The 72,089-nt window shown below is 34.5% G+C and overlaps 1 non-coding gene across 1 annotated transcript; it reads left to right on the forward strand.

Moving 5' to 3' along the window:
• Positions 1-33,026: 33,026 nt before the first annotated feature.
• LOC145033167 (small nucleolar RNA R71) lies at positions 33,027-33,133 on the forward strand. Its single transcript, XR_013677405.1, has one exon. It is a non-coding gene; the product is annotated as a small nucleolar RNA R71 (small nucleolar RNA).
• The last annotated feature ends 38,956 nt before the right edge of the window (positions 33,134-72,089 follow it).

A 72,089-nucleotide genomic window follows, 5' to 3' on the forward strand; every position in this document is an offset into this window, starting at 1 on the left:
ATTTAGTCTATCCAAGTGCATGATGGTATGCAACCCAAATGGACCATGCCGGGTCGGGTCAAGTCTTACCAATTATAGTTATGGACTTAGACATTAATCCAACAAAGTGTTCTTGGCCTTTTAGCTCAAATCAAGCATCATTATAGTAAGTACTTCCATCCTTGATTGCTTGTAAGCTACTATATCAATTAATCACTAAGAAAATCTGTCAAGAACACCATGTTTGAGGTGTTCACGGTCCAAGATGATGCTTGGGCCGTAAACACCATAAAGTCCCCCAAAATTTACTTAAGTCCCATGTTTAGCCCTAGTTTGAAGTTTAAGACTTACCATAACATATTTAAACCTTCCATTGATATGTTTAAGCTTTGAAAAACACCAAACATCACCATTTATAGGTGTTTATGGTGTAAGGATATCCCAAAAATGAAAACATCCAAAAAGGTGTTTAAATGAGTCATATTGCTTTCTTAACCCTAAAAGCTAACTTAGACATTTACCTAGTTGTGATAAGGACTTGAAATAAAGGCAGTATCCTTTCCCATAAGGGTCTACGGTAGTAAACCCAAGGAAAAATACCCTTAGGCCGTAAACACCTCAAGGAGGGTGTTTTGTGGCCCTAGGCCATTCCAAAGGCCAAACCACTTAGTAGTAATGCTTCAATGGCTTGCTAAACCACAAAACAACACTTGGACTTTAAAACTAGAGTTTACTACTGTAACATCTAGAGTTTACTACCATAAACTCCCAAAATCTTGACCATCAAAACCGTAAACTCCAAGAGACTTTACCCTTGGACACCAAACACACTAGTTTTGCCCTACCAACACTCGGATGCAATCCTTGTGATCCTTAACACTTGAACCAAAGTGTTTTCATGTTCTAGGGTATCCTAACTTAATTTATTAGTTATAAATTGGCTAATTAGTTATATATATATATATATATATATATATATATATGTTCATTATATGATAACTAGGCTCGTGCATGTGTACAAGTCTTCATTTGTCACCTAGCACCGTACCCGACACTTCAATCCAATCCACTCACCACAAGTGAGTTCATACCCCTTTAATTAACCTTTGAAATACTTTTAAATGTTTTAAATGCTTTTATGGGGGGGAATACAAGTTGAATACTTATAGTTATTACATCAATCACATGTGATTAATAACTACAAAACCAATGATTTTACTATTATACAAACTGTTTATCAAAGCTGTTTACTTCAAACTGTTTTACAAACTATTTTACTTATCAAATAATTTTACTTAAACTTTGTTATGATTATTATAAATTGCATGCCCGTATATGTATAGTTATATAAGCAACGTTTAAAAAGCTTAAGAAGGCTGCACGCCCTATTTCCTTTTCCTCGATTTGGATGTGGTCTGGTGGGATATCAGGTAGCCGTCCGAAGGTCGTTTCAATATTAATTATATATCATGTGTACATATATGGTCATAAAAGTTCTTCCAGGTTAATACATACTAGTTACATCATTTATAAGTTACCATCGGGGTAACACAGGATCATACATATACTATTGATAGATCAATGAGTCAGTTCATTCATGAGTCAATACTTACACTATGAGAACACATACAACTATACTATAAGAACATATACAACTATACTATGAGAACATATACAACTATACTATGAGAACATATACAACTATACTAGAAAGAGAACATATACAATTATAGTAGAAGGAGAACACATACAACTATACTATTAAGAGAACATATACAACGATCCTAAAACAAGTAACAATACATTACATATACATATATACATTGACAGAATTGTGATCCACTGTATCGGAGCATGCCTTAAATGTCATGGCTCGATTTGTTGCCAGAGTCTCTTGGAGGGAGAGCGTGAGTTTGCATATAGATCTGTATTGGATTGATTATCCTACACCTTGTTGCTAGCTATAGCCGGACCTGCAGATCTGCGGGTGCCAAACATCTTATCATTTTACGACCTACATTTGTCGTTGTTTATCCAGTCGATAGTATGGTACAACTAATCACATGATACCTTAATATAAATCTGGTTTAAGGTAGTTAGTACAACAGTAGTTCTTATAATACAACACTACATTACTACATTAATTTACCCGTTATATATTTAGTGATCTTTTCACTTAAACATTAATGTACAAACTATATTTTGAGAATGATAGTCACACTTGGGTAAATTACACACTTTTACAGTAAACGAACATACAAAACAGTTACGCCTTGGTAGAAGACTACTTTTAAATAGAAAATATAGATTTTCTAGGAGATTTCAAACATTTACAAACGTTTACAAATTCATACTTATAACTACGTTCAAACATTTTGATACAACCACCGAAACTAAAATACTTATGTACTCGCCAGCTTAAGGGTGATAAATTCTTTCAAAATAACTTGTATTCTCAGGTAATCAGTAGACAGGTACCGATGCCAGCTTTTGAGAAGATGGAGCGCATTCAAGACTCATCTTATTATTTTGATTTACATTTTTGGTGTCTATAACTGTACAGAACACGCTTGTATTAAAATTATATATTTAATGCAATGGATGATGTTGATTGCTTATTTACTGTTATACTGTGTTGTGATACTTTACATGACGTCCTCCGCTCCAGAACGTTTCCGCCGTTTATGGTTTTGGGGTGTGACACATACGAAATTGACTAAACAATATTCGACTCTTTATAAGACTTCGACCCTTACAATTTCTGAATAAAAATAAAACTGAAACTAATGCTATATGTTGCTTGAATTAGTAAATCATACTCGATGATGTTGTGTCTGAAGCAGGTCATAGAAATGGTCGTTGTATATTCATATTGTATAAATGCACATTTTGTTACCAAAATTAGTATACATGGTATCTGTATAACAAAAAAAAATATCTTGGTACATATTCCATCCCTTCAAGTGTAATAAATTTATGTGATTTCACACATATGAGCAGAGGAATCTAGAAAGGGAAAGAACAGGACAAATATGCCTAAAACAATACACACACATACACATACTACATAATATGATTAGCAATAATAGACATTGTACAAATATATACAATTATCAACATTAAACATACTATGTAGCTTTGTCAAAAAGGAGAAAGTACGTAAATAAATGTGAAACTGCGAAAAATATACACATTTATCGACATTGTACAAATGTTGAATAACAATTTCGGTGTAACAGAAAGAATGCATATGAATTAAAATTGCTAAGCATATGAATTAAAATTGCTAACCTTTTCTACCCACTGTTGTCGAAAATGATGATTATGCAGAAGAAACGATCTTAAAATTAGGCAAAATAATCCTACTGAGATGCATTAAACTGGAAAACATATATACTTAATTTTGGAAATGATTACCATATGCAGGGCCGATCCAGATGGTGGGCAACTCGGGCGACCGCCCAGGGCCCACGACTCCAGGGGCCCAAAATTTATGGGCTATGTAGTGTACATATATAAACCAATTCTTACCAAAATGATTTTTAGGGCCTAAAGTTGGTTCAAATTCAAATTAACTTAAAAGATAAACAATTTGGCTTGCTTGTTATTGCTAATTGAACATGTTTATAGTGAAGATTAAATGATATTTTTTTTTTTGAATCTTTATTATATTTGTCTTTAAGGGGCCCTTCTTTTTCCTTTTGCCCCAGGCCCCATATACGTTTGGACCGGCCCTAACCATATGAGAAATCGTGTCTGTGTATTTGTATGAATGATATAAGAAATAAAACGTAACAAGTATATAATTATGAGAAATCTACATATAATATATTTGGAAAAACTTTTATGATTGATTGTGAAAATTTAATAAGAAAATAAATTTGGTGTATGATTATTGAAATCATTCATTAAACATTAAATATTGTCAATATATGCTTAAATTAAGGAATCCTTTCTAATTATATAACAATATTAACTTGGTGGAATTTATATAAATAATTGAAAAACACATATTTTATGAGCAATGGACAAATGGAGAATATAAATTTGAAAAAAACCAAAAATATTCATGTGATCTATGTATTATAGCGTTTATTAAAAAAAAAGATAAATATGAATCTAAACATTTGAAAGTTTGAATTTATAAATGAAATGAAAAAATATTGAATTTTTAAAATAAAAGTATTTTTTCTCTTTTAAATTTCAAAAATAGTTTAGATAACTAAATAAATAAAACTAACAAGGCTTTAATTTAGAAAATTGAAATTAAAAAGAAAGTCTATTAACGGAATTTATATGCATTTATTATTACATGTAAATATTATGTGCAATTTAATAAAATGGAAAAACTATAAAATAACATGTGGAAAAAAATAAAATGAAAATAATAAGAAAAAATCATGTGGCACAATACATTAGAAGATGACAAGTGGCAAACTCAGTTAACGTAATTAACATTTGCTACTATAATAAAGGCTAAAGTGGAAGGGGAATTCAGTTAACGTAAAATCCTGAATTTTTAAAATTCGAACATTCGAAATTTTCTAAGATCAAAGATCTATAGAAAAAATTCAATTTAAACACGCAATTAACAATTCTTGTATATAAGATTAGATTTAGGAAAGGAATGACAATAAATTTTGTTTTAAAATTAGGATGCTCTTATAGGATTTAAATAAAATCCATTTCAAATAGGTAATTAATTGGACGATATAAAGATTATTGGAATTAAATAAGGTGAATGATAATGTCATCAAAATATCTAAATGTGGAAAAGATATGGATGAAATGCAATCAAGAACTCTAATTGTTAAAGATGATGTTATAAAGTTTCTGCTTTAATATATAAAAGATTCGAAAAAAATTGGAACAAATTGAATTGTCATCGTTTTCTACTAAAAATCTACAATTTCAATTCAAAAACGCAAAAGTATGTTAGATTCAAAATTGAAAAATATACATTACTATATATTGTCATGCTCTGTATCAAATCACGAAAAATCAGTTACGATTTAATGAAATCATTTACGAAATTGACATGTTTGTCTATAATTTATGGTAAAAACTTGAATCAAAATCTATATTTACCATTGTTTAAATACGTTACGATTGAAAAAACATATGTTTTCAAAGTTTTATGGAGAAAATATTAATTGATATCGAAATTGAGTAATACTAAATGCTAATAAAAATTTGTCACACCTCGACCGATGGCGAAATCACCAAGGTTGTGACATGAAACGTTGGTTAATAGTTAACAACATACATCGAATATTACAGGAGTAAAAAAAACATTACATTCTTCCAAAGTATGAAAAAGAAGAAACACATTGTTTAGTAAATCCCAAATGACAACTAATACATAATTCAAGTTTTATAAAGCTTTTAAGATCCTGAAGATACATACGTTTAAAAATACGTCAATAAAGATGTTGGTGAGCTTTACAAGTTTAGACTCCAATGGTTTATAATAAAAAAATACATTTGTAACCTTTTAAGATTATAAAAATAGATTTAGTCCACAATTGTAATCTCATACAAGTAAAATACTTTGGTTCATTCTTCATAACCACAAAATCATGAGCCATGAGTATCGTGTCCAAAATATTATAAATACAAATTATATATAATAATATTTTCAAACACTTATCCATTTTGTTCAAAAGTTCTTTTTTAACGATAAAACTTCTTGATTAAAATTTATCGATTCTAATATGAGCCTGTAACCGAACTATGGACGTGCATGCCTCTGTAAAGTAGTACGGTGAACCGATGTATTGTGACTATCACTACACTTCATCGACGTTGTGAAATATATAAGTAAATGAGCGATTACATCTATTTTGACTCTTCAGAAGATGGTTGTAGCTAGCAACCGCATGCGGGGCTATCAACCTGTATAGATCTATACCAATGTTCCATGTTCGTTTTGGATTAATGGTTATAGCACAAAGGGCTTTGTACTAAGTTTTTGAGTTCTTAGCGATAAAGTGTTTCTCATACAAAATATCCTTAAATTGTTAAGTCTAGAATTTTTGTCGTCATTTGCATTCCAAGCCTTAACAATGTTTGCATTTCTTTGTCGTCACATTTAGATATATAGTTGTACATACACTATTATATATATACTTTTAAGAGTATGTAAATCCATATGTATATATCATTGAAGACATAAAAATGTTATTTTAATTCTTTGTTTTCTTGAAGTGTTAATATCTTTCCATAAGTTTTCTTTTTATATAAAACATCTTATTTTATAAAATGTTACAAGGTCTTTTTATAAACTCCATTTTTATATAAAATAGTAATTGTATATAAAAATAATTATGTTTTATAAAAACTACTTATTTTATAAAATAATACAAGACCTTTTTATAAGCTCCATTTTTTATATAAAATAACAATTTTATATAAAAATAATCATATTTTATAAAAAATTACTTACTTTATAAAATGTTATAAGACTTTTTATAAAATCGCTTTTTTAATAAAATATTAATTGTATATAAAAATAATCACATACAATTCATTATTTTCATATATACATAACATTAATCTAGTTAAATCCTTATGTATATGTAAATCTAATTATGTCTTATTATATTTACCTTTTTGACCTTGTTTGTAATTATATTAATAATTTAGGTCCTAATTCCATATTTTTCTTGTATTTTTCTACTAGGGACCATTCTAAGACTAATGCTTAGCTTTAAATATCACATGTATATTATGGCACAAGGATAATACCCAAAGAATATATATTTATATCTATGTATAATAACTTTATACAAATGTTTCATTACATCATAATATAATATGGAAATTTGTTTATAATACATGTATTCATTTGTATGTTAGTTCAATATAACTAAAGTGTCGTGTGTTAACCCATTATAAATAATGTTAAGCATGTATCATATAATGACAATAAACTGTCACAACTAGCATGCATGACATGTATGTATCTCCCTCCAAATGTTTATAAAACTTAAAGAAAATGGGGCTATAAAGACTCACTTTCGTAGCGTGTTTTGGTTTGTTTTTTATAAGTTTTTCGTATTAAACCGCAAGAGATGAACAGGGGCTGTTTTGGTAACTTTTTAACAAGAGGAATGCTTCCCTTTTTTCAGCTTGGTTGATGGAGAAGAAACCGAGAACAGTGGCTTGCTTCACCAACGGAAATAAAGGAACTCGGTGGTGGTGGCAGCGAATCTTGATGATATTTAGGTTGTTTATTTCGACAGCAAGAAGAAGAAAAAGAATAAGATTGTTTCCTCCTTTTGCTAGAGGAAAACCGAGTTCTTACTCCTCAAAATGAGGTCTTCTTTGGGTAATTTTTAAAACAAAGATGATGTGATGAATTCACGGTACAGAAGAAATTTTTTAGTGGGAATCATTTTTATTTTTTGAAGCGGTTGTATCCGTCTTATTAAAGGCCAATAGCATTAGAAAAAGAAAACCTCACTAAAAGAGCAATAAAAAGATCCTCCATCAGATTTATTAATGTGGTTCCAATAAATATAACATTAAAAAAGATTTTTTAATGCTATTTGTTGTAAACGCACTATTAAATAATGATTTTTTGGTGCGTTTTATTTATTAACCACATCATTAAATGTAGATTTTTTATGCGATTTTATGAAAAACGCATCAATTAAAAGCTAGCTATTATCAGTGGTATTCTCTTTGTAAATGTGTGAAACTGTGAACGTTCTTCTTCGCCGGCCCTCTTCATTAAATTTTCTAGTTATCTTCATTAAAGGTAAATTTAATTTCTATTCTTTTTTATTTTATTCTACCTGTTTATTTATTAAATGATTGTTTGATTGTTATTTTTTAAACTGATTTTTGTAGATTATTAAAATGTTAAAAACTTACATAACTTGTTTGTTGAAAATCATTATATTACATTCTTTTTCTTTATTTTAACTTTCAGATGAATTGTGATTATTGGATGTAAAAAGCTTTACGTTTTTCTGAACTTTATATAGAGGGTGTTCGAACTTTTATTAGGGTTCCCGAAACAAATCGCACGAGTAAAGGAAATGAATCGATTTCTTGTCCTTGTAACCTGTAACGCCCGGGTTTCAGGGCTAAGCATTTTTGTCAATGTAATAGTCTAGGTCAACTCTTGTAACTCTTTTTCAAGTAATAAAGATGAAATATTTGAGTATTATGTGAATTATGTGTGTTTATGTGTTTATTATTTAATTATAAATGTATAATTAATAAAGAATAAAAATAAGCGTCAAAATTAAAGTGTGAGATAATCCTGATATTTCTACATAAAGCTGTAGAATATGTCTCAAGGTTTCCGTCCATATAAGGAACGCCGAAATCCGAATTATAACGAAGAAGTTATGACCCGTCGAAGTTTCACGACAGAACCAGCACGATACCGGGAAGCATGAATAGTGAATTTACGATAGAGCGAGATTTAGCCTTAGCGATCTAAACAAAAGTCGTAGAATATGTTAAACTAAGAACATCGATAAAAAGAATGCCCAAATCTGACTTCGTATGAAGAAGTTATGAGATTTTAAACAGACCAATCTTGTCCCGGCCTGTTAAAAATATAACTTTAAAAATAAAGTCAAAATTAGCTGACGGAGTCTAAACGAAAGTTGTAGAGTACGTCTCCACCTACGCGTGGATATAAAGAACGTCAAAAACGGAGTTCGTATGAACGAGTTACAAATTATAATAGCATATTTACGTATTAAAATAAAGTATAAATCATGTATACGTACATATATATATACATATGTATATATCATTAGAAAGATATCGACGATGCGGTCATTATAAGACTAATGTTGAGTTCCTTCGACATTAGTTTAGTACAAATATCATTAAATCCATTTAAAATAGTATTATAGAGGGATGTTTAGTTGTTTATATAACTAAAAGGTCATTAAGTAATTATGGAGGGTAGTTTTTTGAAAATTCAATTAGTATAAATAAGAGCCTTGGGCTCTCATATTTCTTGCACCATTCTCTTGATTCAAGAGTCTTTCTCTCCTTATCCCCCGAGCATTTCGGTCCCTCGTGATTCGACTTCTCTTTCTGTAGTTTAGTATAGTAAGGTGAGCGCTGAAGCGTTGCACGAATCTTTCTTAGAAAGATTCAGCGATGAAGTTCTGCCCCTGCAGAGCCCGACTCCAAGCTAAAACCCCTTGTAAGGAAGTTATGCTTACCTTATTTTAATATAGCTTATATTTAAAATTAGTATTGTTATTATGAACTTATAATAAATACTTGGGCTATTATTATGGGTTAGATAAGTATTTTTTTAACGCTTATATAATCATAATAATAGCTAGACTATTAATTAGTCTCGTCGAATAATAGACTAAACTCTAGTGGTAATAGTACTAGGTTTCGTCGAAAAAAATTCTATATAAGAAGCGAAGCGCTGTCTGAGTTCGGAATCACCACCTTTTCAAGTGAGTGCATAGTTACTTTCAACTTACACATAGATATGAAGTATTTTATATAAATTACGTGCTATGTGTGCATATTATCTGAATACTTGCTATCTATGCTAGATGAACGTTGTTATACGTGTTTTCAATGATTTAAACTGTATATGTATTTTATATCTACGAAAATGTTGGGGTAAAACATGGGTAGATGTAATAGGTGATGTGTGATAAAATGATGAGAGGCCTCGATGTTGATGTTGTTGATTCTGTCATCTAGCGGAGTATGAATGACGACCATGGACTCTTTTAGACAGTCCAGTGGAACACTAGCAGGCTCGCAACCTGTAGGTGTTTGTGAACGATGTATTCACCGGTGTACTCCATCCCCCACATGGTTGCCTTTAGGACAATTATTGCTGAGGAATCCCCTTAGCAGTAGTGTCCGTCTTGATGATGATCCTTAGGCTAGGTCCCTTATGATAGGTGTTTAGGGACATAAAGTGAGGATAACGGGAACGGGTAATCGGGTTATTGTTGATCGATGAAATTAATAAACTTATTTATTATGGGTTGAAAACCCTATTTGCTCACTAGGCTCCCAAGCCTGACCCAATCAGTTTCTTGTATTACAGGTAGTGGCGCATGAGCATAGGTGTGATGTTTTGGACGAGGGATTAGGGATATAGGCCTGTAGATATGAAATAATGTAGTAAGGCTTATATTGTACAGTTTATGCTTTTGATCTGTACGAACATGACATCCTAAGTCTTTTAATGAAATACATTTCTATGGAAATGCTTTTGATAAATCTTTATCATATTTTGTTTTGGGACAAATTCCGCAACAGTTTCATTTAAAATGTAACTCTGATTTTTAAACAAAGCATAAACAAACTGGTCTTTTCTGACCGTGATTTTGGGGATGTCACAGTTGGTATCAGAGCATTAGTTTAAGCGAACTAGGAATTTGTAGGATTTCTAGACTTAAACTTAGAATGTTAAGCGATGATTGTGAGGTGTGAGCACTAGCTTATTTTAGGAACTGTGCCTAAAATGTTTTTATGTGCTAAATGTTTTGTGCATGATATGCGGTTATTTGTTCGGATCTATGGTCTGTTGCCGACTATGGTCTGTTACCGACCGGATCTGGAAACCTTATGTGTTTAGGATTCTAAACGTACGACTACGATATTAGAACTAACATGTAAACGTTTCAGAGTGATAAGGACGATTTAAACGTCTATCCTAAATAAAGATCTAAATTCACCTTATTCGGTGTATAGATCAAGATGGCAAGGACCCGTAGCGGAAACGTGAACACGAATGGAGGTAGGAACCAACCCCCAGTGGTTCAGCAAATACCTGTTGTTGAAGAAGTTGCACCTAAGCCAGTCACCATGGCTGGAGTTCAAGCCATGATTCAAGATATGCTAGCTGAACAAAGGGAGGAAATGAGACGGATGCTCCACGAAAATAGGGACGAACCTACCTTACATGTTGAACCGACGGAGCCAGTTCCCGAGCCATCTGAGGAAGGGAACTATAGCCGCCAAGTGATTCAAGTAGGGACTCAAGGTGAGCAAAGGAATGGCCCAGAAGGGAGAAACAACAAGGATGGGCGGGTGTACAAAAATTTCTTGGGTGCGAAACCACCAAGTCTCTCAGGATACCCAAAGCCTGTTGAGATTATGGACTGGATCTCCGAGATGGAGATGGTGTTTGAGAGCTGCGACTGCAGCGAGAAGCAGAAGACTGTCTTCACTGTAAGACAATTGAAAACTGGAGTCTTGAGTTGGTGGAAGCTATTGGCAGATACAATGCCATGAGGAGAAGCTCTGAAAATGTCATGGGATAGGCACAGTACTGTTCAGAGATAGACCTGATTGATCTGAACAATGAGTTCCAAAATTTGAAGAAAGGGAGAATGAGCATCGATGACTATGATGCTGCATTTACAGAAAAGATGAAGTTGTTTCCATACCTAGTGCCAACCGAACTTTCTAAAATTGAGAAGTTCGCAAACGGACTGCCGGCTGACTTTGGCCCAATAGTCAAGATGGCAACCACTCTGAAATCAGCTGTTCGAGCGGCTAAGAACGTGGAGACCCAACAAAAGGAAAGAGGTCTGGAAAGGGCTGAGGTTGGTGAGAAATGGAAGTTCGATGAATCCTCGAAGTCCAACAAGAAGAGTAGGTTCTCAAAGTCTGGTTCGAGAGGAGGAGGATCAGAAGCGAAGTGGTATGACAAGTGCAAGAAAAAGCACACTGGGAAGTGTGACGGAGGGGTCACTTGTTACAAATGCGGAAAGCCTGGGCACTATGCCAATGAATGCACCCTCAACCAGAAGGCCTATTATGGGTGTAATGAAGAAGGGCACATTTTGAAGGACTGCCCGAAGAAGAAGGAGGCAGGAAGACCCAACATACCACCAAAGCCGAAGGCGAGAGCCTTCCAGATGACGCTCGAGGCTGCAAAGGAGGCAGCAGACGTCGCTTCAGGTACCTTTCTTGTAAATGGTTTGCCTGCAAATATACTATTTGATTCCGGAGCCAACTACTCCTTTGTGTCGCATAAATTTGGTGGGAAATTAGCATTGCCTGTAGAAAAACTAGATAATTCCCTGATTGTAGAAGTTGCTAGTGGCAAATTCGTACCTGTTAGTAATCGTATTAGGAACATCGTCATTGACTTAAACGGAAACGAATTCCACGAAGAGCTATTACCCATAGAGTTAAATGGTTTCGACATCGTTTTGGGTATGGATTGGCTTAGCGCCAATGATGCTGAGATTCAATGCCGAAAGAAAATAGTAAGGGTGAACCCACCTGGAAAGGAATCATTTATGGTGTACGGGGATAAATGCAGAGTGAATTCTGGAATCATCTCCTTGATGAAATCCATGAAATGTTTGTCCAAGGGATGTGCATCGTACTTGGCATTCGTAATCGATGCTAAGAAAGAAAAGAAAGAGGTGAAGAATATACCGGTTGTGTGTGATTATCCGGAAGTCTTTCCCGAAGATCTTCCCGGATTACCACCTGATAGACAAGTGGAGTTTCGTATCGACTTGTTACCAGGAACAACACCGATAGCAAAAGCACCATATCGATTAGCACCGACGGAGATGAAGGAGCTCATGACGCAACTTCAGGAGCTGTTAGACAACGGTTTCATTCGACCTAGTTCATCACCCTGCGGAGCATCGATGTTATTCGTAAAAAAGAAGGACGGAAGCATGAGGATGTGCATAGACTACCGAGAGCTGAATAAGGCAACGGTGAAGAACAAGTATCCATTACCGAGGATTGACGACCTATTCGATCAGCTGCAAGGTTCGAGCTACTTCTCAAAGATCGATCTTAGGTCAGGATATCATCAGCTGAAGGTGAGAGAGCAGGATATTGAGAAGACTGCATTCAGAACAAGATATGGACACTATGAGTTCTTGGTTATGTCATTTGGACTAAAAAATGCTCCTGCAGCATTCATGGATTTGATGAATAGGGTTTGTAAACCATTCCTCGATAAATCTGTGATAGTATTCATCGACGACATTCTCATCTACTCGAAAAGCCAGGAGGAGCATGGCAAGCATCTACGAGAAGTATTAGAAGTGTTGAAGAAGGAGGAGCTTTTGGCAAAGTTCTTCAAATGCGACTTTTGGATATGGGAAGTCCAATTCTTGGGTCATGTTGTTAACCAGGAGGGAATAAAGGTTGACCCCGCAAAGATCGAGGCTGTGATGAAGTGGGAACGTCCGAAAAGTCCCACGGAGATTCGAAGCTTTCTAGGATTAGCCAGATATTATCGACGATTTATCCAAGGTTTTTCTTCGATATCTTCTCCATTAATAGCGTTAACCCATAAAGGAGCTATGTATACGTGGAGTAAGAAGCACGATGAGGCATTCGAGAAGCTAAAGAAGAAGTTATGTGAAGCACCGATACTTTCTCTACCCGATGGAGTTGAAGGCTTTGCGGTTTATAATGATGCATCTGGAGTCGGGTTGGGTGGTGTTCTGACCCAAAGATAAAAGGTGATAGCATATGCATCTCGACAATTGAAAGAGCACGAAAAGAACTACCCCACTCATGATCTGGAGTTGGCAGCGGTAGTATTTGCCTTAAAGATATGGAGGCATTACCTCTACGGCACAAAGTGCAAGCTCTTCACTGATCATAAGAGTCTCCAGTATCTCTTTAATCAGAAGGAGTTGAACATGAGGCAACGATGCTGGCTAGAACTTCTCAAGGACTACGACTGTGAGATACTTTACCACCCAGGTAAAGCAAATATTGTTGCTGATGCTCTCAGTTGGAAAGTCAATCTTGAAAGGAAAAGGCCAAGATCGTTAAGAATTGAAGTCGTCTCGACGATTGTGTAAAGTATCAGGAAAGCTCAAGAAGAAGCTTTAGAGAAGAATGACCGAAAGGAAGAACGTTTGGGAAGAACGTTAGTGTTCGGTACAAACAGTCGAGGACTGAAGGTATTCCAAGATCGAATTTGGGTACCTAAGAAGGGAGGAATAAGAGATCTTCTGATGGAAGAAGCACATAAGACCATGTAGTCAATTCATCCCGGTAGCACTAAAATGTATAAGGAGTTAAAACACTACTACTGGTGGCCGATGATGAAGCTCAATGTTGCAAAGTATGTGGCCGAGTGTGTGACATGTGCGAGAGTCAAGGCACAACATCAAAAACCGTACGGGAGTTTAGAACCTTTACCTATACCCATGGGTAAATGGGAAGACATCACCATGGATTTTGTGACTAAACTACCCAGGACGAAGAGAGGACACGACATGATTTGGGTAGTGGTGGATCGTTTCACGAAGAGTGCACACTTCATAGCAGCCAACGAGAAGTGTTCTATGGATAAGCTCGCAGATGCTTACGTGAAGGAAATTGTAAGACTTCATGGTGTCCCTCTTTCGATTGTATCAGATCGTGATAGTCGTTTCACATCACGGTTTTGGAGGAGTCTACAAGAGGAGTTGGGTACAAAGTTGTGTTTGAGTACTGCTTACCATCCGCAAACTGATGGTCAGAGTGAAAGAACGATTCAGACGTTGGAAGATATGTTGAGAGCATGTACCCTAGAATTCCAAGGGAATTGGAACGAGCACTTACCTCTGGTAGAATTTTCCTACAACAATAGTTTTCACTCGAGCATCAAGATGGCTCCTTATCAAGCCTTGTATGGGCAGAAGTGTCGTACGCCGTCTTGTTGGCTTGAAGCCGAAGAGAAGCAGTTTATGGGCTCCGAGATAGTCCATGAGACTGCTAAGAAGTTGAAGGTGATTAGGGAAAGGATGTTAGCAGCACAGGATCGTCAGAAGAGCTATGCTGACAAGAAAAGACGACCGATAACTTTCGAAGTTGGGGATTCTGTTTTACTTAAAGTCTCACCGTGGAAGGGACTTATACGATTTGGGAAACGAGGAAAGTTGAGTCCAAGGTTTATTGGACCGTTCAAACTTCTTCAGAAGATTGGGAACCAAGCTTACAAGCTGGAATTGCCCGAAGAACTCAATGCTATTCATAACACCTTCCATGTGTGTTATTTGAGGAAATTCACGGGAGATGTTCCCGACATAATTCTAATCTCAGAGTTAAGGATGGATGAAAATAAAAGGCTGATCGAAGAGCCTGAGGCAATTGTTGACCGTAAGACTAAGAAGTTACGATACAAGATGGTCGACTTGGTGCTAGTCCGATGGAAACATTCGAATGGGCCGAATCTCACTTGGGAAATAGAGGATGACATAATGAGTCGCTATCCACATCTGTTTGCTGATGCATGATTCCGGGACGGAATCATCCTAAGGGGAGGAGAATTGTAACGCCCGGGTTTCAGGGCTAAGCATTTTTGTCAATGTAATAGTCTAGGTCAACTCTTGTAACTCTTTTTGAAGTAATAAAGATGAAATATTTGAGTATTATGTGAATTATGTGTGTTTATGTGTTTATTATTTAATTATAAATGTATAATTAATAAAGAATAAAAATGAGCGTCAAAATTAAAGTGTGAGATAATCCCGATATCTCTACATAAAGTTGTAGAAGATGTCTCAAGGTTTCCGTGCATACAAGGAACGCCGAAATCCGAGTTATAACGAAGAAGTTATGACCCATCGAAGTTTCACGACAAAACCAGCACGACGTAATCCGAGTTATAACGAAGAAGTTATGACCCATCGAAGTTTCACGACAGAACCGGCACGATACAGGGAAGCGTGAATAGTGAATTTACGATAGAGCGAGATTTAGCCTTAGCGATCTAAACAAAAGTCGTAGAATATGTTAAACTAAGAACATCGATAAAAAGAACGCCCAAATCTGACTTCGTATGAAGAATTTATGAGATTTTAAACAGACCAATCCTGTCCCGGCCTGTTAAAAATATAACTTTAAAAATAAAGTCAAAATTAGCCGACGGAGTCTAAACGAAAGTTGTAGAGTATGTCTCCACCTTTGCGTGGATATAAAGAACGTCAAAAGCGGAGTTCGTATGAACGAGTTACAAATTATAATAGCATATTTACGTATTAAAATAAAGTATAAATCATGTATACGTACACATATATATATATATACATATGTATATATCATTAGAAAGGTATCGACGATGCGGTCATTATAAGACTAATGTTGAGTTCTTTTGACATTAGTTTAGTACAAATATCATTAAATCCATTTAAAATAGTATTATAGAGGGGTGTTTAGTTGTTTATATAACTAAAAAGTCATTAAGTAATTATGGAGGGTAGTTTTTTGAAAATTCAATTAGTATAAATAAGAGCCTTGGGCTCTCATATTTCTTGCACCATTCTCTTGATTCAAGAGTCTTTCTCTCCTTATCCCCCGAGCATTTCGGTCCCTCGTGATTCGACTTCTCTTTCTGTAGTTTAGTATAGTAAGGTGAGCGCTGAAGCGCTGCACGAATCTTTCTTAGAAAGATTCAGCGATGAAGTTCTGCCCCTGCAGAGCCCGACTCCAAGCTAAAACCCCTTGTAAGGAAGTTATGCTTACCTTATTTTAATATAGCTTATATTTAAAATTAGTATTGTTATTATGAACTTATAATAAATACTTGGGCTATTATTATGGATTAGATAAGTATTTTTTTAACGCTTATATAATCATAATAATAGCTAGACTATTAATTAGTCTCGTCGAATAATAGACTAAACTCTAGTGGTAATAGTACTAGGTTTCGTCGAAAAAAATTCTATATAAGAAGCGAAGCGCTGTCTGAGTTCGGAATCACCACCTTTTCAAGTGAGTGCATAGTTACTTTCAACTTACACATAGATATGAAGTATTTTATATAAATTACGTGCTATGTGTGCATATTATCTGAATACTTGCTATCTATGCTAGATGAACGTTGTTATACGTGTTTTCAATGATTTAAACTGTATATGTATTTTATATCTACGAAAATGTTGGGGTAAAACATGGGTAGATGTAATAGGTGATGTGTGATAAAATGATGAGAGGCCTCGAGGTTGATGTTGTTGATTTTGTCATCTAGCGGAGTATGGATGACGACCATGGACTCTTCTAGACAGTCCAGTGGAACACTAGCAGGCTCGCAACCTGTAGGTGTTTGTGAACGATGTATTCACCGGTGTACTCCATCCCCCACATGGTTGCCTTTAGGACATTTATTGTTGAGGAATCCCCTTAGCAGTAGTGTCCGTCCCGATGATGATCCTTAGGCTAGGTCCCTTATGATAGGTGTTTAGGGACGTAAAGTAAGGATAACGGGAACGGGTAATCAGGTTATTGTTGATCCATGAAATTAAAAACTTATTTATTGTGGGTTGAAAACCCTATGTGCTCACCAGGCTCCCAAGCCTGACCCACTCAGTTTCTTGTATTACAGGTAGTGGCGCATGAGCATAGGTGTGATGTTTTGGACGAGGGATTAGGGATATAGGCCTGTAGATATGAAATAATGTAGTAAGGCTTATATTGTATTGTTTATGCTTTTGATCTGTACAAACATGACATCCTAAGTCTTTCAATGAAATACATTTCTATGGAAATGCTTTTGATAAATCTTTATCATATTTTGTTTTGGGACAAATTCCGCAACACTTTCATTTAAAATGTAACTCTGATTTTTAAAAAAAGCATAAACAAACCGGTCTTTTCTGGCCGTGATTTTGGGGATTTCACATAACCTTTGTAAAAATTTTAAAACGTTTAATTGTACCGGAGAAATAGAGGTTCATTTGTTGCAAAATGGTTTTGTTCCTAATTACACTTGTTGGTCAAGACACGGAGAAACACTTCTTGATTGTGGCACATCCATGCAATATAAATATTAATAATAGTAAATACAACAACGATTTCATATGTTGATGAAGATGATCACCATTCAAATGAAAATTTCAATGAAATGTTTGATGACATGGAGACTAATATGGGTGATATTGAACAAGAAAAGTTACAACATCTATTTGAAGAAGTAGAAACACCGTTATATAACGGTTCCAAATTTATGAAACTCGATGTGGTATTGAGGTTGGTTAACTTAAAGTCGAAAAACAGATGGAGTGATAAAAGTTTCACAAGTCTATTAGAGGTTTTGCATGACATTCTTACGGAGATAATGAATTACCCATTTCTACATATCAAGCAAAAAAGCTAATGTGTCCGATGGGAATGGAAGTTGAAAGAATACATGCATGTCCAAATAATGGTATGTTGTATAGAAAGGAGTTTGAGAATAAACATAATTGTGTTTTTTGCGGTGCATCGAGGTATAAACGGAAAAAAGATTCGGATGAAGTAGATGATGATGTGACAAAAAATGGACCACCGGCTAAAATGTTGTGGTATCTCCTTATTATACCAAGACTAAAAAGGTTATTTTCAAACGAAAAAGAAGCAAAGTTACTTTGTTGGCATTTGGAAGAACGTGTAATTGATGGAAAACTAAGACATGTTGTGGATTCACCTCAATGGTGAAATATTGATTAGAAGTATCCTGAATTTGGAAAAGAGATTAGAAACATATGGTTTGGGGTTAGTTCAGAGGGGATCAATTCTTTTGGGAACATTAGCAGTCGTCATAGTAAGTGGTCGGTTCTTTTATGCATTTACAATCTTCGACCGTGGTTATGCATGAAATGGAAATACATTATGATGCCGTTGTTGATTCAGGGCTCGAGACAACCTGGTAACGATATTGATGTGCATTTGTCTCCTTTGATTGATGACTTAAAAACTCTATGGAGTTCGGGTGTGGATGTATATGATGCTTATAAGAAACTACACTTTCAATTACGGGCCATGATTTTTTGTACTATAAGTGATTTTCCAGCATACGGTAACTTATCAGGATACAAAACAAAGGGTAAGAAAGCTTGTCCAGTTTATGAAGATCAAACAAGCTCGATATGGTTAACAAATTGCAAAAAAACTGTATACATGGGACATCGAAGATTCCTTCCGAAGGGTCACTGTTTTAGGAAGAAAACTATTGAGTTTGACGGAAGTGTTGAGATCAGAACTATGAGGAAACGATTTGATGCATTTTCACAAGTTGCAGGTATAAATGTTGTCTTGGGAAAAAGATTTTGTGTCGATAAAAATGCCCTTTGGAAAAAAAAAAGTCATTTTTTTAATTGCCTTACTGGAGACATTTGGATGTTAGACATTGTCTAGATGTTATGCATATAGAAAAAATGTATGTGAGAGCTTGATATGCTTATTATTAGAGATGAAGCATAAAACTAAAGAGATTAACGTCCGAAAGGACATGGCCGAGATGGGGATACGTGAAGATCTTTCCCCCGAACAGAGTGCTAACGGTGTCTATCTCCCACCTGCTTTTTATACTACATCAAAAGAAGAAAAAATAAATTTTTGTCAATGTTTATATGATATTAAGGTCCCATCAACTTATTGTGAAAACATTAAAAGATTTGTGTCGATGAAAGACTGTAAATTGTTTGGAATGAAGTCTCATGATTGTCATGTTTTAATGACACATATGATTCCTATCGCAATTCGTGGAATTTTACAAGATGATGTCCGAAATTCTATCACTAAGCTTTGTTTGTTTTTTAACAACATTCACTCAAAGTTTATTAATGTATAAGATTTGGATCAATGGGAGAAAGACGTTTATGTTACACTTTGTGAACTTGAGATGCACTTTCCACCCTCATTTTTTGATATAATGGTTCACCTCATATCTCATATCATACAAGAAATTAAGGCGTGTGGTCATGTATTCTTACGGTACATGTACCCTTTTGAAAGATACATGGGTATCCTAAAAGGTTACGTAAGAAACCGTAATCGGCCAGAGGGGAATTGTTGAAGGGTATACTTGTGAAGAGGTGATTGAGTTCTGCCAAGGTAATCATATTTACTAATATATTACAGCTATAACAATCTATAATATGTTATATATAATATTAATATTTTTGTAGGCTATATGAAAGATGTCGAAAGTGTTGGTGTTCCTAAAACTCGTCATTTAGGTCGACTTGAAGGTAAGGGAGGAGTCGATTTAAAAATAACGATGCCAACTTATGAAGAGTTACAAGTTGCACATTTAGTGATCCTAAAACACATGAAATGTCTTACTCCATACGTTGATGAACACATGGACATGTTAAAGTTGAAATACCCGGGTAAGGAAAAAATGTGGTACATAAACAATCATAACAAAGAGTTTTCAAGGTGGCTAGAAAGGAAGGTAGCAGACACGAATGTTGATGAAACTGTGAAAAGGATGGGATGTGGTCCAGATTGTAGAGTTAAATCTTATCAAGGGTACGACATTAACGGTTATATGTTTTATACCAAAGATCAAGATGAAAAAGTACAATGTAGAATAGTGGAGTTACAATGATAGCATCAACAACCGAATTCGACAGACGGGATCATGATACTTTGATAAGAATAGCCAATGATTCTTAGTATGGTGTTATACAAAAAATTTGGGAGTTGAACTATTATGACTTTGTTATTCTTGTGTTCAAATGTAAATGGGTGGATAACCGTGTAAATGGGTGGATAACCGTACAGGTGTTCAAGTTGATAAAGATGGTTTTACACTTGTAGACCTTACAGCTAATGCTTATGTATCTGATCCATTCGTTCTTGCAAAACATGTCACACAAGTTTTCTTTATCAAAGACCCGAGCAAGAAAAAAGAGCACATCGTCTTACAAGGCAAATAACGTGTTGATGATGTCGTTGACGAAGAACAATACGACCACTTTGATGATCTACCACCATTTTCGGTTGGTATTAAACCCGGTAATTACAATAATATTGAACGCACAACATTCGTACGACCTATCATGGAAGGGACATACGTTGACTAAGTGTATGAATGCTTTTTTTTTCATTTTTGAATATTGTTTTTACATAACTTTTGTATCAAATACTATCTATTGAAAGAGTGATAACAATATTCTCCTTCTCTATTGATAATTATAATGTTTGTATAATTTTTATAAGAAAATATTGAATAACATTTAAATGTATCAGGGAAGACTTTTACTTGTGCTGTTTGATCACTTGTGATGTACATTTAATACAGGCATTTAATTGTTCTATTAACAAGAATGGACAATCTACTTTTACGTGAAAACCGCTCTAAAAAATTGAAATAAACCACCTCAAAAGATAAAAAAAGTACTATAAAAACCGCCTCAAAAGATAAAAAAAAAAAAAAAAAAAAAAAAAAAAAAAACAGCATCAAAAGATATACAAACCGCCTCAAAACAAATAAAACCGCCTCAAAAGATAAAAAAAATAGCATCAAAAGATGCATATAAACTGCCTAAAAAAGTACATCAAAAAATAGCATAAAAACCAATAAAAGCATCAAAACATATTGATTATCAACCATTCGATTCTATTTATCTACGGATGAGGATATTCTTTAATGCATCACACCGATTGAGTTGTATTTTAGAGAAGATAATTATGTATTGTTATTTTCTTATTTAGATAAACTAAATTTTATAATTTAAAAAGCATCGAGTAATTTTTTTTTTTGATTTTTACACTCAATTAATGTATAATCTATTGGTAAAAAGAAAAAAAATAAAAAAAAATATTTTAGCTAAGTCTGTTCTTTAAAGACTTACATCACTGTTCACAAAAGGAATTGGTTAAAACAAAACAAACAAAACATCCAATTATCTAAGTCATGCAAGTCAAATCCCTAAACCCAAAACTCCAACGCAAGTCTATATACAGTAAACCATATATCGTAAATCCAAGCCCCTAAACCCTAAACACTAAACCTTAAACTTAAACCAAACACCCTAACCAGTAAACACTAAAACCTAATCATTAAACCTAGAAACTTTAACCTTAAACCATAAACCCTAAACACTAAACCTTGAACCTTAAACCATAAACCCTAAATACTAAATATTAACCCCTAACCACTAAACACTAAACCCTAAACTTTAAACCTTGAAACTTTAACCGTAAACCGTAAACCTTATCCCCTAAACCTTTAACACTAAACCTTTAAACTTAAACCAAACACCCTAACCACTAAACACTTGTAACATCCGGATTTACAGGTATTATATTTTATCATTTATTTTTGGGTCTAAGAGAGAGACTCGACGAGCATTGCATGTGGGTCAAGATCCAACCTTTACATGATTATTGGTCTTGGGAAGGTTAGATCTATGGATTAGAGGAACAGATCTGACCTCAGGAGGTAAGATGAATGTTGTCATGGGCGCAACTCGCGGAGTCCATAGGTAGACTCGACAAGTCGAGTCGGGGTTGCCCCGTGATTCGTTGCATAGTCACCCGGCGAGTGGAGAGTGAACTCATCGTGTCAAGTGAGGTTTTGAGGATTTCATAGGACCAGTGTGGACTCGCCGAGTCGCCCAAGTGCACTCGACGAGTCTGATCAAAGTTTGACCGTTGACTAAAGTTGACTTCGTTGACTTTTAGGGTTTGGTCAATGATTGGTCTTATGAGCCATTAGAGGGGTAGAATGTTCTTTTACCCTTCTTAGAGAACATATAGAGAAGGGTTAGCCTAGCCTTTATAAGTTGTATTAATTAGAGTAATTATTTATGTGATTAGGCGGAGGCTAGTGCGGTACTTCAGAGTGAGACATTAACCGTAAACCCAAAACTTCAACACAAATCTATATACAGTAAACCGTATATCGTAAACCTTAGCCCCTAAACCCAAAACACTAAACCTTTAAACTTAAACCAAACACCCTAACCACTAAACACTAAACCTTAAACTTTCAACCTTGAAACTTTAACCGTAAACCCTAACACTTAAACCCTAAACACTGAACCTTGAACCTTAAATATAAAACAAACACCCTAACCCCTAAACAATAAACACTAAACCTTGATATTGAAGATTGATCATTAAGTCAAGTTGTATAATGGATCATGAAAAAGTCTTACATCCTCCTTAAAAATATCTTTAGTTTTAACCAAGATTAGTAAACCCTAGCCCCTAAACCCTTAACACTAAACCTTTAAACTTAAACCAAACACCCTAAACACTAAACTCTAAACCCTAAACCCTAAACACTAAACCTTTAAACATAAAACAAACACCCTATCCCCTAAACAATAAACACTAAACCTTGATATTGAAGATTGATCATTAAGTCAAGTTGTACAATGGATCATGAATATTTATAAATATCTTTAGTTTTAACAAAGATTAATCAATGTAAAATAATATACTTTTAAAAAAAAAACTTATCGGAAACCACTTTAAAAACTACAGAGAACCGCCTCAAAAAATAAGGTAATCCGGATCACATTTTGATTAATCAATAATATACTTTTAAAATAGAAAACCGCCTCAACAAATAAGAAGAAATCACCTCAAAAAATATACTAAAACCGCCTCAAAAAACAAGAAGAAACTGCCTCAACAAATAAGACGAAACCGCCTCAAAAAAATATATTGAAACCGCCTCAAAAAAGGGAACCACATCAAAAGAAAGAAAAGCGCTTCATTAACCCTAACCCGCTCGACAAGTTTTCCCTCTTATGATTTTCTTGATTTGGCTTTCTAATTTTTTCACTTCGCGCCAGCTCTCCTGTGGAAACCTCCATAGTGATTCGTAAACTCTCGATTTTGTAATACTTGACGCCGACGGAAGTTTAGGTTTTAATCGGATGGCTAGTCGACGCTGGAAGCCTCCACATACGCGAGAAACCTCCATAGCTCTCATTTGGAAACACTCTACAAGTGTCGGCCTAACATTGTCAGTTCTGAGTTGTCGAATAAGGTATATATACATAGTTTTGTTGTTGTTGCGACTAAGGTATATATATATATATATATATATATATATATATATATATATATATGTATATATCTATTGATTTGTTGTCGTATATATAGTTTTAATTTTTTGGAAACACTCTAAGAGTTTTATCGTTAAAAGGTGTTTTGATTCTTTTAGAATTGAATGTGACTGTGTCATGTCTTATATATTGTTTAGAATCTTTACAGTATTGACTTGTTGTTATGAAAGGTGCTATTACTTTACATTATAGTTTAGAATCTTTAGAATATACAAATGTGTGACTCTTTAATAAATGTAATATGTGGCCCCACATATATGGGGTCTATGAATTTATTGGATCGGTCCTTCTTTTCGTTGCATTATGTTGGATTCTTGTTTTGTATTCATGGAATATAGTATTATATTGGATTATGTTTTTTGTCCTTATGTAATGTTTGTCTTCATTTATCTATGGATAAAATTATTTTTAATTTGTTTAATGTTGTTAGGCTTATAAAAATGGAAAAAGAACGAACAAGAAAAAGAGGTGAACATGGTATTGTTGTATTTAAGTCAAAGATTTCTCAAGAAAAATATAAAGTGATGTTTGATAAAAATAATATCCCAGACGATGACATATCAACACAGTTTAGTTCTTGGTTTGGCATAAAGGTTCGACGCAGTTTTCCTATAGATATAGACTCACGTAAACTTGGACAAATGTATTTTAAAGATTTATGGTTGGAAACCAAGGTATTTATATTTTAATTTATTACAAATATAAATAACTTATTAATTACTTATTATGATTAATCTCTTTTTATTTGTTTTGAAATTGTAGAAACAGTGGAACATTGAGACTGATGATTAGGAAAATTATATGAAGAAGAAAACTGTGAAACTAGCATCAAATTTTAAATCATTCATTGTTTCAAATTATGCGAAACACGGATTGAATGCTTGTCTAAAATATGATTTTATAGAAGGGCGATGTATGGGAAAAATTTGTTGCACAAAAAACTACCCTCGAGTTTTTGGTATGCTTAGTTGTTTATTATTATTATTATTATTATTATTATTATTATTATTATTATTACAAATAACTAATAACACTTTGTTGATATGTGCGAAGGCAAGAAGTGAAAAAGCTAAACAAAGTAATGCCAAAAGCTCATTCATAAAACATTTAGGATGAAGTGGAGGGAAGGGTCTTGAAAAAAAAAGACATATTATATGGCATCAACTTGTATCAAAATACGAGTTTCTGGGTCGTATACAAAATGAACAGTACATGTTGTATTTAATGCCTTTCGCATTAATAAACAAAGAAACCAACACGTACGATCTTCCTCAAGGGGCAATTCAAGATTTTCAATTTTTGGTAAACAATTATTTTTTTACTTAATGAATATTTCGATTTTTTAGTAAATATATCTTACCAAGTATTTTTTTTTCATAGGAACAAAAAGAGAAAAAGAATGATAGCCGATGGAAGCTATTTTCAAAATAAGGAAGAACCATTAGTTAGACTTTTGGGACGGGAGCACGAGGGGCGATCACGGACTATATCCAATATCATTGGACATACTAAGGTTTACGGTGGACTGTTTAAAAATGTGGAAAGTAGTCGAAGTGCAAGACAACAGGTTGACATAATCCCAACATTCCATGAATCGAGTGGTGTGTCTGGTGGACAGATGATAGAATACCCACCTATTGAGGTAAATTTCCACATAAAAAAGATATATATATATATATATATATATATATATATATATATATATATATATATACACACACTATAAGTTATATTTTTTATATTATATTTACAAAAAATGTTATATAATTTGCAGGTTAGGACAGAATGTGAATTCCTAGTGAATGTGGCTGATACCCAATTGAAAGTAGCTAATGGTATTGCATGACAAACATCTGAAACGATCATACATTCACAACAATAAGTAAAGGTTGTGTGAAAGTACAAGTTAATGAGATCGTTGATATATATATATATATATATATATATATATATATATATATATATATATATATATATATATATATATGAGAACTTGCCTGTGCATGCTGATGTGCACGAAAGTACTCACTAATTTTAATATTTATAACCTAACAAACTTAAACTATGCACTTATAGGCAGTGTACCTAGTCAGATTACTGTATAGCTTGGGTAAGTCGGGTGTCGATCACAGGGAACAGTGTTACTAATTAATTTACTTGCTATCAAATTAACCTAATTATTAACAAGTTTAGAAATGGGTTTTATCTGATTTTACAAGATCAGACGAACTTAACTCAAAATCAATCAATTAAGTAAAACACTCTTGTCTAGTTCGAATCCACTTCGTCCTTATGGCTAGCTAATAATTATGGATTATCAAGTTGGTTGTAATTGTATTAGTAATTTAAGTCTAACTTTACCAATAGTTAATTAATTCATGTCAAATTATGTATGGTCACACACAATTAAACACAGAGCTAATTATGAATATGAATATCCTATGTAAGAATTATTGTGCAAACGCAATTATAGTCACAATCCACGTTCTCTAACACAGCTAAGTTTATTTACTCTAATTACTAACTAAGATTGGTCAATCCTAGCTCTAACAATTTAATGTTCACTAAATCATTAGGTAAGCAAGTTCATGCAGTTAATGGTCAATAATCTACACGGAACATGGGGGCAAGCAATTAGAGAAACAAACACAAGCATGCTAGGTAACTATAAATCCAACACAAGCAATTCACCAACTAAATATATCCATAAAAGTTAAACTATTCATAAGTTGGAAGCTTCATCTAGCTAAATAAGAGTAGCTAGATTCAGATGCTCATAATAGCAACTAACACACTAACACAAATCAAAGTATATTGAAACATGTTCCTAAATAACAATTAAATAACCTAAATTAAAGACCTTCACTCTTTTGGTGTTGAAAGCTTCTTCCCAGGACTTTTCTTCTGCTCAAAATCGCCTTTTAGAACCCTTATCAGCCAACCAAAAGCTTTTCGAATCGTAATGGTTAAAGATATATATAGTTGCTGATCTTCCTCATTCACGTCATGAATACTAAGATATTCACGTCGTGAGTTATAGATAGTCGTGCCCATCAAGGATTCCTTCACCCATATACTTATCTTCTAGAATATAGATTCACGTCGTGAATCTTGAAATATTCACGTCGTGAATACGCTTTTCCTTGATTTCTTGTCCTTTATTCTTTTAACTCCCAAAGTTTCTTCATTTGACGTTTTTAGTCCCTTTTCTTCAAAATGTCTTCTTTTTGGTTGCAAATAACATTTAAACTCATAAGTACCATTATTCTAAACAAATTACCAGTTTATATATAAAAATGCACTAAAATATTGCCTAAAAACAAGTATAAATATGGCAATATCAAAATACCCCACACTTGGACTTTGCTTGCCCTCAAGCAAATCAAAACTTAACCCTTTACTACTAACATCACATACGACAATCCGATTCCAGCTCAGCCATTATGCCAAGACCTTAACGCATGCATTTGTGTCTAAATTTTTCCTAAAGTCCCCCCCCCCCCCGGCGCATAGTTTAAATACTCACAACCTCAGAAAACCTCCTAACCTCAAGGTATTTTTGGCTGAGCAACCTAAGCATACATAATCTAGAAAATTACAATTTAGGATACCACTATGGAGCTCTTTTGAATTTCTTCACTTTCTTGACAATTTGATCTTTGAATTCGCACCTTGTTTGATTTGATTTCTGGTATCTTCAACTTTTTGAATTTCTTGGAATTTTGGTTTTTTGTTCTTCGTACTTTAACTTTGATGCTCCAAAAATTCTTCAAACTTTTTCTTGTAATTCTCTCTCGTTTTTTTTTCTCTTTTTTTTTTTTAACATGTAACTCACTTTTTTTTTCACTCAAATCCTACATGCTTAAGTAGGGGCGCTCAACTTCAACCTTTATTGGTTAAAGATAATAATTTTCCTAGATACATTTCTGGTACACGATGCTAAACATATTGCGTCCTTCAAACTAAGCGAGGTTGTGTTTTTGTTCCATGATTTCACTAAAATAAGGGAAGCCACAAATGCACTATAACATGTGTTGGCTCATCTAAACATTTGAGCTCTCATCAGATCATCTCATCCGACACTAGCAGCTATTATTATTACTAGATTTAATTATTAAAAATTTCAATTAAAAATTTCAATTTTCAAATTTCCTTAGTAATTTACTTTTTCTACCCCTACCCCATACTTATTTTATACAATGCCCTCATTGTATGCATAAAATAAATCAAAATTAAGAAAAAGGGAGAAAAAGGAACAGACTCCCCTGTGATAGTGGCGTAAACATCTCCAAAAGTGTGGAAAACATGCATCTTGAATACGGACTCTGAGAAATAGAAACTTGGATCTTGAACTCGTGAAATAAGAAATGCACCGGCAAAACATGAAATCGAGCCTTCAATCTTCTAAAAATGTGGTGGAAATCTTCTAAATAGAATGAACAATGTGGGAAAGCATACGCCACATTGTATGGTAATGAAAATGAGCCACAATATCCTCTAGAATAATGACAAAAAGAATGGTATCAACCCAGTAAAGGATAATATGTCAAGGGCATTGAAGTTGTAAAAATTTCAGATTCACGACGTGAGTAATAATGGTTCACGCTATGAAGTCGCAAATACGCGGATGTTGGACACCCCTGGGAAATGATTCACGACATGAGTAAAAGTGGTTCACGTCGTGAAAACCGGGCAGACAGAAAACAAACACTGCCAAATCTTCTTCTAATGTGTACAATGCAACCCAATGTCTTAATGTATTAAGACTCTTCTAAATTCACCAATTTTGACTCTTTCGCTGACTATCCACTCTCTCGACTCACCCCACACTTATTTTAAAATATGGGTCTCGACTCTCAACTCTAAACACTCCCGGCTAAAGACGTTCGCATTTCTATCTCGGTACCCTTTCTAGGCGCTCCTAGCAACTTCTGAGAAATATCAACCAAAGAAAAATAGAAGTAACATAATATCTTCATAGTTCTTACAATCCCAAAATAACACAATAAAAACAAACCAAAGCAAAACAAAAAAAAACAAACAATCAATCATGCTCCTCCTCATCGTGCGCTCCACTCGTACCCGCTCCGTCACCTCCACGCCCACCATACTCCGTCCATCTCGGGAAAATCGGGTAATGATACCCCAAATGCGGTGGCTGCTCCACTCCAAGGTGCTGGATAATGTTCTCCATAGTCCCGCCAATCCAGTTAACACTCAAACATAACTGGTCAAAATAACCAGCCATGTCATTCCCAAAAGATGGTCCCACCATGGATGCGGGTGGAGGCATTGGTTGCCCGCGTTCTCCCCGTCCTCTAACATTCCTGCGTCTCGGTCTTGGTTGTGGTGCAGGTTGGTCGGTCGGCTGATCATCATCATCATCACCTTCACCATATGAAGTTATTATGCCCCAATGCGACCCAAAATTTTTGACCACCTGCATAGTTTTCAAATAGCCCATACCAAACCCATGCTCGTCCACACATGTCATGGAGCGAGTAATATCATGAACAACCAAATGATACGAGCGGGCCAAGCGTGAAACAAAGTGCCCCCCACAAATGGGGCTCCCAGGGCGCGAACTAGCGGCAGACCCGGCCAGAAAACGGGCTAGAAAATACGGGATGTTGCAACACACACCAGGATGTAAGATGCACCATAAGAAGAATAAATTATGTTTAGTTACTTTGTCTCCATGCCTCATATGGTTGATGGAAAAGGTGATGAACTGGTGGAGTAAGCGATGGATCGGGGACCGAATACTGCTCTCGGGAGACACTCCGGAATTAAACATTCCAGATGCAATACTATGCCAGAAAGAATACCCCGTGACACCCTCCGCATATCCTCTAGCATCCGCACTCAAAAACATGCCAAACTCGGGAGTCATATCCTCCTGTCGATCATATACTCCGACTCTCCAAGCAAATTCAACCAGGCTACACTCCTGGTACTCACCCCCCAAACGAAATACCAATGCCTGTGGCCAATGTGGATCTTGAACAGTTTCTTGAAATGTCACCGTTGAGAAAAACTCATCACAAAATTCCTTGTAGACCCGCTCTTGTACCCGGAATAGATTACACCAACCAGAACAGGTAAACGAATACCCATCTCTAATAAATAACTTTGTCAAAAATGGGCCCACCCGGTCTGCGAGCCCTGCTTCCCTCAACCGTGTCCAATTGATTGTTGGAGCAACTGCGATTTCTCTGTTGTAGAGCCATCCGAATATGTTGTTCCAACGGGTCAAGACATCTCGAGACATTGTTGCGGAAAAATTGTAAAATGGTTGCAAACCCGCAACTCCAGCTGGAATCTCTCTTCTGGGAGCCATTTCTGCAAAAACAATAGCAAATATATCCAAGAGAATAATCCAACATATTAGTAATAAAATGAACAAAGAAAAGTGTTCAACTCAGGATTCACGTCGTGAATCCTTTAAGATTCACGTCGTGAATTCGGATTATCAGCAATGAGCATCGCAACAATCATGGGCAAATTTGGGTACAAAATTAATGGGTTTTACTCCTATACCACTTCCAAGCATAAAGCATAAACATTCAAAGGCTATTACGGAACTTTAAAGGATTAAAATCGACATTGCATCCAAATAACAAACCCTAACCCTAAGTGAAATTATTAAAGAAAAATTAAGCTTAACAATTAAGAATTATTACCTTTGATGGAAGTATTACATAAGAACCAAGAAAAATCGAAGAATTATCGGCCAAAATCGAAGCAATGGGGACTAGGGGGACCAGATCTTGTTTTCACTTCGTGTGGAATAAACAAAGGAAAGGTCAACTGGTTTCTAGGGATTTATTCTGTGGTCACGTGTTTTCAAAAATTCACGTCGTGAATCCTTTAGGATTCACGTCGTGAGTTTAGTCTGGGCTAAAGTGTAGGCCATGCACTCACGGATTGATCTTGGGCCACTTATAAAACAGCTAAACTATATCTTGGACTTATTACCTGGTTTATTCTCGACTCACGCCGTGAATTCTGTCTGGAAGGAAAATTCATGCTAAATCAAATTTGACTCTCAATTAAATTCTCAATTATTACTACTTCCATTTTAGGGTCCCTACATTCAGTATTTAATTATGTTATAATTGAGTCGGATGATATGATCTATGTTTTAAAGACTAAAACGCAAAAGAAAAAAAGAAAAAAATGCAAACAAAACTCGGGTTGCCTCCCGAGAAGCGCTTCTTTTTCTTGGAGTCTTGAGCTGGACTCCGTGCCTCCTACGTTGAATTTTCTGAAGAGTCTACCACCAGCTGGACCTTTTGTTCCTTGAAACGCCTCTTGTAAGCTTGGACTCGTCTTTTATACGCCTTCTTTGAGTTCTCCTTTTTAGCCTTGACCTCTTCTTCATCAAGCTTACGTTTAGTTCCTTTAGTTTCCTCCCTACACTCCATAGCATCCTTCTCCTCTTTCACTACCATCTTTGTCACCCTTGAAGTAACTTCTTCTTCATCACTGGTCATCTCATCTTCCTTGCTTACCCAAGAAGGCGGACTCTTGTAAGCAATGAGTTCCACCAAAAATGGAACAGATGCTCTTGGTTTTATTCTATTGACTTGATGAACTACCTTGATTTCTTCTTCCATAAGCTTTTCTAGTTCTTCTAGTTCATTATCTTTATTGATTGTGAACACCTCTTCTTCAACATGATTCCTTTGAAAGCCATCTTCTATCCCAAAAACTTCTTTTTCATCTCCAACCCTCAAGGTGAGCTTAGATTCTCGAATATCAACAAGAGCACTAGCAGTATTAAGCAAGGGACGACCAAGGATAATTGGAACATCAGGGTCTTCCTTCATATCCAATACTACAAAATCTATTGGAAAAATAAATTTTCCAATTTTTACTAAAATTTCCTCCACGATACCCTGGGGTTGTGTCAATGAACGGTTCGCCATGTGAATAGTCATTCTTGTGGTCTTCATCTTCTGAACTTCTAACTTCTGATAAAATGAACAAGGCATCAAATTAATGCTAACCCCAGAATCGGCTAAAGCATTAACCTTCATTTTGTTATTGAATTCACATGGAAGAGTGAGGCGTCCAGGATCCCCCATCTTCTCAGGTATCTCTCCTAACACAGCTTTGGAGCTTTGCTCACTCAGAATCACCTTAGAGTATTTCTTTAATTGGTTCTGAGTGTCTATCAGATCTTGCAGTAATTTTTGATATTTGGGAATTTTGGATAAGGACTCGACAAAGGGTATATTAATCGAGATACCCTTCACGTGATTAAGAAAATCCATATGCTCTCTTTCTAGTGGACTAAGGTCAGCTTGGGAAGGAAACGGCAAGGGCGACTGGTAAACCGGACCAACTTCATAACTTTTCTGTTCCTGACGGGCCCACGTCGTGAACTGGCATGGTTCACGTCGTGAATTCTGATGTTCAACAGCTTCTTGATCTTCGAGCTTGGGCTTCTTTAACTTTGGATCGGGCTGCTGTTGTTCTTCTTCTAGTGCCTCTAAGAACTTAGAGATGGCCTCTTCTTCAATATCTATGGCCATTACATGAGATTGGGTCTTCATTTCGGGATTTCTTGGGGACAACTTCTCATTAACCAAAGTGGCTAGTTGACCAAGTTGTACTTCAAGGTTATTGAGGGAGGCTTGCTGATTCTTTAATAAAGTTTGTTGCTTATTAATAGCAGAATCAGTAGCATCGTGTCTCTTTTCCGAGGCTTCCATAAACTTCATTAACATGGTCTCGAGATCGGGTTTCTTCTCGACTGGTGGATGTTCCTTTTAATAGAAGCCTCGACCTATCTGCCTGTACTTCTCTTCTTTTTGCTTCTTATACTCTTCATATGGCAGCCACTTCTTCTTTGGTTTCCTCCAGTCTTCATCAAACTTATCCCCACTCGAGTAGCACACTTGAGCTTTTCTGTTCCCAAACTCATCTAAATTGCAGTCCTTTGTCAAGTGCGGGCCACTACACATCTCGCAACCCACTCTTATGGCATGAATTGAGTGATCCAATTGTGTCAACCACCGGTCCATATTATTTAGCATAGACATCATGGCTGGTATTTCTTCAGTTTGGGCTCCTCCTCCGCCTTTAATTCCTTCCTGCCTAGGGTTGTGGTATTTGCGAGAGTGTTTCGCGAATTCTTCAATTAATTCCTTGACTTCACCTGGATTTTTCCTAGTGAGTGGTCCTTGAGAATCAAGGAGTTGTCTTGTCATCATGTTTACCCCATCATAAAATATTGACACCTCATGTTGAATGTTAAGGTCATGTTGAGGATAATTCCTTAACAACCCTTTGTAACGGTCCCAAGCTTCGTAAAGTGACTCTCCCGGGTTTTGCTCAAAGTTGGCTATTGCCTTTTTGAGTTTAGCAATCTTGGATGGTGGACAGTATTGATCTAAAAACTGCTCACGCATTTGAGCCCAAGTACTTACGGTACTGGGTGAAAGTGCTTTTAACCAATCCTTGCAGCTCCTTTAAAGGTAACGGGAAGCATCCTTAGCAAAATGGTGTCTCTGTTAATATTTCGGACATTGAAGTAATCGGCAATATCATTCACTTCATCTAAGTGTTTGAATGCATCCTCGTGATCCTTTCCATAGAATGGGATATCCTTTAGTGCGGAAAGGATATGTCCCTTCAGCTCAAATGTGGCAGTGGTCGGGATGGCAGATTGTATTAAGCCTGGACCAACATCTTCTAAGATTCTCTTCCTGTAAGCTCCCATGGACATTTCCTCAATATTTTCCATCTCGTGCCTTGGCTCGTTCTCGGGTTCGCTTGTATGTTCTTCAAATTCGGGCTCGGTATCGTACTCGGACTCGGTTTGGAAGGGTATTTGATCCGAGTGTTCAAGCTTGCTTTTGCTCTTCGAGGATGAACTTGAATCCACAGTCTTCTTCCCTGATTTCTTTGAAAACACTGATTTGAATTCTTGTAAGGGCGTCTTCTTCTTGTTAATTGCCGACTCGGGATCTTCAAGTGGTGGCACCAAAGGTGTGTTTGAGCTTCTGGTCATGAACTCCTGCAGATTAACTAAATAAAAAAAAAACGTAAAACTGAACTAAAATAGACAAATAAACTAGAAACTAAGCGAAACTAGACTTCACAGTTCTCACGTCGTGAATCTAACAATTCACGTCGTGAGTTCTAAAAAATAAAATAAAAAACAGATAAAAGATTTGAAACAGATAATGAAAACTAAACTAAAATTTTTGCTGGAAAATTAACTTTTTTGCAGGTTTTACCCACAAAAAAGGACCGATTAACCTAAAGCAAATAAACTAAGTCATTCCCCGACAATGGCACCAAAAACTTAATGTGCACGAACGTACTCACTAATTTTAATATTTATAACCTAACAAACTTAAACTAACTATGCACTTATAGGCAGTGTACCTAGTCAGATTACAGTATAGCTTCGGTAAGTCGGATGTCGATCACAGGGAATGGTGTTACTAATTAATTTACTTGCTATAAAATTAACATAATTATTAACAAGTTTAGAAAGGGGTTTTATATGATTTTACAAGATCAGACGAACTTAACTCAAAATCAATCAATTAAGTAAAACACTCTTGTCTAGTTCGAATCCACTTCGTCATTATGGCTAGCTAATAATTATGAATTATCAAGTTGGTTGTAATTGTATTAGTAATTTAAGTTTAACTTTACCAATAGTTAATTAATTCATGTCAAATTATGTATGGTCACACATAATTAAACATAGAGCTAATTATGAATATGAATATGCTATGTAAGAATTATTGTGCAAACGCAATTATAGTCACAATCCACGTTCTCTAACACAGCTAAGTTTATTTACTCTAATTACTAACTAAGATTGGTCAATCCTAGCTCTAACAATTTAATGTTTACTAAATCATTAGGTAAGCACGTTCATGCAGTTAATGGTCACTAATCTACATAGAACATGGGGGCAAGCAATTAGAGAAACAAACACAAGCATGCTAGGTAACTAGAACTCCAACACAAGCAATTCACCAACTAAATATATCCATAAAAGTTAAACTACTCATAAGTTGGAAGCTTCATCTAGCTAAACAAGAGTAGCTAGATTCAGCTGCTCATAATAGCAACTAACACACTAACACAAATCAAAGTATATTGAAACATGTTCCTAAATAACAATTAAATAACCTAAATTATAGACCTTTAGTCTTTTGGTGTTGAAAGCTTCTTCCTAGGACTTTTCTTCTGCTCAAAATCGCCTTTTAGAACCCTTATCAACCAACCAAAAGATTTTCTAATCGTAATGGTTAAAGATATATAGAGTTACTGATTTTCCTCATTCACATCGTGAATACTAAGATATTTACCTCGTGAGTTATAGACAGTCATGCCCGTCAAGGATTCCTTCACCCGTATACTTATCTTCTAGAATATAGATTCACGTCGTGAATCTTGAAATATTCACGTCGTGAATACGCTTTTCCTTGATTTCTTGCCCTTTATTCTTTTAATTCCCAAAGTTTCTTCATTTGACGTTTTTAGCCCATTTTCTTCAAAATGTCTTCTTTTTGGCTGCAAATAACATTTAAACTCATAAGTACCATTATTCTAAACAAATTACCAGTTTAAATATAAAAATGTACTCAAATATTGCCTAAAAACAAATATAAATATGGCAATATCACATGCCGTCACAAGAATGGAGGAAGATGAATATGTTAAACATCTTCTGCATACCCTCGTTCAGTGGCCGAGATATGCAATAAAGGTATATTTATATTTAAATATAACTATATATTATAGTATATGTTTATTTAAATTTTACAAAATATTGTAGCTTGTGAACAAGACACCTAGCAAGTCAAATAGTGGCACGGGAATGTGTTCGAATCGCGGCTCACCACGGATACAAGTTGATGACATCACGACGACTTCAGTTTATCGTCTACAAGTAATCGACCGGTTCACTCTTATTTTTTTGTTAATTTAATTTTATTTTGTTAATATTATAACAATTTGTTTGTTATTTTAGTTTGAAGAAAACCACATCGCCTATCAACATGAAATTATTGAGCATTTTCAAGGTGGTTTAGTTGATTTGGTTAGTCTTAAAAACTTATTTTATGCTTATTTTTTGATTTTATTATGTTTGTTTTTAGATGTTCTATGTTTGTACATAATCATACCTAATCACTAATGTTTTTTTTTCTTTAGATGTAATATATGAATCCACCACATCTTGATTTAAATGCAATCGGATCCGGATCCGGACCCGGACCCGAACCCGAACCCAAATCCGAACCCAAATTTGAATCCGATATATGTGACATCCCCAAAATCTCGGCCAGAAAAGACCGATTTTCATTTATGCTTTTAAAATAATTTCACAGTAAATCCTTTTGATTTGAAAGACTTGCGGAATTTGTTCCAAAGAACAAAATATGATAAAACAATGTTTACCAAAGCATTTCATAAAAGAAATGTATTTTCATTATATAATCAAAACTCGGGGTGTCATGTTCCGATACAGACCAATAAGCATAAACGATAACATTACAAGTCATTCAACAAATATATACATATACAGACTTGTAAACAAAACAACTTGATGGTTCATCCATCTTACACCCTTGCGCCACTTCCTGTAATACAAATAAAACTAAGTGGGTCAGGCTTGGGAGCCTGGTGAGCATATAGGGATTTCAACTCACAATAAATAATTAAATTAATTATTATCAACCAACAATAACCCAATTACCAATTCTCGTTATTCTCACTTTATGTCCCTAAAATAACTAACACAAGGGACCTAGTCTAAGAATATTTCATCGGGGTGACAACACATGCTTCGGGGGTTCCTCAACAATATAAGTCAAATAAGGCAACCATGAGGGGGATGAAATACAGCGAATGAACACCCAAGTTCATTAACACCTACAGGTTATGAGCCTGGTAGCGTTCCACGGGACTGTCTAGAAAAGTCCGTGGTCGTCATCTAAATTCCGCTAGATGACTGGATCAAACAACATCGAGGCCTCTCATCTGTTTATTACACACCAACTATCTACCCATGTTCTACCCAACATATTAGTAGATAAAAACATACATTTTTATACATAGTTTCAAAATCTGTATAGCATGCTCGATCAATACATTTTCCATATAACAGATGAGGCACACACACATAACACGTATTTCATATAGAATTAATCAGATCTGTAAGATAGAAGAAAGTGAATATACATTCACACACATAACAACAAAATATACACATAACACGTATGTCGTATAAAATACTTCATAATTATGCGTTAGAAGAAAGTAACAACACATTCACACATATAAACAACAATAGACTTAATACACTCAAATCATACTTGTATTATTATCGTGTTTATGAAAGGTAGTATACACTCACTTGATCAGAAGATGATCGGACAGCACTACGACTTGCAAAAGTAGTAATCTTCAGCAGATCTGGAAGATCTCTACAAAAATCGAACTTCTCGTGGGCAGAGCTTCGGCTCGGGAACCGCACTTCTCGGGATCTTCGGGATCTCAGGACTTGCTTCGGGACTCGGGAATATTATCGAGGCTTCGGGGTGGCTTCGGGGGTTAAAATGCAAAGCTTCGGCACAAAATGTAGGAGAAATGAGCAAATAAACCCGGACCCCTCGCATCCTATTTATAGGAGGCTGAGGCCTCGCAGTACGCGGGGGGTACTGCTCCGAATTCGTAAGCGCATGCGTCATCCGAAGTCCTCGAGTGCGAGTGTCGACATTCTTCGCTGTACGCGGGGCGTACACGAGTATGCGGGGCGTACTTCTGATGAGTCCAGTGACTCGTCCTCGGATAATACCGAATTTAATAATTAAATTTATTTATTAATTATTAAATAAACTTCGAAAATTCATATCTTCTTCATACGAACTCCATTTTTGACGTTCTTTATATCCACGCAAAGGTGAGACTACGCTCTACAACTTTCGTTTAGATTCCATTGGCTAATTTTGAATTTATTTTTATTATTTATTTTTAATAGGCCGGGACAGAAAATTTCGTTATAAATTCATAACTTCTTCGTTTGACGTCCGTTCTCGCCTAACTTTTTATCGCTTCGATAATAACAACGAGATCTTCGATTCTCGTTTAGATTACTAAGGCTAAATATCGCTCTAACGTAAATTTCACTTTTTACGTCATTCAGTGTTGCCGGTTCTGTCGCGAAACTTCGACAGGTCATAACTTCTTCGTTATAACTCGGATTTCGGCATTCTTTATATCTTCGGAAACCTTGTTTCAACTACTACAACATTATCTAAAGATATCGAGTTTTTTATACACTTAAATTTTGATGCTTATTTTTATTCTTAATTAATCAAACCACATAATTACGCAATTAAGCACAAAACACATAATACTCAAATAATACACTTCTATTATTTCAAAACTGGTTACAAAGGTTAACCTAGACTATTACATTGCTAAAAATGGCAAGCCCAGAAACACAGGCATTACAATTCTCTCCACCTTAGAATGATTCCGTCCCCAGAATGACACCTCAACAAACAAATGCGGATAGCGACCCATCATGTCACTCTCCGTCTCCCAAGTGAGATTCGGCCCATTCTTGTGTTTCCATCAGACAAGCACTAACTCGTCCATCTTGCGTCGCAACTTCTTAGTCTTTCGGTCAACAAATGCCTCTGGTTCTTCAATCAACATTTTGTTCTCATCGATTCTCAACTCCGAAAGTGGAATCATGTCGGCAACTTCCCCCGTGAACTTCCGTAAATAACACACATGAAAATTGTTATGAATTCCATTCAGTTCTTCTGGTAGTTCGAGCTTGTAAGCTTGGTTCCCAATCCTCTGAAGAACTTTAAACGGTCCAATAAACCTTGGACTTAATTTTCCCCTTTTTCCAAATCTTATAAGTCCCTTCCACGGCGAGACTTTAAGCAAAACCGAATCCCCAACTTCAAAAGTCATCGGTCTTCGCTTTTTGTCAGCATAGCTCTTTTGACAATCCTGAGCCGCTAACATTCTTTCTTTAATTATTTTCAACTTTTCAGCAGTTTGATGAACCATCTCCGGTCCCATAAACTACTTTTCCGCAGCCTCAAGCCAACAAGACGGCGTACGACACTTTTGTCCATACAAAGCTTGGTAAGGTGCCATCTTAATGCTCGAGTGAAAACTATTGTTATAGGAAAATTCTACCAATGGTAAATGTTCATCCCAATTACCTAGGAATTCCAAGGCACATGCTCTCAGCATATCTTCAAGTGTTTGTATCGTTCTTTCACTCTGACCATCAGTCTGCGGATGGTAAGTTGTACTTAAACATAACTTGGTACCCATTTCCTCTTGTAGAGTTTTCCAAAACCTTGAGGTGAAACGACTATCACGATCCGACACAATTGTTAGCGGAACACCGTGAAGTCTCACAATTTCCTTCACATCAGAATTCGCAAGCTTTTCCATAGACCATTTCTCCCTGGCTGCTATGAAATGTGCACTCTTAGTGAATCAATTGACGACCACCCAAATCATGTCGTGACCATTCTTTGTTCTGGGCAGTTTAGTGACAAAATCCATAGCAATGTCTTCCTACTTACCCATAGGCACAGGTAAAGGTTCTAAATTCCCATACGGTTTCTGATGTTGTGTCTTGAATCTTGCACACATCACACACTCAGCCACATACTTTGCAACGTCAAGCTTCATCGTCGGCCACCAGTAGTAGGGTTTCAGGTCCCTATACATTTTTATGCTACCGGGATGAATCGAGTACATGGTTTTGTGAGCTTCTTCCATCAGAAGATCTCTGATTCCTCCTATCTTAGGTATCCAAATCCGATCCTGGAACACCTTCAGTCCATGACTATTTACACCGAACACCAACGTTTTGCCCAAACGTTTCCTCCTTTCCGTCATTCTTCTCAGAAGCTTCACTTTGAGCTTTCTTTATACTTTCCAAAATAGTCGAGACAACTTCAATTCTCAACGCTCTTGGCCTTTTTCTCTCAACATTGACTTTTCGACTGAGAGCATCAGCAACAACATTAGCTTTACCGGAATGGTAAAGTATCTCACAGTCGTACAGCGTCGTTGCCTCATATTTAACTCTTTTTGATTGAAGAGATATTGGAGACTCTTATGATCAGTGAAAAGTTTGCACTTCGTGCCATAGAGGTAATGCCTCCATATCTTCAGAGCGAAAACTACCGCTGCCAACTCCAAATCATGAGTCGGGTAGTTCTTTTCATGCTCTTTCAGCTGTCGAGACGCATATGCTATCACCTTTTCTCTTTGGGTCAAAACACAACTCAATCCAACCCCAGACGCATCGCTATAAACAACGAAGTCTTCAACTCCATCGAGTAGAGAAAGTATTGGTGCCTCACATAGTTTCTTCTTTAGCTTCTCGAATTCTTCTTTATGCTTCTCACTCCAAGCATAAGTAGCTCCTTTGTGGGTCAAAGCTATCAACGGAGTAGCGATCGAAGAAAAGCCTTGGATAAACCTTCGGTAATATCCAGCTAATCCTAAAAAGCTTCGGATCTCTGTGGGACTTTTCGGTTGTTCCCACTTCATTACAGCTTCAATCTTTGCTGGATCAACCATTATCCCTTCTTGGTTGACCATGTGACCCAAGAATTGGACTTCACGAATCCAAAAATCACATTTGGAGAACTTAGCATACAGCTTCTCCTTCTTCAAGACTTCTTACACTTCTCGCAAGTGTCTGCCATGCTCCTCCTGGCTTTTCGAGTAAATCAGAATGTCATCTATGAACACTATCATAGATTTATCAAGGAACAGATTACAAACTCTATTCATTAAATCCATGAATGTTGCTGGAGCATTGGTTAGTCCAAATGACATAACCAAAAACTCGTAGTGTCCATATCTAGTTCTGAATGCAGTCTTCTCGATATCTTGCTCTCTTACTTTTAGCTGATGATATCCTGACCTAAGATCGATCTTCGAGAAATAGCTCGAACCTTGCAATTGATCAAACAGGTCATCAATCCTTGGCAACGGATATCTATTCTTTATTGTTGCCTTGTTCAGTTCTCTGTAATCTATGCACATTCTCATACTTCCATCTTTCTTCTTCACAAATAACATCGGAGCTCCCCACGGTGATGAACTAGGTCTAATGAAAGCTTTTTCCAATAACTCCTGAAGTTGCATCATCAATTCCTTCATCTCCGTCGATGCTAATCGATAAGGTGCTTTTGCAATTGGCGTTGTTCCTGGTAACAAGTCAATTCTGAACTCCACTTGTCTATCAGGTGGTAATCCAGGAAGATCTTCGGGAAATACTTCCGGATAATCACTCACCACTAGAATACTCTGCATCGCCTTCTTTTCCTTCTTAGCATCAATCACAAATGCTAAATATGACATACATCCCTTGGTCAAACACTTTCTGACTTTCATTAGGGAAATGATTCCAGAATTCACTCGGCGTTTATCCCCATACACCATAAACGATTCCTCCCCAGGCGGGTTCACTTTCACTATCTTCTTCTTGCACAAAATCTCGACATCATTGGCGCTAAGCCAATCCATTCCCAAAACGATGTCGAAACCGTTAAGTTCGATAGGCAATAATTCCTTGTGGAACTTATTCCCATTTAGATCGATTAAGATGTTTTTCATACGATGGCTAACAGGTACAAACTTGCCACTAGCAACTTCGACTAATAAATCATTATCTAGTCTATCAACAGGCAAAGCTAGTTTTCTACCAAATTCATGCGATATAAAGGAGTAGTTGGCTCTAGAATCAAATAAATTTTGGGCAGGCAAATTGTTTACGAGAAAGGTACCTGAAGCGACATCAGCTTCATCTTTAACAACTTCCATTGTCATCTGGAATACTCTCGCCTTTGGCTTTGGCGGAATGTTGGGTCTAGTTGCCTCCTTCTTCTTCGGGCAGTCCCTCGACATGTGTCCCTCCTCACCACAACCATAACAAACTTTCTTAGTGAGGGTACATTCATTGGCATAGTGACCTGGCTTTCCACACTTGTAGAATGTTGCCACTACCTCACATTTTCCATGATGCTTCTTCTTACATTTGTCGCACCATTTTGCTTCTCCTCCACTTCCCCTCGAACCAGACTTCGAGAACTTGTTTTTCTTATTGGACCCTAAAGTTCCATCGAACTTCCTCTTTTCACCAACTTCTATCCTTTCCAGACCCTTTTCCTTCTTTTGGGCCTCCACGTTCTTAGCTGCTCGAACAGCCGTTTTCAGAGTAGTTTCCATCTTAACTGTCGGACCAAAGTCGGCAGGCAGTCCATTAACAAACCTCTAAATCTTGGAGAGTTCCGTTGGCACTAGGTACGGAAATAATTTCATTTTCTCAGTGAATGTCGTAGCATAGTCGTCTACGCTTATCCTCCCCTTCTTCAAGTTTTGGAACTCATTGTTCTGATCAATCAGATATATCTCTGAACAATACTGCACCCTTAGTTGTTCCAAGAACTCCTCCCATGATATTTTCAGGGCTTCCCCTTGTGGCATAGTATCTGCCAACAACTTCCACCAACTCAATACTCCATTCTTCAGTTATCTAACTGCAAAGACAGTCTTCTGTTTGTTGCTACAGTCGCAACTTTCAAATACCATCTCCATTTCGGAGATCCAATCCATTATCTCAACAGGCTTTGGGCTCCCAGAAAGACTTGGCGGTTTGGCGCCTAAGAAATTCTTGTACATTCGCCCATCCTTGTTGTTTCTCCTTTCCGGATCGTTTCTTCGTTCTCCTTAAGTCCCAATTTGGCTCATAATGCGACTATTGTTCCCTTCCTCGGATTGTTCGGGAATCAATTCAGGTTCCTCAATAGGTATGATAGGTTCGTCCCTATTATTATGCAACACTTGTCGCATCTCCTCCCTTTGTTCGGCTAACATAGCCCGAATCATGGCTTGCACCCCAGCCATTGTTATTGGTTCTGGTGCTGCTGCTACAATAGGTATTTGCTCAATCACTGGTGGTTGATTCCTGTTTTCATCTGCGTTTCCAACGCCACTCCTTGTTTTCACCATTTTTTTATCTACACACCAAATAAGGTGAAATTTAGATCTCCATTCATGATAGATTTCAAATCATCCTTATCACTCCGAAACGATTACGTGTTGGTTCTAATATCGTATACATACGCTTAGAATCCTAAACACATAAACCTTCAGATCCGGTTGGCAACAAACCGTAGATCCGATCAAATAATATCATATATGGCAACATATAACATTTAGCACATAAAAGCATTTTAGGCAACTTTCCTAAAAATAAATTAGTGCTCGTGTCTAAAATCCAACAGACACACATCTCAAAAATCCACTTAGCATTCTAAGTTTAAGTCTAGAAATCCTACAAATTCCTAGTTCGCTTAAACTGATGCTCTGATACCAACTGTGACATCCCCAAAATCATGGCCAGAAAAGACCGATTTTCATTTATGCTTTTACAATAATTTCAGAGAAAATCCTTTTGATTTGAAAGAGTTGCGGAATTTGTTCCAAAAAACAAAACATGATAAAACAATGTTTACCAAAGCATTTCATAAAAGAAATGTATTTTCATTATATAATCAAAACTCGGGGTGTCATCTTCCGATACAGACCAATAAGCATAAACGATAACATTACAAGTCATTCAACAAATATATACATATACAGACTTGTAAACAAAACAACTTGATCGTTCATCCATCTTACGCCCTTGCGCCACTTCCTGTAATACAAATAAAACTGAGTGGGTCAGGCTTGGGAGCCTGGTGAGCATATAGGGTTTTCAACCCACAATAAATAATTAAATTAATTATTATCAACCAACAATAACCCAATTTCCCATTCCTGTTATTCTCACTTTATGTCCATAAAATAACTAACACAAGGGACCTAGTCTAAGAATATTTCATTGGGGTGACAACACATGCTTCGGGGGTTCCTTAGCAATATAAGTCAAGTAAGGCAACCATAAGGGGGATGGAATACAGCGAATGAACACCCAAGTTCATTAACACCTACAGGTTATGAGCCTGCTAGCGTTACACGGGACTGTCTAGAAAAGTCCGTGGTCGTCATCTAAATTCCGCTAGATGACTGGATCAAACAACATCGAGGCCTCTCATCTGTTTATTACACACCAACTATCTACCCATGTTCTACCCAACATATTAGTAGATAAAAACATACATTTTTATACATAGTCTCAAAACCTTTATAGCATGCTCGATCAATACATTTTCCATATAACAGATGAGGCACACACACATAACACGTATTTCATATAGAAATAATCAGATCTGTAAGATAGAAGAAAGTGAATATACATTCACACACATAACAACAAAATATACACATAACACGTATGTCGTATAAAATACTTCATAATTATGCGTTAGAAGAAAGTAACAACACATTCACACAAATAAACAACAATAGACTTAATACACTCAAATCATACTTGTATTATTATCGTGTTTATGAAAGGTAGTATACACTCACTTGATCAGAAGATGATCGGACAACACTACGACTTGCAAAAGTAGTAATCCTTAGCAGATCTGGAAGATCTCTACAAAAATCGAACTTCTCGCGGGCAGAGCTTCGGCTCGGGAACCGCACTTCTCGGGATCTTCGGGATCTCGGGACTTGCTTCGGGACTAGGGAATATTATCGGGGCTTCGGGGGTTAAAATGCAGAGCTTCGGCACAAAATGGAGGAGAAATGAGCAAATAAGCCCGGACCCCTCGCATCCTATTGATAGGAGGCTGAGGCCTCGCACTACGCGGGGCGTACAGCAGTACGTGTAGCGTACTGCTCCGAATTCGTAAGCGCATGCATCATCCGAAGTCCTCGAGTGCAAGTGTCGACATTCTTCGCTGTATGCGGGGCGTACTTCGGATGAGTCCAGTGACTCGTCCTCGGATAATACCGAATTTAATAATTAAATTTAATTATTAATTATTAAATAAACTTCGAAAATTCATATCTTCTTCATACGAACTCCATTTTCGACGTTCTTTATATCCATGCGAAGGTGAGACTATGTTCTACAACTTTCGTTTAGACTCCGTCGGCTAATTTTGAGTTTATTTTTATTATTTATTTTTAATAGACCGGGACAGAAAATTTCGTTATAAATTCATAACTTCTTCGTTTGACGTCCGTTCTCGCCTAACTTTTTATCGCTTCGATACTAACAACGAGATCTTCGATTCTCGTTTAGATCACTAAGGCTAAATATCGCTCTAACGTAAATTTCACTTTTTACGTCATTCAGCGTTGCCGGTTCTGTCGCGAAACTAGGATTTCGGCATTCTTTATATCTTCGGAAACCTTGTTTCAACTACTACAACATTATCTAAAGATATCAAGTTTATTATACACTTCAATTTCGACGCTTATTTTTATTCTTAATTAATCAAACCACATAGTTAAGCAATTAAGCACAAAACACATAATACTCAAATAATACACTTTTATTATTTCAAAACTGGTTACAAAGGTTAACCTAGACAATATCGGTTCTAAATCCGAATCCGAAACCGAACCCGAACCCGAACTTGAATTCCATACACATGATGATCTTGAATTGTGTATATCCTTTAGCAAATTAGAACAACAAAGTCCTCATATTCAATTTGTTGGTTTTCAAGTAGGAGAGTTTTTTGGGAATGCAAATGTCATTAATGTTTTTTCAACCAAAGGGATGTATCGCCGTAGGGTTAAAGTTAGCATCCAATATATCAAGGTGTTACAACTACTTTTAAGAGGTTGGCTTGATTTTAGCGTTATTCATTGGTTTGCGATGTAAGTTATTATTGTTTTTTAATATGGTATAATAACTTTTTAGATATATTTAATATTTACTAACATATATATATATATATATATATATATATATATATATATATATATATATGAGTAGGATCAAATGAGAACACCAAAAAGGTTGAAAACGCGAGAACAAGTATATTCATTTGAGATTCCGTGTATTCATTTGTGGAGAAATGATAAATTTTTACGCCTTTAATTTCAAATGAAGAGAAAAAACATATTCATGTTGATTGTGCGTAAAAATATATTGTTTCTCCACAAATGAATATATGAAATCACAAATGAATATACTTATTCTCGCGTTCTCAACCTTTTAGGTGTTCTCATTATATATATATATATATATATATATATATATATATATATATATATATATATATATATATATATATAGGCTTCTTTTTAGGTTGCCCAATTCTCAATGTGCTTTTTTTAATCCGCTTTAAATTGCACGCTTAAATACTAGAAAAGACCTGTCGCCAGCCACTAAACATATCGAAGAAGTATTTTCATATCATAAAGACAAACGATATTTTCTTGCTCCATATTTACAGGGATATTTTCTTTCTTTCCATAATACGTTCACATACATATGCACAATACACTTATATAAATACCCACATATATGCTTACGTGTTAAATAATTCTTATTTTGCAGTGACCATTGGGTGCTTTTTATCTTATATTCTGAAAGCAAATGCGGTTATATTCTTGATTATTTAGTTTTTGAAAAGAACAAAGAAAATAAAAAGGACGACTACTTCTTTGCTTCTTTGATTAATAATGTTTTTCCGGGACAAGTTAATATGTGGAAAACAGTAAAGGTATGTTCTACATTAGTGTTTATCAATATATTTCAAGTGGTTTGAAATAATTATTATATTTTAAATGCAGTTCTACAAACAAAAAGGTGGATGAGAATGTGGATTTATAGTAATAAAACATATGAATGAGTTTGTTGGACCATTCAACATGATTTTGAAAATAAAATAAGTATTTTGTATATATTTAAAATATCAATATTTTGTGTGTGTGTGTGTGTCTATATATATATATATATATATATATATATATATGTATATATATATATATATATATATATATATATATATATATATTGTTGCAGTTTTGAAAAATAAAATAAAAAAGAGTTGTGCTTCGCCCGCTAAACATGAAGATATGGTCTCAGAAATAGTACCTCGTTTAATTTACATAGGGAACGATAGTCGGAAAAGAACTTTGTAAGAATTTGTTTTGTGTTTTATTATAACTAAAATGTAAATTAGAAATTGTTTGGTTTTTTGTATAATGAAGTTTTTTTTAATAATATGTTTTTGTTTAGTGATGATTTCTTAAATTATTTTTTATAGTGCGGTTTTGTTTTGATTCTGTACATTATTAGAATGGTTTTATATTTTTTTGGCCTATTATATAGTTGGGTGGTTTTATAATTTTTGGTGCTACTATTTAATAAGGCGGTTTTTTATTTAATAGAGCATTTCCCGATTTATTGGCCCTATAATTTAATAGGGCGGTTTTTTATTTTTTGGTGCTACTCTTTAATAGGATGGTTTCTATTTTTTAGTGCTATTATTTAATTGAGAGGTTCTTCATTTTTTGGTGCTATTATTTAATAGAGCGGTTCCTGATTTTTTGGTGCGATATGCGATTTTCGTTTTGGTATTTTATAAGGCGGTTTAGGATGTTTTCTAATGTGGTTTACAAACCACATCAACAAATGGTGTTATTTTTTAATGCTATATTTTTTGGGGCAGCTAGAAAACTGTAACAACAAATTATATTAACCGCCTTATCAAATCTCTTGTGTACTAGTGTTTGGAGTTTTTAAGAGCTTGTAGGTGTCTCACTTGAGGAAACATGCATGGGTATTTATTTACCTAGTCTTCACCAATAGGTTGGAGTTAAATATATTCATCATGTGTGGGGGCAATGAGGTACGTAGTGAGTAGTATGACTATAATGTTTGAAACTATTCCTTATGAAGGCTTCCACATTTGAGGACAAGGGTTGTTTATTTTTGATAATTATTAAAATAGTATTATCATGTGTTATACTATGCATCTCTACATATGAAGGTGATTATAGATGAAAGGGAGCCATGTAGATGAATAGAGGGTGGTGAATAATTAAATATTCCCATAATTACTTTTCCTAGCACTTTTAATGTTTCCTTCAATTTAGCAAAGTTGCCATACGAGCCTTTTATGGAGAATATATATATATATATATATATATATATATATATATATATATATATATATATATATATATATATATATATATATATATAAGCTTAGGTAATTTTGTTTTTACTAATCATTGTGTGTCAGAATGCATAGATCTAGACCACCGGATGAAAAGAATCAACAGTCATGATCTGAGGATCTATGATATTAAAATAGAATAACATGTATTATATAATCACAAATTTTTTAGCAAAAGAGTAATTCATTCAATTAACCTATTTTAAAAAAGGAAATTTTCGTATTTTAAGAGATCATTAATTCCCTTAATTTTAAAAATCTGAATTTTTTAAATTAATTATTATTAAATTTTAATATTATTTTTAATAATAACCGATTTTATTCTGCAAGAATGACAAAAAATCAACAATAAACTAGTAAATATATTTTTGTAGAATATAGTTTCATTCAAGATACTTTTTATATTAAACATGCTTAAAGAATTATACAACATATTATCAAGAATAACATCTTCCAAGGAATACAAATGTTATTATTTTAAAATCACTATTTACATTCATCTGTAAATAATAAGACGATAAACAATTATTACATTCATTCTATAAAATTATGACAAACAATGGTTTAAGGATTACATTTACTCTTACAGATTAAAACTAAAAATGGTTAAAAAAGAAAAAAAAAAAAAAAAAAAAAAAAAAAAACATCAAAATTTAACAAAAACACTAATCCATTCTGAAAAAATATTATTGTTAAGAAACAATTTATAAATTCTGACAGATTACATTCTGTTAGAATGCACTATTGTTCTCCGTGTTTCATTCATTTTCCACATTAATGACAACTTCTTCAAAATTTAAATCCACAAAAAAAACATAATCAACTTTCAGATATTAAAACTTTTACATCATTAAATAAAATAAAACAATAAATTCCGATAAATTCTAACAAAATGCATTTATATAAATAAATTTTAACATAATACATTATAGAATGCACATAAATCATAGTCTTTTCTTCTTTATGCATAAACATTCTAAAACATGTACAAAATGTATTCAGTTAGAATTATTAGCAACACCCGGTTTATCTAATATTTATATTCTAATAGAATAAACATGTACTTGCATTCTGATATGAAAAAAAAATCTCCAACTTAACCCTTTTCATGCAAATTCTGAAAGAATGCCAGCTTAACCCTTTTCATCAAAGACAAATTTAGAACAATCGACCATCAAATAACATATGGAAAATCAAGAACAATCTATCATTATTTAAGTCAGATTCTAAATTAAAAAATCAACTTGAATGATGGATATTTAAAATCAAAGAAGAATGAGAGCACAATGGGCATACTAGTGAAATAAAAAAATCAACAGGAAGGATAATCGGAAATCAAAGAATCGAAAATCAGTGAATAAATCAAATGGAAGATCCATGTGAAGAAACGTAAATCAGTAACATTTAGAGGAAAAATTGCAAGGAATCAAGATGTGGAAGAATAGGAAATCAAATACTGCAGGGAAGAAATCGCAAAACCTTTCATGGGAACGGGAAAGATTGAGACTCGCAGAATCGCATCATCGTTGGTTTGATTACACACACAAGAATCGCATCATCGTTGGTGCAGATTGCATCTCTGCCCTTCATCTCTTCCAGAATCACAAGTTAGATTAGGTAACCTCTCCTCGAACACATATGAAGATGATGACGTTGGTGATCGACGATGGTATTGGGCGGCAAAGGTTGTCGGACTTGGTGAGGAGAAATAAGGAATACGACAATGTTGATGGTGATGAATGGCCGTCGTTTTTGTAGGGTTAACAAACAAATCACCCTAATTTAAAGGATATTAAATGTTTTAAATATTTACCATAATTAAGTGTGACAAAATTACTATTACACTCTTTTATTATTTATTATTGAATTTTATTTTTCTTAATTTTGATTGGTTGTTAGAGGCACACAAAACTTATTGAAAACATCTGAACACACACACACACACACACACACACACACACACACATATATATATATATATATATATATATATATATATATATATATATATATATATATGGGTTAATATTATAAAAGCCCTAAATTTTTAACACGTAAATTTTTTTTTATTATTGCTGTGGCCACAACTTTCTCGTAGAACTATCACTCTAGCCCACTTAACGAGTTTCATGGTTAAGTTGGTTAACTTTTTTACAAAATCAGTACTAAAAAGTTCAAATTTAGTCCCTGAGGTTTGAAAAAAATTACACCACATGGTTTTTTAACTTTATTTTTCGTTTTTTGTATACCTTATTTATTTTCGGTTTTTTTTATAAATATATGTACATTTTTTATTTTCTTTTTTTATATATATATTTTACATATTCTCATTTTTTAACTTTATTTTTCAATAATTTTTTAAAACCATTTTACCTTTTGTTTTCTATTTTTAGTGTACATATAGAGTATATTAGAGTTTTTTTTTTTTTTTAGGTTTTTTCATATTTTTTTCGTATTATATTTTATTTTTTTGATCTTTTTATTTATTTTTATTTTTTTATTTGTTTTCCAATTATTTGTTTTTTTGTATTTTTATATTTTTATTGACATTTTTCAAAAAATATAAAATATATTAATATATTACAGTATATTACAATTTTGATAGTTTATAGTTTTTGTAATTGTTTTTTATTTTTATTCAAGTAAATAAAGTAGTTATGTTTATATTTGTAATTTCGGTCTAACTTTTTTTCTTTTTTTTCTTTTTTTTTTCTTTAGTGTTATTATATTTATGTTACGAAAAAATGAAAATTAAAAAAAAGTAGTTTGTTTACTAAGAATTAGTGTTTCAATGTGTTATATAACTTGCGAATTAAATCATATTTCTATATGTGATATCAATATATTAAAGTCAAGAATATATATTTTTCAATTTGATAATAGATAAAAAAACAAAAAAATAAATAATAGTCGATCTCTATAAAAAAAAATTAAAAAAAAAAAAAAACTTGTTATAGTAATTTATATTGAATTCAAGTTCGTTTACTTGAATCAAAGTAAATAAAAACATTAGAAAAACCATAAATAACTAAAATAGATAACAAAAATTATAATATGAAAAAACCTTAGAATAAATATTAGAAAAACCTTAAATAATAGAAAATAAAAAAAAATAAAAAAAGGTGAAAAAAATAAAATATAATACGAAAAGAAATATGAAAAAACCTAAAAAAATCTAATATACTCTATATATACACTAAAAAATAGAAAACAAAAGATATAAAGGTTAAAAAAAACTGTTGAAAAATAAAGTTAAAAAATAAAAATAAATAAAGTATATATATATATATATATATATATATATATATATATATATATATATATATATATATATATATATATATATATAAAGAAAATAAAAATGTACATATATTTATAAAAAAACCGAAAATAAATAAAGTATACAAAAAACGAAAAATAAAGTTAAAAAAACATGTGGTGTAATTTTTTTTCAAATCTCAGGGACTAAATTTGAACTTTTTAGTACTATTTTTGCAAAAAAGTTAACCAACTTAACCATAAAACTCATTAAGTGGACTACAGTGATAATTCTGCGAAAAAGTTGTGGCCACAACAATAATAAAAAAAATATCAGAGCTTTTTCCAATTATGCGTAGACTCTTAGACTCTCCTTCAACAACTTCAATACTCGTAGACTCTCCTTCAACAACTTCAATACTCGCAATCTTTACCCTGCAAAAGTGGAACTGTTTTTCTTATAAAGAAGATAGAAAGAAGTATGTAATTTCTTCTATGAGGTATTTACTTACATATTGGCTATACTTTAAATTCGCTTGCGCTATACAATTCTTGTATGTGTATTATTTTTAAACAAAAGTCTAATTATGAAATCGATTATGTCTCTTCATTTCTAATTGTTTGATCTTAAAATTATGGCAATAGTTTAGGTTTGTGTAAAAACATAGGAAAAAGTAAAGCCAATTGTACAAATAATAATGAAGATGTTAAGATCAACCCTCTTTTGATCTAAACACTTGTCACCCCGTTATTATTTTTTGTTTATAGGTTGGGTTGATATCCAAATAGCTTGGTCAAACGCAATTGAAATCTTTAATTATATATTGTTTGCTAGTAACAGTTGGTTTTGGCTAACCGTCTATTAGTAACCTTTTTGATATTTTTGTGTTGATTACTTGTTTTATGTGCACTGTAATCTCGTATACTAAGATTGAGTAATATTGTCTTCCTAGTTTAATCGTATCAAAACAATTGAAAAATATTAAAATATAAAAGTTAACATTAAATCAACGTAATATTTTGCGTATTTTTTATTCGAACTGCGGATATTATGTTAAGTTACTAAAAAGATGTTAAACAAAATAACATATTACACACACAAAATAACAATATCAAGGTTTTAAGGTCAACCAATTTAGTTCATCTTTTATACTGTTTTCAAGTTAGGGTCATTCGGTTATTTGATTCGGTTAACCGAATAAAAATAATTATATTCGATGAAACTATTTTTCTTTAATTCAAGTTAACCGAACAAGACATTAAAATTTACTTTCTTAGATTAATTACTTTTAAACATATTGAAGAAAGTTTTGATAAACATTCAACCACTAAATAAATAGAACACCAAAGAGTTATATATATATATATATATATATATATATATATATATATATATATATATATATATATATATAAAGAGAGAGAGAGGTTCAAATGCTTCTCACATCTATTGTGTGCAAGAATGCACCAATAAGAATTTAATTAAAATTATATGTATATTAAATGATATCCACAATTATAATTCATTTTTATGAAAACTAATTAAATTCGTCATTAATGTCAACAATAATATTTTTTTAGAATGAATTTGTATCTAAAAGAATAAGAGTGTATTCTATTAGAATACAGTTTCGTTCTTCATATTAGATACAATTTTATTGTATTTTAAGTCAGTGAGTCCTGAAACAAACAACGAATTCATACATAAAAACCTAGGTATGAATTCATTCTGAAAGAATGTTATTACTGATATTAATAAAAAAATTAATTAGTCTTCATAAGAAGATAATTATAATTATGTATACCATTTAATATACATACAATTATGGAAATCATTTAATACTTATCTTTATTTAATTAAATAATTATTTAATTTTATTAAATTTCTATTGGTTCATTCTAGCATACAATAAAAGTAAGAAAACACATTAACCTAAGTATATATATATATATATATATATATATATATATATATATATATATATATATTCAATACAATTTTATTGTATTTTAAGTCAGTGAGTTCTGAAACAAACAACGAATCCATACATAAAAACATATGTATGAATTCATTTTGAAAGAATGTTATTACTGATATTAATGAAAAAATTAATTAGTCTTCATAAGAATATAATTATAATTATGGATACTATTTAATATATATACAATTATGAAAATCATTTAATACTTATCTTTATTTCATTAAATAATTATTTAATTTTACTAAATTTTTATTGGTCCATTCTAGCACACAATAAAAGTAAAAAAAACACATTAACCTAACTATATATATATATATATATATATATATATATATATATATATATATATATATATATATATATATATATATATATATATTAGATGCATACCTGCATGTTACGCGGAATACAACAATATATTTGAAATGTTTACAAATATCTATTTTTTTAAATATATCAATAACGTTATTGTTAGCTTTTATATAATAAATCTTATACTAAGTTGTTATAGACATTATTTGTTTTAAATTATATGATAATGTAGACATCTTTTAAAATTTTATAATCTCAATAGTCTTAATGGTTTCTAACTGCAGGCTACTCATGAATAAAATTAAATGTAATATATTGTTTAATGATATTTATTGTAGTTGTTATGATTAATTAATTTTAAAATTTTCATTTGCTTAAAATTTTAATTTGTATCGTTGTAATTATTTAACATATCAAACATTGTTTTTGTTTTTAAATGTAAAAATATAACTTTTATATAAAATATTACTTTTAACTATAATTGTTTTAAGTTATTTAACACAAAGTATTTGGAAACTCTTGATTATTTTAATTTGGTTTCACATATTTAACATTTTAAAATTTTATTTGATGAATATTGTTTGTTTCTTTGATTTTAATTATTTAAAACAACAAACATTGTTTTTGTTTTAAAAATAACATTATAATTTTTTTTATACAATATTACTTTTCACTATTGTTATTTAAGTTATTTATTTGAAAATTCTTAATGGTTATAACAAAATAGTGTCATGGTTTTGTTGGTTAATTTATGATTACAATTTAGGTTTAACGCTATAATTTATAACTTTTATGTATCTATAAATTAGTCTCTTGGTTTTTTTTAAGTTTAACTAAAATTTAAATTAAGTTAACCATTTAACATTATATCGAAATCAATTATTTAACTATTTTGAATAAAATCATAAATTATACAAAAGTTGTGACTTTAAAATGACAATTCTTCACATACGACACCATACGTACACTAATAAGTTCACTATAATATGTTAAAAAGTTAAAGTAATAATTTTATAAATAGAAGTAAATTATGATATTTTAATATTGTAGTTGAGTTAACTTATTATTATAATTTAGTTTTTACATTGATTTAACAATATTAACCAATTTATAATAATTATTAAAAAGAAATTGAAAAATATGTTCATTTGGAACATAATATATTGAATTAAATAAAGTGTTTGTTCAATACAATATTTGGATCATTATAATTTTTCAATCATTTAATTTTGAATTATAAAAATATAATAATTATAGATTATTAAATATTTGAATCAAAATAATTTTAGATCATAGAAAGCTAAGAATCATAAACATATTGAATCATAATATTTTTGAATCATAAATACTTTGAATCATCTCTATTTGGATCATATTATGCTCAACATTTTTTTTTAATTTTAATCTTTTAAAAAAAAGTTTATTACCTAAAACACCTTATTTTATAAAAATTATTTTTACAAAATCATTAGAATACTGAATAAAGTATTACTTAAATCTTTATAATTTTTGGAGAACTTTTTTCTTGGTTTTTTAATAAATATAAAAAAATATTTTTTTGTTTCAAATTTTCATGATTAGCTCATGGAGAGGTCATATGGCCAAATTTCATTTTCTTTTTTCTTTTTTCTTTTAATTTTTTACTCTTGTCAGTTGTACTCTGTAAACAATTAAAATTCGTCGGAAATTATCAAAATCTCGTAATAAATTACGAAAATGTCATATCATCTCGCGAGATTTAAAAGATAAATAAAAGCAAATCATGACCATTTATTTTTTCAATCATAAGACCAAAAATAGTGCTCGTGGTTCAGTCTAGTTTTTGAGTTTTTAGTTGATCATACTTTATATATATATATATATATATATATATATATATATATATATATATATATATATATATATATATATATGGTATAAGTTAACGTGAGACGACTATATTACAAATGTAAGTTAAAAACAAAAAAAAATTTAAAATGAAAAATAATTGAAAATTTTTGTAATTTATTTTTTAAATATTATTTTCGTTATATATATATATATATATATATATATATATATATATATATATATATATATATATATATATATATATATATATATATGACATACAGATGTAAGTTAAAAACAAAGAAAAATTTTAAATGAAAAATAATTGAAAATTTTTGTAATTTATTTTTTAAATATTATTTTCGTTAATTATATTTTCCAAAGTAAAATAAAATTAAATAAGCAAATAAAAATTATCGTTTTTCTTTTTGTTTGAAATATCTACCAAATATTTTAATTTATAAATTACAACAAAAATGTTAGAATATTCACATATTCTAGTAGAATATTAGACTACAAATATTCAAAAAATTCTAATAGAATGTTTGAATATTCAAAATATTCTAACAATTTTAGTAGTATATATTAGATTACTTTAACGTATCTAACAACTATAGTAGAATCCAAGAATATTCTATTATTCTAAAAGTTACATTTGAATAATTAAAGTGTAATATTCTATTAGAATATTTTACGTACATTTCAAAAAACGGTAATTATTTTTGTTTCTATTTTTTTTTTTTTTGTTTTCTATCTTTTTCGGTAGATAAAATGACTAAAATAATAATAATAAAAAAGAATATTCTGAATTTTCCTTTTATTTTGGATTTTAGATGTCTTTTATTTTTTTATTGATCTCTAAAATAAGTGGTTAGGATAGCGTCCACATGTCTTACAAAATTACCATGACCTTAAATTAACCTCTATCTCTCTCTCTCTCTCTCTCTCTCTCTCTATATATATATATATATATATATATATATATATATATATATATATGTTCATTTAAAAATACATAACTAGAACAACATATGTTCAAACCAACGATCAAGTGACGCATGTTCATTTCTTTGTTCATAAGTAATGTATTGTAAAATTTATTTATGAAGTTTAGTCTAAAGTGATGTATTGTCATGCTTTGGTTGGTCCCTGAATGTGTTGCTCTAATTATGGATTTTCCTTGAAACCCTATCATATATATATATATATATATATATATATATATATATATATATATATATATATATATATATATATATATATATATATATATATATATAGAGAGAGAGAGAGAGAGAGAGAGATAGAGAGAGAGAGAGACAGAAGTAAGATTAAATAGGAGCTCAAAAAATGGTGTGAATTACGAGAACAATTTTTGGCCTTAAGATTGAAAAGATAAATAGGTAGGATTTGATTTTATTTATAGTCAAAATCTTCATATATCATTTCTTAATTAATGGCGAGATTTATATAATTTCTAGAAAGATTAATTGTTTTGAGGGTACAAGTGAAAAAAGCAAAAAGATTAAGAAAACAAAAAAAAAAAAAATGGAAAATTCGGCCAAGTGGCCTCTCTGACACGTGCCCTCTCCAACATCATGACAAGAGTCCAACCATTATTGGTTGGTAAGTTTTTTTTTTCCACCTGTTTAGTTTTTCGGCCATAATTTTTTTTTTGAAAAGAAAAAAAATATGAAAAAACCAAAGTTCTTAAATCTTAGTTCTCTACAAAATGAGCACAATCATGAAAATTTGAAATTTAATTAATCTTTATTTTTATATTTATAAAAAAACCCAGAAAAAAAATTATCCAAAAATTATAAAAATTTAAGGAATACTTTCTATTCAGTATTCTAATGACTTTGTAAAAAGAATTTTTAAAAAATAAGGTGTTTTAGATACCAAACTTGATTTTAAAGTCTTAAAAGTTTTTTAAATAATCTTAAACATAATATGATGCAAATAGAGATGATTCAAAATATTTATGATTCAAAAATATTATGATTCAATATTTTATGATCCTTAACTTGTTATGAACTAAAAATATTTTGATTCAACTATTTAAGGATCCTTAGTTATTATATTGATTATGATTCAGAGTTAAATCACTCAATAATTATAATGATACAAATGTTGTATTGAACAAAACTTTTATTTAATTTAATATATTATGATCCAAATTAATATGATCCAAAAATATATGATGTATAATATTGTTATGAATCAAAATACTATGATTCAAAATTTTATGATCCAAAAATAATATGATTAACAAAAGTATGAATGAAAAATACTATGATCCTTAGTATTCTTCTTATTTAAAATTTTATAATTTTTAAACATTAAAAACTCAAACCGATAATTAGTTTAAAAATAAAAAAAAAATCAAAAAAGAAAAGGAAAAATGAAATAAACCAAAATTAAATGAAAAGGAAAAAGAAAAAGCATTTAATTGACGTTCGTCGCGCATGATTATTCCCTCGAGTTTGTATTAGATTCAATGCACATGTGCCGCATACGAACGCGTCACGACAAAGTAAACAGGTCGGTCCAGACGGTGGGCAACCCGGACGACCGCTCAGGGCTCACGTCTCCACGGGGCCCAAAATTTCTGGGCTATGAAATTTTTAAATGTAAAAACTTATTACCTAAATGATTTTTAGGGTCTGAAGTTGGTTCAAACTTAAATTAGCTCAAAAGATAAACAATTTGGTTTGCTTGTTATTACTAATTAAAAACGTCTTCAGTGAATAATAAATGATTTTCTTTTTAAATCTTTATTATATTTGTCTTTGAGGGACATTTTTTTCTTTTCGCCCCGGACCCCATATACGTTTGGATCAGCCTCCAAGTAATTGGGTTTTACGTTTGTGTCATTGACGAAATGATTGGTGGAGAATAGTCGTCATGGTTCGTACCAATTTTTTGGTTCCTACCGGGTATATATATATATATATATATATATATATATATATATATATATATATATATATATATATATATATATATGGGCTGAGTTATTGTGAGATTTAAAAAACAAATGTTTGAAGTTGCAAACTCATAATAAACTTAACATTTTTCAAAACAAAAAACTCCAATCTTTTCCTGATTGTATGTTAAAAAGATGTCTAGGCTAAAAAGATTTGATAATTTTTTTATTTATTTTCAAAATTTTCAAGTATGTATAATCAACAGTCATATCAACAGTTGATGAGCACAATCAACAGTCATATGGATTGTTGATGTGCACAATAAATTGTTGTATAGAGTGTTGAGTGCACAATCAACAACTATATGGACTGCTGATAAGAAATCAATAGTCCATATGATTACTGATTGTGGTTATCAGCAGTCATACATAAAAAACGAAAAAGAAAAATGGTCAAACTTTTTTTTTGAGCTTAGATATGCTTAGATGCATCATTTGGAGAAGATTGCTGCTTTATGTATGGAAAAATTATGAGTTAATTATGAGTTTGCAAACTCTCACAAATCTTTTGGTCCTCAAATGAACCTTTCTCTTTGGGTGTGTGTGTGTGTCTATATATATATATATATATATATATATATATATATATATATATATATATATATATATATATATATATATATATATATAGTATCAAGTACGAACTCAAAAAATGGTAGGAACCGCTAGAACTATTTTTGGCTTTAAGATTGAATAAATAATTGGTCAAGATTTGATTTTATTTATCCTCAAAATTTCGCAAGATAATATGGCATTTTCATAATTAATTGCGAGATTTTGATAATTTTCAAGGAATGTTAATTGTTTGGAGGGTACAAGTGACAAAAGCAAAAAGAATAAAAGAAAAAAGAAAAAAGAAAGGAAAATTTGGCCATGTGGCCTCTTCAAGAGCTGACACTTGCCCGTACCCCCACAATGACAAGTGTTCAAACCTTATTGACTTGTGAATATTTTTCCACCCGCTTAATTTTTCGGCTACAACTTTTTTTCTTTGAAAAAAAAATTAACAAACCAAATGTTTTAAAATTTAATTCTCTACAAAATGAGCACAGTGATGAAAATTTGATTTTTTTATTTGTTATATTTATTAAAAAAAACCCATTAAAAAATTCTCCAAAAGTTGTAAAAATAATGAATACTTTTATTCACTATTCTAATGACATTTTAAAAAGAATTTTTAAAAAATAAGTTGTTTTTTTATATTAAACCTGATTTTAAAAGATTAAAAGTTTAAAAAAAAATGTTTAACATAATATGATCCAAATAGAGATAATTCAAAATATTTATGATTTAAAAATATTATGATGCAATATGTTTATGATCTTTAACTGGTTATGATCTAAAAATATTTTGATTCAAATATTTAATGATCCTTAATTATTATATTTTTTATGATTGAAAATTAAATGATTCAAAATTTATAATGATTCAAACGTTGTAGTGATTAAAAAAATATGAATCGAAAATATTGTGATCCTTAATATTTTTCAAATTTAAAACTTTATAATTGTTAAACATTAAAAAACTCAAACAGTTATTTAGTTAAAAAAATCAAAAAATAAAAAGTAAAAAAGTAAAAAGTAAAAACCATATTATCTTTCAAGTATGTAGTAAATATATTAAAGAAAACAAAAGAATGAAAAAAAAAACAAAAAAAAAATTAAATAAATAAATAAAATATAAAAGCATAAAAACCAAGCATATATGCATTTAAGAAAAAAAATATTGAATTCTTTTTAATGAACAATAAAAATAACTAAAAAAAACCCAAAATAAATGAAAAAGAAAAGGGATAACTCATTTAAATGATATTTTATGGACGTTCGTCGCCCCTTGAGTCCGTATTACATTCCATGCACGTGTGCTCTGTGCGAATGTTTCACGATCAAGTAAATAAGTTTGACGTAATTTGTGCCTTTGAAGAAAAGATTGATGGAGAATAATAATCGCAGTTCCTACCAATTTTTGGGTTTCTAACAGATCCGGATGCTATATATATATATATATATATATATATATATATATATATATATATATATATATATATATATATCCTCCCTAATAAATCAAAATTTCCATTTGAATCTTCTATTTTCCATTTGTCATTTTATTGTATTCTTCATTTTATTAAATTAAAATACACATTTAATATGTAAGTTGATATATACATCGAATGTCATATATAATAAGAACCATGGAATGAGTAACTCAAAAGTTATAGTAACTGTGTCAAAACAAAACTCTATCAATTATATCAAAATATCTTAATAAAACTCACAGGATAAAACTGAAGTTGTGGTGTGCGTGATGTAATCAACCCGAGCTCTTCCCTTTGCTAGCGGAAATACCTGAAACCAAAACTGAAACTGTTAGCACGAAGCTTAGTGAGCCCCCCCCCCCCCCCCCCCCCCCAATGTAACGACCGAAAAATCCAACCAATTTAAATTTTTTAAAACAATTCATTTTAATAACATCATTACAAAAAGGTTTTCAATACATTATTTATCAGAATATTCCCAGGTCCATTTCATAAAACATAAGCGCGAGGAACGGTACGATCACGCCTTTGCCTTCCCACAGTCTCCTGAAGAACCTGAAAAACATTATACCACAAATGTAAGCCCGAAAGCTTAGTGAGATACCCCCAAAATACCAACCACATATACGCCCTTCCAGGCTACGACCTTCCGGTCCAAAACATATTGCCTTCCGGCCCATAGCATAAAAGCATACATAACATAACAGAACATAGAACAACCATGCATATCGGGTTTACTATGTGACTGGTCCGCCGTATCGGGCCTTCAGTCCACCGGATCCACCCTCTGAGTCTAGTCATGTCCTTCGAGTCTACAGTGTGGTTGGTTCGCTCGTACAGGGCATTCAACCCACCTGGTCCACTCTCTGAGTCTACAGTATGACTGGTCCGCCCGCATCGGGCCTTCAGTCAGCCTGGTCCACTCTCCGAGCCTCGGCACGTCTGGTCCGCCCTTATGGGACCTACAACCTATCCGGACCGCTCGCTGGGCCTTCGGAACAACCGGTCCGCCCTGGGTATCTTGGCCTACAGCACAAAGCAGGACCCGCCTCAACCCATCTCTAGTCCATGTGCACATAACATACAATCATATAACAGTCATAAACAACAAATCGATCAAGCATATCACATAACATATCATTGCTCTAACCAGGTTACCGACCTAACCGGTTAATAGCATAACACCACTCTACATATCGGGAAACTGACCTTAATCAGGTCTCTAGCATATAGCATCCTAGCTACCAGGATGCAGACAGGTCAAGAAATTACATAACAACCATATCCGAATCACAATCCAATAAAGGGTCGGCCTTGGTGCCTTAGAACCTGTCGATATAGTGAGGATAACTCACCTCGAACTGTCGACTGAAAGGATAAGATCCCACTGCTCCAAACTCCGACACAAACTCCTCCACTGAACACCAAAACACTTTAGCTCAATACATACCCTTAATTACCAAAATACCCCTGGACGACAACTAGTCAACCTTGGACAAAGTCAAAGTCAACCCCTGACTGACTCTACTCGCCGAGTCAACCCGATGACTCGCCGAGTCCCTATGCTCAGAACTTCCTTCAATCCGTGACCTAACTCGCCGAGTCGCCCCGAGACTCGCCGAGTCCAACAACTCTGAGTCCACTCGAACCCAACTCACCGAGTCACCCCTTGACTCACCATTTCTCGACTCAACCAGAAAATATTGGGACTCTTCGACAAGACTCGTCGAGTCCAAGAACAGACTCGTCGAGTCTAAGGCTACCTTTAACCTACTCGCCGAGTTGTTCATCCAAATCCTCGAGTTCGAGCTCATCTTCAATCAACTCGTCGATCCACCCATATGACTCGCCGAGTACCACCGGTCTGAATCCATACAAAAGCATTCTAGGCCATGCAGTTGATCCAAAACATAGATCTAGCCTCCTACAATCCATTCATCACGTAAAGTGGCAAACTTTACGTGAATCCAAAGAGATCTAGGCCTGATTCACTTTAGAGCTAGGGTTTGGGACATGATGGCTTCACTAAGCACTCAATTATAGGAACTTTAATGCACTCTAGGCCTTCAATATTCCAGATCTGAGGTAGCAACCTCAGATCTAACCTCCAAACTCCAAAACATACCAAAATAAACTCCCCACAAACCCCAAAATGATGAATCCATAAGAGTGATAGCCCAAGAACGAGATGTTACCTCAAAAGAATGCCCCAACTACAATGAAACTCGAATCCAAGCAAATCCCTTTGATCCAAGCCTCTTCTCCTTCAAGATTTCTTCAACAAACACCTCTCCAAGCTCCAAATGCACTCTAATCTTCTTCAATCACGCTTTCTAGGGTTTCTTGACTTCAAGGGGGATCAAAGAGGCTGGGGAGGGGATATAATGTTCTTTAAATAGGGCTCATTCCCCGGATTTAGGGTTTTCTCCACTCAGCACCTACTCGCCGAGTCCATCTTTGGACTCGCCGAGTAGGCCAATTGACTCGCGACCAAAGTCGCGACCCTACTCGCCGAGTCCATCCATGGACTCGCCGAGTTGCCCTTCAAAATTTACACTTTTAGCCCTCAACTCTACTCTTGCTATTCCGGGATGTTATAATTCTCCCCCACTTAAATTAGGCTTCGTCCTCGAAGCCTACGACAACTCATCTCCAAAAAAATACTCCCACAACACGCCACCTGGCCTTAACCGGACCAGGTCCCTCAAGGCATACCCATCGAAACTTGAACTCACTTTCTCCTTCCTTGCGGTGTCCTAACCACCATCTCGAACCGGGCACCGACTTTACCCTCTGATAACCACACACAACAACTGAGTACCACCCACGATGCATCACTACTCCAAATCACAACCATTACTCGACCCATATGAGCTATAATTAACTTTGTACCACCCGATTCCCGATCCGAGTCCAACTCTATCCATTCCATGCTGACAGAAAGACACACTCTTCAGAGCAACTCTCATGAGTTCTCTTCTTGCAATCGAATGCACATGCTGAACTGGCTCTAGCACCCTCGGGTTAGGAAACCCATCACTCTGACGACCCTCAAAACATCCATTAGGATGAACCACTGATACACAAATCCCTTCCCGAAATCAAGCTGGAAACCCAAAACTCAATATCTGCATCCCTTACGAGCCTCTTGACTTTACAGCCTCAGAAATCCCTTCTGCAACCCCAGCAGACATCCCCTCATGATGTCATCCCAAACCGCTGCCGCACATGCTGCTCAATGACCACTGTCAGACCACTCCGATCATAACTCTACACTGCCGCTTTCACTTCCGTGAATTTGCACTCCCCTTCAGAATTACATTCCTCCTCTTTCCTTACCAAAGAAAACCCCTCGACCGCCTTGTCACCACGACAAGTACTACGGTGCTCACCCAATGCTACACCACCTCTTTATAGCGTAACTGCTATCCCATACACCATACATACTCTGAATCCACCCGAGAAGACTCTCAAGTCCATGCACTACCTTCACTGATTGCGATAAATTTCCGGGGTCAGACCTTGCAACGCTAACATATCGCGGCATACTCAATCCATTACCTCGCACCGATCTAACGACACATGTAGAGTCTTCATCATGACTAGACCGCCTTACCAGGCCTTCAGTCAAACTGGACCACTCTCATGAACTTCAGCAGACCTGGACCGCCCTCCAGGGACTTCAGTCTAGCTAGACCGTTCACCGAGCCTTCGGCCTGACTGGTACGCCCATTGGCCTTCAGTCTATCTGGACCACTCAACCAGCAATCAACATTCCGAGTTACCTCTCCGGGAAAACCTCCCATGCATACTGTTCCATCCCCCCAGGGGTTCCGAACTCTATCTCCATCATACATACTCGATCCCGGCCTAATCCCAGGCCCTGCACAATCAAGCTCTTGGTCTGTATCCCGCCCCGCACGCCTGCCATTTACTCATACCAACCAATGCCCTTGGCTGACTGAGACACTACTGAATTCCATGCAGGTAAACAACCTTTCATACTCGTCGATCCTCCGGAGAACTCTCCAATTCTCCCCCACTTAAGGCACTGACTACCAACCCCCGGTCGCTATCACCGACCTCCCAAGATAACCTTGCACAAAACCCACATTTACACTCAGACTGATTCCCACTAGCACTAGCAACCTTCGCAAAAACACATTTCCACACCGATCATCCCGCTCGAAAGGAACCCAATCTTCAAATATCCATTCCTCAGTCTGCAGATGCTTACCGACATTCAAACTAACGCCGTATCCACCAATGATCCTCACAAAGATAATCAGCGAAAACCCGAAATACTAATCCATACCCATGCCAAACCCTCAAGGAATAACGGATAACAAAACGAAAACCACCCAACGAGACTAGCAGATAAACGATACTCCACGATAATCATAAAAAAAACAAGATAACAAGAAAGAAACATACCCGCAGCTGCATCCGGCACTACTCGAACCTCCTCCGCTGCAAGCTGAAAAGCATGACCCTAAGCCCTTGGGGGCTCCGCTCCCCCCTGACCTCCACTTGTGATCCTTAATGTGGCCGGTGCTGGAGCCTGCACCGATCCTGCAGCAAGCTGTGGACAGTTGACCCTCAAGTGTCCAACCTGATGACAATGATAACATATCCTCAAATCCCGAATCGGCACTGACCTTCGACAATCCTGCGCATAGTGTCCCTCCTTTCCGCACTTGCGGCATGCACCATCGGACCGAAAAACTCCGGCGTGACCCCTCCCACACTTTCCACAAACATGGCTGCCCTGATCTCCCATCCTGGAATCAATGGTCTTAGACCGTTTCCTCGTCGGCTGCGAATGAACCGGGGCTTGCCTCAGGTCATGCATCTGCAACTCAATCTCTAACTCACGCCGTCTGGCAGCCTCCTGCAACTCCAACAAGGTCTCGCACCTCTGTGTGGACACAAACTGCCTGATGTCCCTCTTTAGCATACTCAGATATCGGGACATCTGAGCCTGCTCCGAAGCGAACTCAGGGCAAAACATTGCCCTCTTAGTAAACATCCTGGTGATTTTTGTCACCGACTCCGTATCCTGCTTCAACTCAAGGAACTCCTGAGCTAACCTCTCCCTCTCGACCTGCGGAACATAGCGAGTGCTGAACATCTCTCTGAACTGATCCCATGAAATCGCAGCCCTCTACGCATCCGAGTATGACTCCGTGGTCAATCTACACCAATCCTTTGCCCCGAGCCTTAACAGGTTCAGAGCACACCTCACCCTCTGATCAGCAGGGCATGAACACGTGAAGAAACACCCCTCCACGTTTGATAACCATCTCATAGCAACGATCGGATCCTGAACTCCATCAAAGGTGGGAGGCTTCGTATTATCGAAGTCCCGATACTGAAAACCTCTACTAGCTCCTCCCCCTGCCGTTGTAGCCGCGGCGACAGCCGTCTCTGTGAGAGCCGCATAGCGCTCATCAAAATACTCCACCATGGCGGCCTTGATTGACCCAAATAGTTCCGACAGCTCGGCCGAGAACAATGCAACAACCTCGTCGTGCAGGATCTCACGAATCCTCGCATCCAACTCGCGCGTACTCATCTGACCGACAACCTCGGGCGGTACGGACCCACCCGGAACTCCCTCTCCTGCTCCTGATCCTGACCCGGATCCACTCCCAGCTTGCCCTGAAATCTCCATACTGAAAATAAAACACCAAAATCTCAGACACCTTCCACTAACCCAGGAACCAACTCTCAACCCAACCCTAGAGGTCATGGTTTCCCTGATACGCGTATGGGTCCTGTGCTTTTAGTAGTACGAGCCCATACTACCTTCCACACCTACCCATATTTGTATGAAGTACTACCATAACACCCTAGTGACAAATATACATAGCAAGCGCTCGATCCTCACTCCTAGAGGAACACTGGAACTCTCAATAGAGGAACCCTAGGCAAGCAGGCATCACATAACAGGAAACATTATCATGAATTCCTGAAGATCCCTAGCCTATCACTAGCATGCTGTTCTATTAAAGCTCAAATAAACAAATGTCATGAATGGTAATTTGGGGTTACTTACTGGCTCCGGCTGATCGTATCTCCGCGTCCTCTTTTACTTATTTTGAAAACCATTTTAAATTCTCTTTTGAAAACCCTCCTCGATTTGAGACTGGAGTCACACAAGTGTTCCTCCAATTCACTCAAACCAAGGCTCTGATACCAACTTGTAACGACCGAAAAATCCAACCAATTTAAATTTTTCAAAACAATTCATTTTAATAATATCATTACAAAAAGGTTTTCAATACATTATTTATCAGAATATTCCCAGGTCCATTTCATAAAACATAAATGCGAGGAACGGTACGATCACCCCTTTGCCTTGCCACAGTCTCCTGAAGAACCTGAAAAACATTATACCACAACTATAAGCCTAAAAGCTTAGTGAGATACCCCCAAAATACCAACCATATATACGCCCTTCTAGGCTACGACCTTTCGGTCCAAAACATATTGGCTTCCGGCCCATAGCATAAAAGCATACATAACATAACAGAACATAGAACAACCATGCATATCGGGTTTACTATGTGACTGGTCCGCCGTATCGGGCCTTCAGTCCACCGGATCCATCCTCCGAGTCTAGTCATGTCCTTCGAGTCTACAGTGTGGTTGGTTCGCTCGTACCATCTCTAGTCCATGTGCACATAACATACAATCATATAACAGTCATAAACAACAAACCGATCAAGCATATCACATAACATATCATTGCTCTAACCAGGTTACCGACCTAACCGTTTAATAGCATAACACCACTCTACATATCGGGAAACTGACCTTAATCAGGTCTCTAGCATATACCATCCTAGCTACCAGGATGCAGATAGGTCAAGAAATTACATAACAACCATATCCGAATCACAATTCAATAAAGGACCGGCATTGGTGCCTTAGACCCTGTCGATATAATGAGGATAACTTACCTCGAACTGTCGGCTGAAAGGATAAGATCCCGCTGCTCCAAACTCCGACACAAACTCCTCCACTGAACACCAAAACACTTCAACTCAATAAATACCCTTAATTACCAAAATACCCTTGGACGACAACTGGTCAACCTTGGACAAAGTCAAAGTCAACCCCTGACTGACTCTACTCGTCGAGTCAACCCGATAACTCGTCGAGTCCTTATGCTCAGAACTTCATTCAATCCACGACCTAACTCGCCGAGTCGCCCCGAGACTCGCTGAGTCCAACAACTCTGAGTCCACTCGCACCCAACTCACCGAGTCATCCCTTGACTCACCGTTTCTCGACTTAACCAGAAAATATTGGGACTCTACGACAAGACTCGTCGAGTCTATGGCTACCTTTAACCTACTCGCTGAGTTGTTCATCCAACTCGTCGAGTTCCAGCTCATCTTCAATCAACTCGTCGATCCACCCATATGACTCGCCGAGTACCACCGGTCTGAATCCATACAGAAGCATTCCAGGCCATGCAATTGATCCAAAACATAGATCTAGCCTCCTACAATCCATTCATCACGTAAAGTGGCAAACTTTACGTGAATCCAAAGAGATCTGGGCCTTATTCACTTTAGAGCTAAGGTTTGGGACATGATGGCTTCACTAAGCACTAAATTATAGGAACTTTAATGCACTCTAGGCCTTCAATATTCCAGATCTGAGGTAGCAACCTCAGATCTAACCTCCAAACTCCAAAACATACCAAAATAAACTCCCCACAAACCCCAAAATGATGAATCGATAAGAGTGATATCCCAAGAACGAGATGTTACCTCAAAAGAATGCCCCAACTACAATCAAACTCGAATCCAAGCAAATCCCTTTGATCCAAGCCTCTTCTCCTTCAAGATTTCTTCAACAAACACCTCTCCAAGCTCCAAATGCACTCTAATCTTCTTCAATCACGCTTTCTAGGATTTCTGGACTTCAAGGGGGATCAAAGAGGCTGGGGAGGGGATATAATGTTCTTTAAATAGGGCTCATTCCCCGGATTTAGGGTTTTCTCCACTCAGCACCTACTTACCGAGTCCATCTTTGGACTCGCCTAGTAGGCCACTTGACTCGCGACCAAAGTCGCGACCCTACTCGCCGAGTCCATCCATGGACTCGCCGAGTTGCCCTTCAAAATTTACACTCTTAGCCCTCAACTCTACTCTTGCTATTCTGGGATGTTACACCCAAGCTACCACATACCCTAAAATAGCACATAAACAACTATTAGGCCTTGACCACTGCATCAGACTGAAGTCCGGAAACTGAATCGGACCGAAGTCCGGAACTAAGTAGGGCCTTGCCCTCTACATTGGACCAAAGTCTGGAAACTGCATCGAACCGAAGTCCGGAACTGACTGGGACCTTGTCCCCTGCATCGGACTGAAGTCCGGAAACTGACTGAACATAACATAGCATAAACATATCAACTAGCATGAACACATATACTGCATACTGCATCTGACCGAAGACCGGAACACATAGCATGTCACACCCCCGAACCAGACGGTGGAAACTTCCGAGGACTCGCGTTACTCAAATTAAATATCATCACAATGAATATACATGAAACATAACATAAACTTCACCATGCATTAATACCTTACAACTGACATTGTTCACATCAAGTACATTGTTTAAACATTACATATCCATGGCATAAATTGTTTGAAAGTTTTCAAAAAAGAGCATAACACCCTAACATACGTGGTATTACTCCTCGTCTTACCTGTTACCTAACAATACAAGTTATTTTGAAAAACGTCAACATATGGAATGTTAGTGAGTTCATAAGCAGAGTTGTTTTGAAAATAATTTGTGTAGTTTATAAAACCCAGAAAATCTGATATTTTCTGAAAAGACAATTGTTTATACCAAAGTGTCAAGATCCATAGGTTTATGCATGAATGATTTCAAAGCGTGTATAAATGAGAAGTTTTACATTATAGTTATTGAAAAGTACATGTGAATGGTGTGGATCTCCTCGAAAAACACGATGTTTTCTAATAACATAATATAATATAATTGTATCAAATTGTTATACCATCACAACGAATGATGATGGTTTTCCTTGATTACTCGGATAGTATTGGATTTGTTTATGTTAGTCGTTATAACGATGCATGATAATGACTAGTTCGTCTGTCTTGGCATTCTAATGAACGTCGGAATTGATCATAAGATTTTGTTACCCTAGACTGGCCGAGTCTAACTGTAGTGAACAACTGAGGTGTGGGGGAGTCACCCCCGTATGAATCTATACACAAACTCTCACTCTCCCTCCAAGAGACTTTGATTATAACTACAGACTACAAACGACCCATAGAGGTGTCGTTCGTTATTACTCACTGAATCCAACATGAAACGTATTACCATTGATTAACGACCTGTATATGTTTACTGAATTGAAGGTAAGCCTAATAAACGAGGAGAAGAGGATTACAAGGTCCTGCTAATCCCATGTATTATTTATTGCTATTAGGTATACGAAGGACACGTTGGCCCATTTCGCATTTGATTTATTTGGAACTTACTAGCAATGCTAATGGGCCACTGAGATCCAATAGCACTTGATAGCCATTGAGGGTCACTTAAGCATGAAATTGGGTCACAAGAGGCCTAATAAACATTTATTATTATCGTTGGGCCCTAAAGTCATGTTAATGGGTCACGAAGGACCAATAAGCATGATTAGGAACTTTCAAGCCCAAAGATTTGAATATTTACTTGTTTTATGTATGGTATAATTGTCAGAAAGATTGATTTAATGATTGTTAGATTTGTAACGACACGAGGTTGGTCGGTTGTTTATAACAATATTTGGAATTATATGAATATTCATCTTTCTATTTTCGTAAGTTGTAATTTGGTGTTTTCGACCAAATATCTTAATAATAAAATAATTGACTCAAAAATATTGGTTTAACCCTTTCAGCCCTTCTTTAATAAAAATGACAATTTTAGTCCTTTATTTAAAAAAAAAGACATTTTAGGCCCTTAAACCATTTTGTTGACAATTTTGACCCATAGACTTGTTTAAATGATGTTTTTAGCTCAAAATTTACTCTTTGGCAGTTTCAGCCCCTCCAGTAAAGAGTTTTTCAGCTAAAGTCCAAACTTTTTGCAACTTTTACACTTTTGGCCCAAAATCGAAAAACTTTACATTTTTTATCCTTGTTTGGAAAAATATCATTTTAACCCTTGAATTAGTTTTTTTACCCTTTTAACCCCTATTTTGAGAAGTTTACCACTTCAATCCCTTGAAAATCATATTTTTTGCAATTTTTGGCTCAATGGGCCGAAAAGCCCAAAAATTGGCCCATTAAGTTACAAATTACATTTCTAGCCCTTTAAAGAGTATGTTATTCATAAAAACATTTATTTTTACATTTTTGATTCTTTTGGTCCCTAAGAAAACCATGGAGGGCAACTTTCAACCCTACTTTTGTTTATTTAACAAATTAAGTCCAAAAATGGGTTTATTTAACAAATTAAGTCCAAATTAACTCCCCCATAAAACTTTTGAAAAACCGAAAAGAGAGGGGTATGAACTCACCTTTTCTTGTGGATCATCATTTTGAAGAATAAATGAAAGAAAATGATGAGGTCTTTCGGCCTAGCAAGCTTCTTGGAAGGTCTTTGGCTTAGATGTGTTCTAAGAAGCAAGATCACGAATTTTGCATGAGTTAGGGGGAGATTTTTGAGGTAATCAAAAAGTTAATGTATGGATCAAACAACAACTTACCAAGGATTAGTGATGTTAAGGAAAGATCTTCTTGGAGCCCTTGTGATTTTTGAAATTTTTGATGGAAGGAGGGTGAGTTCTTGAGAGAGTATTCTTGAGATACTGTTGAAAGAGAATGAGGTGGAGTGAGTGGGAATCGGCCGAGAATAAGAAGAAGAAAGGAGAAGAAAGAGAGGTAAAGAGATGGTGCATGGAGACATCTGAGGTTTTGCATGGAAATCCATGATATAATAAGGAGGTGGCTAACCCTCCTTATTTCATTAATTATTATTATTATTATTATTATTATTATTATTATTATTATTATTATTATTATTATTATTATTATTATGATTATTATTTTGTTTTCCTCTTGGGCCGAGAAAAAGAGAAGAGAGAGGAGGATTTGGGCCTTTTGTGCTTAAGTCCATATTATGGGCCCATTTTGATGATTTTTGGCCCAATTGGTCTTCGGAGATGGTTCACAGCCCAATATAAATCAAAGTATGAGTTTTATGGCCCATTAGGTTAATTATATTTTTCATGGCCCAATAAGGGTATTTTATTTCATTCTAGGCCCATTATGGCCCAAAATGTTAAATAAATGAAAGTGGGTACAATTAGAGCCCATTTAAGAGTTCTAAGCTCAAAATAGTCAAACTAGAAACTTATTGGTCCATTAAGCCCAACAAGAAAATCCTAGTCCAAAATGGACTTAAACCGGGATTTTTAGTATTTCCAACTTTTGTTGACTAATTGAAAGTTTGTATTTGATGGAATTTTGTTGTCATTGAATAAACACCATGCATGTTTTTGCTATAATGTCATTCTTTGTTAAGTGTCTACAACGTATCAGGATTCCTAGTTGTGACATCATCCCCCGTTAGAGGGAATTTCGTCCCGAAATTCATTTTAAAGCTAGATTCGAGAATGCGAGAATAGGTGAGGGTACTTCTGCTTCATCTGGTCTTCACGTTCCCATGTGAATTCTGGTCCACATTTTTCCTTCCACCAAACTTTCACAACCGGAATGCAACTTTGCTTAGTACGCTTTACTTCCGTAT

Source organism: Lactuca saligna, chromosome 2 (genome assembly GCF_052625555.1).
Source record: "Lactuca saligna cultivar CGN05327 chromosome 2, ASM5262555v1, whole genome shotgun sequence".
Lineage (NCBI taxonomy): Eukaryota > Viridiplantae > Streptophyta > Magnoliopsida > Asterales > Asteraceae > Lactuca > Lactuca saligna.